Here is a 72,089-nt window from a genome sequence, read left to right on the forward strand (position 1 = left end):
TAACCAATTAAACCACTATATTACGGAAATTAAATAAAATAAAAATCATTAAATCAACATGGATTCTTTCGGAGAAATCTTCACGTTCGTTTCCCTCAGGTTGTAGACGTCCATGAACTGAAATAAATGTGTGCATTTAGTCGTTATTAGTTAAATTCAGTCACTGATTGCATAATATTTGAGCCATCTAATGACATCTAATGATAATAATTACTAATCAATCACGAGCAATCATCATATGCTGCTTAATATAACAACAATGGCAGGTATGACAATGTATTATATCAAGAGCGTTGATGTAATACGCTTCTTGGATATGCAGCCGTATACAAGATTGCATTTCCGCTAAGCCAGTGCTGAAGAAAACTTGATTATGAATTCAAACAGCCAAATGGCCTATAACAAATGCTATTTGATAAATGCGCTTACACATCGCTAAGTTCACAAAAAATTAGTTTCATCAACCAAAGTTTCCTTTTCATTACCAAAATCTGGCAAAATTAATTCATCGTATTACAGTCAAATGACCAGGCACGATGGAAATCAGCATGACTCAATCAGGTAAACGTTCGTTTCAATTGTATATAGATAATTGCATTTGAAACCAGAATAAAATTACAGGTGTCAACAAGCACTGTTCAATAATAATATAATCATAATTCCTCTGTTTCTGGTGAATATTCAAATTTGTTATTATTTATTTTAAATTCAATGTGGGTCAAAAGTTTTTAAATATTTCACTCATCATTGACGATAAGAATATGTTCCACCGCCATGCTACATTGAAATTTAATTCCCGATTCTTTGTAAAGAAGCCTCCTGACAATTGTAAACGGAAATTGTACAAGTTGAATAGTGTAGAACGCAGTAATATAGCAATTTACTGACGTATTCGATAAGTCCCAAGACTTATCAATCTATCAAGATTGAAAAATTCAAAAAGATAATTTATTTTCTAATCGAAATGAAACGATATTAAAGAAGTGCATAGGAAATGCTAAGAAGTTCACCATGTGTTCGTCTTAAAATATTCACATTTTTTGACGTTTTAACGTTTTTTGCCAGCGGATTAACATTTTAACGGATTCGAAATTGATATTTCAAATTAAACTTCTAATAACAATAAATAAAAGCACGACAATGAATAAGAGGAAGAGCAGACGTTAACGAAATTTATGGAATTTCGAACGTATTTGTCATGGACTTCTCGCACTTGCCCAAGAGACGCCCAAGTCTCGCCAGGCATCCGTTCTATCCTGTGAGAGCGAACTCGTGTTGGCGTGGCAGCGGGGGAAGGCTATCTGTATCACGATAAAGTGACTCTAAGGAAAAAAAACGCCCAAAGAAAACGTCGGTCTTTGCTCTGGCCTGATCATGAAGAGTAGTAGCTCCGAAGAGGAATGCGAATAAGAAGCGACGCTCTGATTGCTACGATGCTTCGAGTACTCACAAACGGTCGCACGGAGCTCACCGCGTGCTGCAATCCCCTACTTCATTGATCGCGACTCGTGTGCAAACCCAAATAAAAACCGCGGTCTTGCAATACTCCAGAGAAGAGCCGGCGCCAAGTTTTTTGCCTCTATGCCGAACCTTAGGAATGTGCTGGTTGATGCTTCTGATATGAATTCAGCACAGCGCCTTCATTAAATCAAATATTTGATGTTCGTTTCGATTACGTTATTCTCCGTTTTTTTATCTAACGATTGAACTTCAACTTTTAAATTTTTTTTTTATTTCCCAAGTTTATTTCCCAGGAATCAGTACGGTCTTGTGAACATTTAATACATTTAATATTATGTTATTTTTCTCGAGTGTATGAACGATGAATAACTTTGTTCTTTTTTATTTTGTATTTTTTTTTGTTCTCATTTATTTAAAGTTATCACAGGAGCAACTGGTTTGTGGTGGCCAAGCGTCCATAGCGGCATCGCTTCTTTACTCGCTAGTAATTCGTAAAAAATTTGAACAAAAAAATAAAACCTAATTTGTGATAATTGTAAAATCTAGAGTAGATGCAAGCTTGTATTATATTTTTGAATGATCATTAATAAACATACTTATTTTGCATTAATAACAAGGAAACAGTGAAAAAAATTTGAAAGCTTTTAAAATTTTATGATTAAGTAAAAATATTTTACGATGAATATAAGTTATCTCTTACTATTGCTGCAAACAAAGGCACGTACGCCACTAAATTCTGAATTAACTCAAAATAATAAACCTCGCCATTCTTTATGTCGCTGGTCACCGGAGCAAGAGACCAACAAACAGTAAGAGATCTTAAGGTTATATCACCCACACATGATCCCTAAAAATACTGGCGGATTTCGAAGCAAGATTAACATGTCCCATAAAACGACCAAAAATATGCCAATGAATCTCGGGCACAAAATTCTTCGGCTTAGCGACGAATGTCGAGAAACATTCGCTGGTTGTTGTAGACTGAAATAATGCGTCTGAAAACATCTTCCAAGATATATGGTGAATTTCATGCCATGAATTTCTTTACTTCGGTGTCAGAATTTACTTTATGTTCATGCATGACAGCATCACTGGCTCACTCCAAAAATAATAGTACTTCACATATTTCAAAATATTTCACTTGAATAAAGTGAATAACTCAATTTTCTATAATTGATACAATAATATAATTGGAGGTAATCAATCATAATAAATTATAAAGAACATTGATGGGAGATTTCACTCTTGGGAATGGATATTTGAAAACTCAATGAAATATAATGTGAAAATAAAATTTGCAATTCTTGAAAAGGAGCATCAAGTTCGGATGTCTTTATGCATTCAATTAATTTTTAATTTTTTTTAGAAACTATAAATTGAAGTTTGAATTGTGAGAAGATAAATATCTTTGAAATATCCTTTTTTAATATATATGCATTGCGAGGCAATTTTTACTTGATTTCAGGCAAACTTATTTTGGAAACTAATTTTCAGTCAGTCCACTGTATACTATAAACACCCACAGGAGTTGTATATATACCCCCAGTTCATGTAATTATTTCCTAGATCCATTATTTATTGTCAAATACGCAAAATTTATTTATATTCATATAAATATATTTATATATTTATATAATTTATATATTTAATTCAGGGATATATTTAATTCAGTTTGCCGCGGTTACCGCGGCAAACTTCCCGAACGAATCCTTGTCGTAGCTTCAGATTATAGGGAACCGAGCGACCGGAAAGACATGACTGATGAAATAAATTTGAAGACAGAAATAACATTCGTGTAGAAACGTGATAAGGTGAACATACATTATAGTGATCTTAATATATAATGCTATTTTTATTTTTGAACTCCCTAGAGGTAAGTCAACTTAATTACTTCAAGCTGATTATTGGAAAGTCTTTTAATTCCCATTTAATTTCTTCGTAAGTTTTGATTTCTTAACTAATATTTTTTGCAAGAAAATTAACATTAGAATTCAAATGTTTAATGCAAATTAGAAGTTAATATAAGGGGAAAATATTCTTGACAGCTTGTCTCCAGCTGTTTCATTTGACGAATTATTCTATCGTGACCTTAGTTAATATGACCAAGAATTTCATAACACAGATGATAAAAAACGGTTTTCTATGACCTTACCACTCATTTTTCGTTTTAGTATCACTCAAACACAAAATTTTCTTGGCGGTATATCGCTTTCCGTTCTAAGCAGCCATTAGAATTTAATATCGATTCTACCAAACAGAGTTTGATTTGGGTTATTTTAAAATTAGCGAATGTTCATTTACGAGTAGAAAGAATTCGTAATTCTTAGTTAATTTGCAACTTAAGCAAACAAATGACTCAAATATTAATTGATTTGCAAACAAATGATTCAAATATTAATTGATTTGAAGTTTGTATATAAGCTAAGGAGCCGTTCTCTAAGTTTACGGATAAAAAGAATTCTGCATTCTCCGTTAATTCGCAAGCTAGGCAAGCAAATGACTTAAATATTAATTGATTTGATGTTTGTATTAAAGCTAAGGAGCCGTTCACGAAGATAGTGTGCATGTTCAGTAAATAGAAGCGACTCATTACAGCTACAAGGGCTCTCGGGAGAGACGCCGTAGCAAGGCAAGTTCCTGTAAAAGAAAACGGACATTTTATGACCTCAGGGCAGGATAATGCCGGAATTGTCTGTGAAGAGATACCCAGGAGTTTAGCTACACAGGGTTGAGTAAGACGTGTTGTTTTTAGATTTGGTTTTTGTTTGGATTTCCTGGGCTATCCTGTTATTGGAAAAAAATAATTTAACTTAAATCTGTAACTATATCTATGTTGCCGTATTTTATTTTCATTTACATTTCAAAATATTTTACTTAGTAAATAATTAGTTTCCATTATTCTGATTGTAACATTAGAGTACAAAAATAGATTATTTGAACACAATGCATGATATTCACAGATATTCCTTGAATATTAATAATCAATTTAAAAATAATTACTTCTATTATCTTGAATTTAAAACTGACGTTAATTTCACTAGCTGGAATTTAAACTTGACTAACACTTGATTAATTATTTAAAGATATTTCATCAAATAAATTCATTCACGCCTTCATATATATACCTTCAACTGATTTTTTATTCGATCACAATTGCGGTTGTACTGTCGTTGCTGTGAAAAAGTCATGCATGTTTTTGCCTTGGTTTAGTTTACCCTCGAGACATCAGCGCTCAGCCTACCTACTCTGATCTCAACAGACACTGGATGGCATTTTCCCCCAAGACAAAACTATTTATTGCCATTTTTAGACGTCGTATGCACTCACCGCACTTAGTGGGAATGTCAGAAAATAATGCGCGTCTTGGCAGAGATTTTTCTCCTCGAAAAAAAAGAGGAACGCGCGAAGATAATGTCTTTGGAAGTCGCGCGCCTAGCTTATTCTAGGCGTTTGTAGACTGCTTATTTTATGTTCAAAATTTGTTCCAATTCAAATTCAAAAACGACCAAAAAATATCGCAAATTCCTAAGCCGCAGTATCCATGATTTCAATCCGTCTATTTTTTTAGTTGCATTTAGATCTTCCACGAGGTCATCTACAACTTACTGACAGCGTTTTCACCAGGAAAATTACCAATTTGATTTTTACCCTCCGTATTACTCGGCCTCTGTATCATTGAAAAATGGTACTCTACAAATACATTTAATGTCTAAGAAACTTCAGTGGTTCCAGCGACTGCTTGCTGACCGCTCATTTTGAAGCGAGCTGAGCGTAAAGATGTCAGCTCAGGTTAACCTCGAGCTCAGAAAACGCTCCAAGACATGAGCTTTTTCTCTGAGAACCCGGCAACGTAGGCTCTCGGCTTCCTAATATGGCTGAAACTGATATTTTGGCTTTAGTGGCGTTCCCTCAGCCGCTCAGCCTTCACAAGATAAAGTAACAAGCAGCGTAGCTAGTATCTTCCTCAAATATCATGTAACGCCCAAAAGCGCTTATATGAATTTATAAATGTTATCAATTCCAATCAAAATGAGAAACTGAATTTCTTTGCTAGAATCAAGGAAAAATTATTTTAAATTCATTATAGAAAAATCAAGTCAGAATTCAAATCAAGTCTAAAAATATTAAAATCAAGAATTATTATTTGCTCATGACCAAGAACATTTGATATTTTTGCTCGCAGCAAAAATATGCACTCATTGTAGTAGAGATCGAACTAGTTTGAGACCGCACATAATTGCAGAAATTGAACACTTGAAAACAAGCATGAATTTTGTTGCACTGATATTTTGTTCAGTCAGGATTTTAATGGTACATGCTTGCATCATCCATTTAACACGTTGACTACGATTGCTTCATCTTGTACTATTATTTCATTTTTTGTACAGTTTTTAAACAGGGTTGCCAGACGGTCATTTTTTTGGACAAATTCCGTGATTTAGTTTTTCTCAATTGCGTTGGCCAGCTAAAATTTATGATAGGGGTACTTCTTAATTAAATTTTAAATACCGCAAAAAGAAGATAAATGGAATTTTAATAGCGGAACCTACAAATAAATTAGTATATTTTGAGTTATGGGCCTTTTTTGGCCTTTTTTGTCCTCGGTTTTGGCCGATTTAAGGCAACCTGAATTATGTACCACTACGTCCTGGAGAAATACATTTCGTGGTACGCATATGTACCACTTCGTAGTCAACGTTAGTCCACGTGTTAATATTGTTAAATATTTTGAGGAATTCACTTAACTACGAACTTATTAATCAATTTCTGACGTAAACGAGGGCAAATTGGAATAATGTATAATAAAACATCAACGTCATAAGACGTTGAACTTTTTTTTACAAAATTATGCTTTTCAAAAACGGATATTTTTTTTTCGTTAGAATTGTTTTAGCCTTGAAATTAACCAATTTAATAACAGGATAACAATGCATTCAAAAAATAATTGAGGGAAGCTGTGCAATGGCGCCGCAGCCACTCAGTATATTGTAAAAATGCTAAAAAACAAACTTGCGCCAACTTATAAGGTTTTACCTATGTCAATACATGAGATTTTACTGTTTCTCACTGGATATCTCCGGCCTCTGCTCATATAACAAAATTTAGAGTCGCCCCAGCTTCTGGTAATCCAAATCAGAAGCTGCCACGTCTGTGAATTTTCACTGGGTAACAAAATTTAGAGTCGCCTCTCCTTCTGGTAATCCAAATCAGAAGCTGCCGCGTCTGTAAATTTTCACTGGGTAACAAAATTTAGAGTCGCCTCTCCTTCTGGTAATCCAAATCAAAAGCTGACGCGTCTGTAATTTTTCACAGGGATGTTTATTATACAGTACCTCATACGTTGATCCTCTCAGGAGTACGCTGATCCTACCAAGAATACGTTGATCCTATAAGGAGTCACTTCGCTGCAAAATCCACTCCTTCGCCAGCGATGCATTGCACTCTGAGCACCGTGACACGGCTGCCCTCGAACGGTTGTCAATAATTTATCTATTTTTATTGTATTATTTTATTCAATTATCATTTTTAATTTTGAATATGAATTTCCGAACATTCACTGTTCACTCGATATATTGGGAGTAGCCCCTATTTAATTAAAAATTTACTTCACACGAACTTAATTAAAGTGATTTCTTGTGGACCAGCACCTTTCATAGAAAGCTGCATATATGAAGTATAAGAATGTTCATGAAATTTTATTTTTCTGTTTCGGTTTAGCCCATCAGGCCAATTTATTTGCAGATATATATATGTTTCTAGTTAACCATATATTCGTCAAAGATACCTTCATCAAAAAGGCTGTTCCACAAATGGCCATTTCCAGAAGTTGTGGCCCGAATGATCGGAATTTCCGGCCAATTAATTTATGTTGTCTATGCGCTCAGACTTTTTGTTAACTTACCATCTAAGCAAACAAATGTTGCCAGAACATACATTAAATATATATTCTTCAAGATACTCGCTTCCGCCTCTGGCAGTTCAGATTTAAGGAATTGGAATCACACTAAAATAATATTGAAACGAAAACCTTGTCTAACACGTACGGTTCTTATCCTCTTGAAATTGCAGACTGATAGGTTAATAAGTTGATGTCTCATTCCTTTTGTTGGTATTGTTGTTCGTGCATGTTATGATTTTCAATCCTGATAGTACATATATTATACACATTTCTTGAAATTATGATATAGCTGGTCTTCGAAAAGTTTTCATTGCAGATTCGTGTCTGCTGAATTTATTCCGCGTTTTTCTTGCTTTAAATTTCTTGATGTAAGATTTGAAAACATGGGAGTGATATTCCTTCGATTCTCTTATCTTTTAACGGCGAAAAAAATCCAAACGAACGTCTTTTTCAGCTCGATCTATTTACTTTTTCCTGCTCTACTAAAAACGAACTTTCCACGTAGAATTTTCCAAGGAATCATTTTACGTCTCGTGCTATCATTTGCGCCGCCGTAAAAGCTGGTCGCCGTGAGCTGGTCCGATTTGATGCATTGGATGGAGCTGCACGGTCTCCATTAACAAATTGGATTGGTGCCACCGACCCGCACCAAAATCCTCTTTAAATTGTAGCTGGATTAAAAGTTTTGAGTTCCCGTAGAAACTTCAAAGAAAACATTTCGAAAGTTGGAATTTTAAAATCAACAGAAATGCCGAGCGGCCGGCCCTCTGAATTAACTTCCATGACGACCATCTCTTAATGGGCTATCGATGAAAAAACTTGCATAACTTTCTCGCTGCTCCTTCATCATAATGAAAGCCAAGTTAGATGAACGTTCGTCCATGAATATATAATATCGCTGAAAAGGAGCAAGCTTTTAAGGCCAGCGAAACGGGACATATTTCGTAAACATTTTTACACTATCTTAATTCTAGGTTATTAAGTAGTAATAATAGTATAAAAAGATATAAAGCAGGCAACGAGAGATTCTGGCATAAACTGTTGAGTGAAGAAACAGAGCTTGGTAGCTGCCTCGGTGCTGCTGTTTGTTTAAGATATGAATTCACGGCAGCGTTTGATGCTGTATAAACATTGAGTTAAACTCGCAAGCTGCCGTTAATGGGTTTGATGAATGCCTACTTAAAGGGGAGTTATATGAATAATTGCTCTAAAAGCTCATATTAGGTGAATTATCGGATAACAAGAACCGAGTTAATTGGATTTTGTGAATTCTAATATAAAGTGATGAAATAATCTAATGTTTTTTTAATATTACAAAATAGTAATCGTGAGTGCTTTAATCAGGGCTGCAGCCAGTCACCAATGTAATTTTCATGTCGTCTTTGCCCATGAAATCAAATGACTACAGGTTTCTGTACGTAAGTTCCCTCAATTTATATCGTCAACAATCTACTTGTCTTCTATATTGAATTTAAAAAATATAAAAGCCCAATAAAGTGAAATTTAATGTGGTTTATCCGCAATTTACTTTTTACTCGAGAAATTTGTAATTTAATTAGCTTTATAGTTTTTATTTCAGCGAAGAATACTGAGAACAACAACCAAAATACGAACAGACAAACCAAGTCTATATAGTTTCTATTCCTCTGCTTCTGCATCGTCAAAGTTATTACTAAAATACCTACCCCTAGCAATGCATGAAGCGTGGAGAGAAATCAGTGAAGTAAACTCTGGTCTGAGAAAGATTGCGATTGCTGGTGTTATTTTTTCGGCAAAGTTTCCGCACGCTGGCCACATTCTGCTCGAACAGCCATCAGCCCTAACAGGATGCAAACAATTCTGCCTGAGACGATCTTCGTCGAGACGTTCACGATGTACTATCGGAAGCCAATATAAGCGGAGACCGGACGGCTCGACAGCAGCGTTTTTCCGGAAGCCACCAGGCTTATTTCACCTCAATATTTGCCGGAGGTTTGCCGGTGCTTGAAGAACGTACATCATGAGAATAATCTTCTTATCGGATAGTAGTTAATACATTTTCTTATAGTTCCATTTCATTTATCGATATATTCTTCCCGGAGTCTCCACATATCTCCAAATAAAAATTTGTGAAACTTCTACCGGCGATGAGTGAAATTTTTTCGAGAGAATAATGTTATTCTTATATTAATGAGTATCTACGATGGGCTTATCAATTTTAATGATTAAACAGAAGTTCATATGCATTTGCTGCTTACATGATTATGATGGTTATTCAGAGATCGCCGGTTTAGACATACGAGTGTGCATGAAAAAATCCTGCTTTTACCGTCTCGCAAATGAATGGTCGTAGCAAAATTACGTTTCGTAGCTATTTTTGCATTTTTCGTGTTTTTTCTTCTGTAATTTCAAGTGCTCCAGAATAGGAATCAAAATTTATGAGGAACATGCTTTGAATACTATCAACATTCTTATCACATTATTAGTATTGATTTTTAATTGCTGACTTAATTTCTATCTGTAGGTAAATAATGAAAGATAACCAATCCTAGCATTAAAAGATGGTTCATAACACTTAAAATTCAGCGCGTTACGAACTGGAATATTATTCAATATTAGGAATATTCCTCGCCGCACGCTTCTTCTCTTGAACAAATAAGAAATCCAGCACGGCCTTGCTTACAAATTTCACTACATTCATGGCATCGACGTTCTGCTTCACACGACAGACGACGTCTTCACACAAAGTGCCAGTCAAAATTTCCCCCATTAAGATGGAAGCAAGGCAGAGCTTCCCGGTAGTTGTAGGGTATAAGTCTTTGATTCTAAATAATGGCAATGAAACTTGAAGACGTGATTGAAGAATATTAAATACATTTCATTCGAAAAGGTTACTCATCAATAAATTTTGTCTCTCATTTTTTACAAGGTTTGTTTACCTATTCATGCTCGCTCTTCATTTTCCGCTTTGTTTTGCCCATTAATTTGTCACGATCAAGAAGATAGTGAAATCAACAAAATTCTAATCCCCCTAATAAATACTGGTATATATTCCGTCGCAACTTTTTACAATTCTGTGATGGTACCGAACAAAATTTCAGGTTGATAAGTAATTTTTTGCACAGTGTGAAAAGTGATAATTAAAAACGAATTGTATGTACATGTAAATACTTTTCAAACTTGGTTACAAATAAAAATCTATTTTACTAGTTAACTAGCTATATTTGTCCACATGTAAAAACGCTGAAGAGTGAATATTGTCGAATATACACAAAATTTCTCCAGTCGAAGTTGATTGGATAGCCACTCAGTCTGAAATGATTTTCAGCCTCTAACTATGAATTAAATTCAAATCAAAAATAATCATCCAGGGCACTTATGAGGAAGCGTTAGGGAACAAACAAGTGAAAGTCTCGGAAAAACCATGGACAATTTCCGCCGCTAGGGCCATTAGAAGGACGTTATGAAACTCATAAAGTGATTATAGAAGACGTTATGCCTTTGCCTTTCAAATTGTGCAACAAAGCCTCATTGCTAATTTTACGGCATTAAGTTCGGGGCGCCATTAAAGTGTTGATGGTGTATCGTGGAAAGCCAGGCTGGCATCAAAGAAAACTTCGATGAATGCAAACTTCGCCCTTCCGGCATGGTAATGAAGGAACGCGTGGGCTGGTCTTCAGATCTCACGCTTGAAATTACCCAATTATCATCAAATTTGCGGTGCTCGTGCATGCCATTGGCTTTTAATCTGGATCAAGGAATTTTGCAGATTTGAAAGATTATTTTGCGTCATTTCCCAAATCGCAAAAATTTTCCCTCTCAGGATTTCAAGCCAATTCAAGTAGAAGTAAATATCGTCACAATTTTTTTAATTTTGATTCGGCATCGACTAAGTAACTCCAAAAATTTGTTCAAACTAAATAGATGCAAATGTGAAGTTTCGCGTATCTATATTGCACCGCAGACAATATTTTTCAAGATGTTACGCCTATGAAGATTTCTTCTTAAAAGGAACAATGCTCGATAATATTATCCTGTTAACTTTTTGGATCCCCAAAGCTCGTGACAATTAGAGAGTTTGAAGAGCATAGAACTATGCATGAAGGTTTCTAACTTGTGTCTGCAGAGTAGATTTGTAATTCATTCTATGATTGTATAAAATGTATTGTAGGTTCTTGTTGATTCTTTGGCGACGAATTTACAGGGTATTTTAGAGGCGAGATTCCCCTAGAGAAATATTTTGCACATATAAGGATGGAAAAGCTGTAAAATTGTACATTGTGCAGCATATAAGAAAATAAGAGTTTCATTTGATAAAATTCAACAGTGTGTTCCTTCAACTTTATTTTCTTTTCGAATTTGAAATAATTATAACGCGAAAAGTAGATCATCTTTCTTTGAAGTTCATTCGTATGCTGATTATAGCAAGAAGTTTTCGTGAGATTAGATTTTTTATGGATTAATATTGCATTGTAAATCGCACGACGTCGAGCTTTAATCCGAAAAGTTAATCTCGATTCAGACAGTTCGTTTATTTGTCCAGAATTCTGTGAAATACAACCACGCAAGCCATTTTGGTTCAACATTTTTCATTTACTCTTGCTTCTAACAATGTTGCCTGTGAAAACCCAGAGACAAAACCGCGCTGCTGGAACACTGGCAAAAATAGCGGCTTTTAGCGAAGCAAGGAGCGTTTTTGATGCATATAACGAACCTTTCCTGAAACAGATAACGAACCGTACGGCTACATAACAAAATAAGAACAATTTTGAATGGAATGAGAGCACAATGTTTTTGAGAGCAGAACGATATTCCAATACAATTCGGCCATGAAATTTAGATATGAATTTTGAAATTTTTTAGAAATTCCTTAGCGTAACAAGAAACACAAATATTTTTCAGATTTAACCAATAAACATATCTTATGAATCAATTTCAGTCGTGAAATTTCTGAAAAAAGTATAAAATATTCTAGTATTCCACAGAACAACACCGTGTAGATTTTTCTTGCCATTCTTGTTGTCAAAAAGAGTATACATTCCCCACCTGCAAACGACACTGCATTCTTTTAACCCAATAGCAGCTCATCTACCCTTGTTCTTTACCTCACAAACTTAACGCTCAATTAGAACAAATCTAACTTGAGATAAATCTTGCTACTGTGGACACAAAGATTGTCTGCCTAAAAATATCCTGCGAAGAACGGGGAACTAAAACTCGATAGAATTTTACACACAGTTTATTGGAGTTAGATGTTAGGATGCACTCATCGATATCAGTTCTCACCAGATAACATTCATCAATAACTAAAGATATACTTAATTTACCCCAAATGTTTTCCAGTGAAAGCACGTCATACAATAAAAACCATTTCCGACAACGATGTAATTAAAATTGCATTCGGCGTCATATAAAACTATTTGTGAAATCATCGCAGCTGTCGTACGCTTCCCCTGCCCGACTTTCTCTCGTTAATGAGTAATAATTTTTTACCAAAGAAAAAGAATGTACAAGTTTTTATTATCCAGACCACGATTTTACGTGGACTTGGATAATTATTCCACGATTTTAAAGTGGAAAAATGTCCTGCTATCTTTACGTGGTCATTAGTTTCATTACTTGTGATAGCTGTTACCTAATGAATAAATCTCCGGGAAATTTCCATATAATCTTGCATGGCAATTAATTCCATCTGGCAATCTCACGTGATGATTGTTACTTATCCCTCATTGAGAAATTGTAATTCAAGATTCTCGTTTGCAATTGTGCTTCAGTCACTGCCCGACTTGTTTTATATGAGACTCTTTTCAAATGATTCGCTAAATAAATAATTGATTGAATTATTCCGAATAATACAAAATTAATTAATTTGAAATTCAGTTATTTATTACAAATGCTTCATCTGAAACAAAGAATAATGAAGGCAAAGAAATTCATTATCGTGTTTTCATGGCAGAAATAATAGAATGAGAAAATTAAGGTATTCTGCTAACGTGGATACAATAATCTAGAGAGAATATTTTATTCCTCAGTGTATGAATTTCATCAATAACTGAAAATATTGGATTAGAAATTTTTTCTTTCTGTGGTGAATTTACAATAATTCGCAGCACTTCGTCTGTTAAATTTCAGAACAATTATACAGAAAAATTCGCCTGCCAGCGCACTTATTTTTAGTTGTTGTCTCAATAACAAAAAGTGTTCAACCAAGAATAATAATATTTATCATCACCCATAAAATACAATTATTTAAATATTTAATGAGCTTTGATTAATACAACTGAAACCTTCAGTTGTAACTTTTAATTTATTCTGATATAAATAATTCATTTTATTCCGCATCATTCTGGTAAATCGTAAGGTTTGATAGGGTGCAACGAAAGCATTCAAGAACTAAATCTTTATAATTAGCGTGAAGACAAGTTTGAAGAGAAATCACAAAGACAAAATCGAAATTAGGCTAAGTAATTTTCTATTACCGCAAACGTTCATAACACTTAAAAAATATACATTTAGAAGAAAATTAACGGAAACCAATAAAATAAAATTATAATTTAGTAAAATAGTATCTAGTAAAATACTAGTAAATATTAACATCAATATCTAATAATATTATTCATAATGCACGCTGAAGATATTTTGTACTCGCCTGCGGTGAAAGACTTAAGCTCGTTCAACGTTCAAGTTCAATGCAAGTTGATGACTTAATATGATGGTTGATAAATGGGAAGTATACACACATCAAGAGTATAGTATTGTGGCTTACATTTTTTGAACACATGTTGAGTACGGCGAAATGAATGTTTTATGCTAATTAGAGACATTGTATCACTTTATCCTTTATATGATTCAGGGTCCTCAAATTAATCCCCGTTATATTCAACAAAAATGCACAGCGGTTTTCTCTTAGGCTATTAAAATAATCTGAATAGAACAATTATTCTGATTGGGAACAAACCGACATTTATTATAATAATTGAAATATGATATGTTAACAATGCACATTCAGAGTTATTATCATCTACAAATTAGCAGAATTAACAATAAATTGACTTGATTTTCCATATTAATTCGCACACTCAACATGAATATTTCTGACACATATAATTAGTCACTTCTTAACACATAATACATTAGAGACACATTAATACTTAACTGTCTTAAAACTCACAGTCAAGAAGAATAAGCCAGCAATGTTTGTACAGCTCTCTAACATTCGATATTTCAGAGCATTCGTAAATAGATCATAGGTAATATATTAGGCAGAAGCGACAATTGCAGAAGCGTAGGTATCGACCGAGCCATGGTGACGAATGCTGATGCTGAAAAAAATAAAGGTTATAAAATAACATGCAGAATGCCATTAATAGCTAAGTATATAATTTGCAGTCTCTGACTCGAAGGCTAGAGGCATCTGCTACATGCAAGTTTATTTATAGCATGAATATTATATAACAGCAGAAATTTATAGGTAGAATTATCATGAAAAATTATATTTCTCATTTATACATGAATGAAATGTTGCTTAGGGAACATTGAGCATACCTAGACTGTATTTTGGTGATATTTAGTCATATGATTTCTTTAAACGACGATAGAATTGTTCGTACTTACATGTGGACTCAAGGGCAGCAACTCCTGAAAATACATATTGTGAATAGTTACTCCCTGATCACATATTCAAGTATTAATTAGAATTGATGACAAAATAACTTTTCATTCACTGTTTGGATTTATTATCTCTTTCATCGTAAAAAAGTTCATATCGATTGCAGTTCACTCAGTGATGTTGTATGGTAGTTAAGGTGAATGACCATTAAATATTGACTGGCCGTTGAATATTGTAATATTGTATGATAGTTTAGGTAAATGGCCGTTAAAGTATTGCAGACTGACAATTAGGTGCATGGTAGGATACGGTACGGGATAAAACGTTAAGCTATCTGTTGCTTCAAGTTCAAGTTGTACGAGTTGCATTACTTGATAACTGTTGTATTAATTTCAAGTACTCCTCGCCCGGCAGCATAAAAAAATCTCGAAGTTTACAACTTCATAATACATGTGTTGATTGGTTTTTATTTTCAGCTGCAGCTACAATAATATCTAGAAATGAGCACTGAAAAGTTTTCATATTTTCTGAGAAAGAAAGCAGTGGTTATATCTACAAAAACAAAAGAACTGCACTTTAAAATTCTGAACAATGTGTTCAGCTTAAGGAACTGCACTTGCACGTTTTTAAACATTAATAAAATTTTCTTACATCGTAGACTCTGTTCGAGTTAAATAATATATATTTTTTAGATCATGCTCTAAAAAGTTATGGTCGGATTGTCCTGCTTCACAGAATCGAACAAATTGTTAATGCAAAAATATACCTATTTATGTTATTGAACGGTTCCCATGATTTAAAACAACTTGCAGCAACTGGAATGCATTTTGTTCAATTACTAACCTGGATAATATATCATATTTTCCTGGAGTCGGTAGTCAGTGCCGGGTATGGAGAGCCTGCACTCGAACACAGTTTCGTCCTGCAAGTCGCTGTCACGCACTATAGCGAACACCGTCGCGTTGTAGGTGCCAGAGTCGTTTAAAAATATTGATTTCGATACCGTGTTCATTTTCACACTGAAAATCCAAAAAAAAACATTTCGTTATTTGATTGTACGATACTAGTAAAAATTATGACACTGACTATTTTTGAAAACGAAGTTCCGAGGCATGAAAGTCGTACAAGAATATTTTTTGTTCCAGGAAATTGAGATTGCAATATCTGCATATGGATAAGGTGCTTGCAGTGTGAGTATCCAGGGTTGATGAGGAATTAAATTCATTTCGTCAAATGCCTCTCGCTTTGCAAAAACAATGTCTTTATTCTGATAAATTCAGTGAGAGCATGAAATGTTCTTCAACTATTCTCATGTCAGCTTTAAGCTAGCCAAGTGCGCACAGATTCCACGGCAATTTTTTGTTGATTACAATATAAGTAATCTATAACTTTAAATAGCATCAAAGCCAGAGTGATTCCCCTTCTAGCGCTGCACTGCTTCCCGCTGCTACAAATGAAGTGCAATTTATCGTACCATGATACCGGGACTGATATATCGGAGGATTAGCATGCGATTAGTTGATAAAATCATGAATAATCTTTCAGAGTTACATTAGAATTCAGCGAGAAGTAAAGCCTCTTTGCGAATATCATGTAAGTCATGTCACTTATTCAGAAAATTTCTTATTGTGGCGAAGAAGAGCGGATTTCAGATGTGGCATTTAATATAGTGGTTGGAAAATTCACTAATGTATCTCGTTTAGCAGCAAAAGGCGCTTTGAGATTACCTTGTAATACTTAGAACTAGGAACTATAATCTCACCATCACATAATTTAAACCGCTTTGAACGTTCTGCACTTCCAACGGTTTATATAAACATATTTCTGATTTTAGAATGCTGTATTAAATCATTTACTAGGGGAAACCATTTCCCGAGAAAGGAATGCATGATGTTTATTTAATTCAGGTAATGTACTAGGCACATCAGCACGTGCCTAGTACTAAGTATTTGCTCCGATGAGAATGAAATCTTTCCTGATTTCATACAGATATAAACTTCGCATTTTTTTATCCTTCGGCGAGAAACTATTTCATTGGAAGAACACTCACACTTTACAATGAATGTGTAATGAAAGTCTTAAAATTGTCAATTAAAATATAATTAGAAAATTTTTGGTTCATTTAAATTTTTTCTTTCGAATATTCGTACACTCTCTCTAATTGAAAATGGACGTGACTGATATTTAGGCAATTTTTATAGAACTATCAATGCGAATTAATTTGTATATGCATATTCATATTCGGTTTTGATTGATTGGCTGCTTTTACTGATTTTCGTGAGAATTTTTCGTCGACATACAAATCACTTCATGCTGCGCTTCGGGCATCTTTATTTAAGCATTGCAAATGTGCCCGAAAATTTGGGTTGCAGTTGAAATTTTTACCGTAGTTTCTTAGAATATTTCTTTTCCTTTGTGTTAAACGATCGATAATTGTTTCTTTGTGTATTTGGTAAACTAATACAACATTTTCAATTTAGTCATGTTTCTAAGAGTAAACGCTTCGCAATTATTTAGATTGCACATCAAAAATTTTCCCACACTTTGGATAATAGAAATAGAACTCATATCTAAACAACTTTTTTTTGAAGAGCTATCTAATTCAATTATATTTAAATTGATGCATTATAGATTATAATGCACCACCATATAGTTATTTTTCATCTTTAACACTATCGACACGCCATTCCACAAATGCCATATTAAATTAGTTCAACAATATGGAGACTGACGGCAATCTTATTAATCATCTGTTTGGTATCTTATTCAATACAATGACCAATAACCATTCATGGGAATGAATCTGCGGTGTCCGTGAATACAAGGACGCTCTTTGTACGCTCGTAATTCCTAAATAATCGACCCTGACAAGAGTCTTGCCTGATTGCATGGCTACCATGACAGGCAATTGCAAGTCTAGTGGCTGGGCACACATTTGCTTTGCTGGCTTGAGGTTCTTATTTCAGGCATGCAAGAAATTGCGCTAGAAACTTCGCTATCAAGACATACTCAACATTCATTGATCGTTGATGAAATCAAAGACTATTACACTCTTCAATCGCTTATAGCTCTGCCGAAATTGGTGCATAGATAAAAATATGTTTCTGACATTCATTTAGGATTGGTTAAAAAAAAATTTCCATCACTAGTTTCCTTCAATTATAAAATATTGAATGGAAAATAAATAAAATACAAAATTAGTAAATGAAGTTCGCGATGACTTTTTCTTAGCAAATATTTTAAATAAATCAACTTAAAAATAGTTTAGAAGCGTAAGCTGTTCTACTGTTAATTCAAAAATATCACAGGATTTATTTAATCCCTGTCATTATCGACTAGGACAGCCTACAACGAAGGTGTTCTGTGTTTTAACGACATGCAAATATTATGATTTTAATTTATGCACAAGATAATGCGATTAACTTGCGGTAGAATGAATGTTTTTGAGCTGAAATTGAATTGATGAAAATCTCCTCTTAGCATCATTAGTGATGTGAGGCTCGTATGAAACTTAAAAGCACTTGCGGTACATTAATCGCCCACATAAGAGACTGGAAATGGACGAGTAATAATGAGGTAGAAATGAGGTGGCATGCGCACACTTGTGTATAATTGAGACGTCAGCGCTCGTGGCAGAACTTCGCTTGTTCTTGGAAGCCCTCAAGTTAATTATGATGAATAACTCGTGATAAAACGGCATGAGACTTATAGATGTACAGTGCGTTTTGGAATGAGAAGGCGAGAACTCAAGATTAGCAATTTTTCTACGGTGCATTCATGATAATTTCTATGAATCACTCGTGATAAGACAAGCACGGAAATTGCAGTTGAACTGACAGTTTTGACGCAACTATTTTTAATAAAATATCTAAACGTCATACTTTGGAAACAGAAATGCGATTGAATATTTTTTATATCTAACAAAAATACCAACTTTGACAGAGCATACTTTTCCTTTTCCATTCAAGCATTTTTCCCTCTAAGTTCAAAGTCGTTCGCATCTTCCATACCTCTTGAAATTCACTGCACTCCTGAACACGTCAAGTTTTGGCTCCGGGAAGACCCCGCTGGCGCTGCATACAACTTTGACGCTCTCCACCGTCGGCTTGCTGTACGTGACGTAGATATCCGACGCTGGGGCTGCAAATAACATTTACGGGCATAGTTTTATGCGAACCCTCACAAAAAAATGACAATAAGAAAGCGAAAATACTCGGTGAAATAGTTTTTTTACTCGTCAGTGCATAAAAAAAAGTCTGAAGAAACGTAATTTCATGGTGTTACGGATGAGGAATAACATTTACGGGCATAGTTTTGTGCGAACCTTAACGAAAAATTACAAAAAGAGAGGGAAAGTACTCGGTGAAATAGTTTTTTTACTCGTCAGTGCATAAAAAAAGTCTGAAGAAACGTAATTTCATCGTGTTATGGATGAGAAATAAGATTTCTGGGCATAGTTTTGTGCGAACCCTCACAAAAAATGATAAAAGGAGAGCAAAAATACTCGATGAAATAGTTTTTTACTCTTCAGTAAATATGAAAAGTTTTCAGAAACGTAATTTTATTCTGTTATGTATGAGGAATATATTAGCGTCGTAGGAAGCTAGACGATTTGGAATGTGTTACGATAAGAAAATTTAAATCAATCCCAAGGAGGCTAACCATGAAGTTGTCGATAATATTTTTCCATCCATACTTATCACGATTACAGCAATTTTTATTCATATTTCGGCATAAATTTAACTTTATGATACAAGGTTCACGATTAAACAAATTTCAAAGTTTCTCACATGGTAAAGACCGTTAATCAGCAAATCCTAAGTGCACTAGATTTCTTCATTAAAATTAGTTCTAAATTAATTGATTAAAATAATTCATTAAAAATTGAATGAAATTTTAATATTGGGTCAAACCCTCTTGGATTTTAGTATTTTTTAAAAGGAAAGTGTCCAATATTTGGGTAATTTTTTATTAGTATCAGAAGTTGAACTGGCCCATTACAACTTTAAGCCACTTGACTGTAAATTTTGATGTTTAGCTAAGACAGTGTGCTTCAACGTGGATAGAGCAGGTAGATGAAGCTCTCGTATTGCTACTTGATTGCTTATATCTCTTCGCTAACATGAATACTTTGTTGAATTTGAGAGCCGCAACTTTAATTTCATTGGAAACTGCTGTGTAATGATAGTAGAAGTAGAGTTACTACTCACAGTAGATGATGACCAGGTAGAAGTAGAGTGACAACTCACAGTGAATTATGACAAGGTAGAAGTAGAGTAACTACTCGCAGCAGATTATAACCAGTGAGAAGAAGAGTCACTACTCACAGTAGATGATGACCAGTTAGAAGTAATCACTACTCAAATTAGGTGATAAATTGATAACAAGGTAGAAATAGAGTCCTCCTCACAGTAGGTGATGACTCAGTAGAAATAGAGTCACTACTCACAGTAGGAGTAGAGTCACTACTCACAGTAGAAGTAGAGTCACAACTCACAGTAGAAGTAGATTCCCTACTCACAGTAGATTATAACCAGGTAGAAATAGTTTCACTACTCACAGTAGATTATAGCAGGTAGAAGTAGATTCCCTACTCACAGTAGATTATAACCCGCTTGGTCTTGAGGTCGTCGCTATGGAAGGTAGACACGACGCAGGTATAGTCCCCTGAGTGGGCGATGGTGGGGCGCTGTATGGCCAGCGCTCGGTGCACCTCCTGGCTGTGGTTAGACGCTCGGTACGACAGATCCACTCTACCCTTCAGTATACTCAGGTCCTGTGAAGTAATATGCAATATTCCTAGCACAATAATAAATATATATTCTATATAATAGAAATATTGATGATATTGTAGCTCGGTACGACAGATCTACTCTACCCTTCAGTATACTCAGGTCCTGTAAAGAAATATTCAATATTCCTAACACAATAATAAATATATATTCTAAATAATAGAAATATTGATGATATTGTAGCTCGGTACGACAGTTCTACTCTACCCTTTAGTATACTCAGGTCCTGTAAAGAAATATTCAATATTCCTAGCTCAATAATAAATAATTTTCTAAATAATAGAAATATTGATGATATTGTGGCTCGGTACGACAGATCCACTCTGCCCTTCAGTATACTCAGGTCCTGTAAAGAAATATTCAATATTCCTAGCTCAATAATAAATAATTTTCTAAATAATAGAAATATTGATGATATTGTAGCTCGATACGACAGATCTACTCTACCCTTCAGAATGCTCAGGTCCTGTAAAAAAATATTCAATATTCCTAGCACAATAATAAATATATATTCTAAAAAAGTATAATATTGATAAAATTGTATTAGTGTAATTTGTTAACTTTCAGTTTATTTGTCTTTTTTCGGAACATTCCTTGTATGAGTGAAAAAACATTAAAATTATTTTGTTGTACTAGTATTATTAGTATTAATTAATATCAATAGTATTAATAGGTATTATGAGTTAACTTCAAGATTACTCGTCTTGGAAGCGAATGGAAAGAATATAACGATGCAGGTATGAATTCAGCAGTGTTTATTTTTCGTGAAGTACTGTTGAAAAATTTGTCATTTATAATTAATGACATAGACGTTTTAAAGGCTTGTATAATGTTTGCTTGCTTTGTACGTAAGTCAACATAGACATTAGCTAGTAAAATGAAACCATAGTTGAGATTAATAAAACTGACCTGGTGTGCATGATTGATCATCCTTTAAAAATATATCCACAACTGAAAATATATCATTGTACTGGGATCATGGTTAGTTATTAATAGTTAAAATTTAGGCAAATTACATTTACGAGCGTGAGGTATTTTCTATTTTATTTCTCGATAATGAAACAAATTTTGAAATAAAGTCACGTACCTGAGGCGCAGTATTTCTATTTATTTTTCGATAATGAAACCTGAACACGAGACTTAGTTTGGAAATAAAATCTCGTGTTGAGCCGCAGTGTTTCTATTTATTTCTCGATAATTAAACTTATTTTGTAAATAAAGTCTCGTACCTGAAGCGCAGTGTTTCTATTTATTTTTCGATAATGAAACTTATTTTGTAAATAAAGCCACTTACCTGAGGCGCAGTATTTCTATTTATTTCTCGATAATTAAATTTATTTTGAAATTGTCCCGTACCTGAGGTGCAGTATTTATATTTATTTCTCGATAACTAAACTTATTTAGAAATAAAGTCGCGTACCTGAGGCGCAGTGTTTCTATTTATTTCTCGATAATGAAACAAGAATACCAGACTTATTTTGGAAATAAAATCTCGTACCAGAGGCGCAGTATTTCTATTTATTTCTCTATAATTAAACTTACTTTAGAGATAAAGTCACGTACCTGAGGTGCAGTGTTTGGTATCCACTGATATACTAGGTATCGCATACGGTTCTTGAGGTACCACTTGACAGTGAGGCCGCGAGTGTCATATCGAGCAGCGTCGTACTGACAGTCCAGCACCAGCAGAGGTACTGATCCGTTCACCACCACCGATGGCCCAACGATTCTGGATATCTTGAAGCCAGACGCTGTACCTAGGGAGGTTATAACCAACGTAGTGTTATTCTGGTTCACCACCACTGAAGGTCCAACGATCCTCGAGATCTTGAAGCCAGACGCTGTACCTAGGGAGGTTATAACCAACGTAGTGTTATTCTGGTTAAAAATTGAGGCACTGAACCGTTCACCACCACCGATGGCCCAACGATCCTCGAGATCTTGAAGCCAGACGCTGTACCTAGGGAGATTATAACCAACGTAGTGTTATTATGGTTAAAAAATGAACATTTAGGGGCATGAATAGAGTTTTTTTATGAAAAAATATGTTCATGTTTATTAGTTACATTTTTTAGTCGAAGGAAGTATTATTATCGACGCTCGGCGTGCACGCGAAGCCATTCACTGGTCGTATTGGCAAAAAAATCTAAATACTCCAAAAAAGCCGGTACAGCATGATCAATATTTTACTAAACTGCCTCGAACGGAAACGCTAGCCGTTCAGGAATGAAAGGGGAAAATGTCAAAAACTATAATTATAGAGCTTGTTTTCTTTATGGTTGGATCGATTATGATTAATTACAGGTTTTTCTTGCGTTTATCGGTCACTCTGACATAAATTTCTGTAGTTAATTTTTGCCTCCTTTCCCTTCATATTTATAATTTATCGGTCTCCGCTTATAATATCTAATCCAAGTTTTTCTTTGGTGTACCGTGAATCTTTTTCCATTTGCCTAGAGATCATCATACAAGATTTTTTTCTGTTTTTAAATCATTTCCTCCATGTACGCTGCCATCTTAATACAAATTCGATATATTCTTACTTATCATTCCCGCTGTCACAGGAATTTCCTCGGGGCTTCTTGCAACACAAGCCTGCTGGCACGCAACAGCATAATATGATCCATCATTAAGCTCATGTATTATACGTCGAGAAAATCCCGGTCTCGTTTGCAGCTGATTAGAAGTTGACTCGGTCAACCTCGTTAGCTTGCAGGCTCTGCAACAGTTTTTTCCCTTGCGATAATAATGAACTCGAGCAGCAATAAATATTCAGTGGGCTGACAAATTTAATGCATAACTTACCATAATAAACGAGTCAGCATATAGAGGCAAGTGCAAGAAAGGAGACGACATAAAACATGCAAGAAAGGATGCATAATAAAAGGATGCAAATATTATATCACTGTGTCATACACTGACATTGTGGATAGAGATCAATCTCTTTACTTTTGATTATGTATTTCGCATCCTGCTAAAATAATTGAATTTTTCGGAGTAACTTACGGTAGAATATTTCGTACGGAAATAGTAGAATTACAATATTTTGTGAGAATATATTCATTCCAGTCTGATAGGGAACCAGGAAAAATTTTTATAGAATAGAAACATAGAAAATGTTTTAATAGAATTATAGTATTTTATGAGAATATTTTCATTCCAGTCTGATTGTGAATCAGGAAAAATGTTTACTAGGAGCCTTCAAGCAATTTAGTTAGCGTAATTAGTTCTATACAAATTAAGTGTATGATATTTAATCATAAGATCGCTTGAAACACAAATTGACCAAGAACTTGAAGGCAAATATGTATGGCAAACAAATTCCTTATATTTCCAGTGGCAACGTTTCAGACAATAGCTCCATCTGCAGTTTCAAATGCGGATGTACCTATAAAAAAACAGGGAAAGAACTTATGAAACTTTATCAATTGAGAAAGAAAGGTGAATTTACTTGACTTTTCTTTGATTTAAAATTAAACTGATTTATTTAGATTAAAAGTTTAAATAAAGAAGTTAAAATAATGTAATTATCAATCAAAATTATCAATTAATTTTATCGATGATTATGTATGATCGAAATAAATTTCCCGCGATCACAACCTGCTAAATTGTCTGCGATGTGTAACATTGTCTGCACGTGTCGCGGCATCAGACTCGCCTCAAAAGCTCGGATTCTTTCTTGCTTGTCGTTTGATGCACCGAACGATTCTCATAACATTTTTACCAATCTCATTCTGATCAGGAAGGAATTTTGTTTAGCAGCAAATATTGGACAAGATCGCCAGCCTCCACGTTATGAAGAAATCCCTGTAGGCCTGCGAAAAACAATGGATTTTGCGATGGGCAACTGTTGCTTCGAGAGGCCGGCGCTGCGAGCATCAGGCCCAATATTGGTGGTAGGGAGGGAATGCCAAATACCCAGGTGCGTTCATGATAAAAGAAGCGCCATCTTTTCCAGGAAGATAAAAGCCTTTGTTCGTTCACAAATATAGAAACATTATCTTGCCATGATATCTTAAAAGATTTTGGACATTGGCTGCAAAATGAACAATTTATCATACAATATTTTATAGAAACCTTGAGTTTGCTGGAAAACGCATGCGTTTAAAAATGCTGTGAAAATGTTTAAGTTATATGGATATCGAAATCAAAATGATGCAGGAAATCAATTCGGACATTCATTGTCCCAAAACTATTTTTAGGTAAAATCAAGTTGTAATTCTACAAGACAATGTCAGTTGCTTCTGCTCTCCCGGTTCTATGAATAACTAAAGGTTGATAACCTTCGGGTCCACCCAGGTTAAAAAAAATCATATCCCTCACACCGGCAATAAAAGTTTTGTCAAAACGAAGCTAATCAACATAGACTCAATTTCTCATCAAACCGTTAAATCACTAATAAAGAAAAATGTATAGGAATTATTCTCGAAATTTTTATGTGTTTAGCTGATCATATATGATCGTAGATATTGGAGGACATCAGCTTCGAAGCATCTAGTCCAAGCGTGCGCTGCAATATTGGTTGCCAGCGACAATATCTCGAGATGTTGAGACCGTTCATGTATGCACTGCAGATCTCAATTGAGTTACGGTGTTTTAGATACGCTGTTCAAAACATATGTCGTTGCCATTTATATTTCTGATCTCCACTATTCCGTATTCGACAAACAGCCTTCAGAGAATTAGATCTGCATTTTGAATAGAGCACAACTTGATGGATTCACTTTGAGCTCCGACCGTCGCTCATCGCTGTGTACGTTGAATTTGAATTCGACGGAATTTTGCGCACCATTAGTTTAGTGATACAAATATGATACATTCATTCGATATCGAGATTAAGTTGTTTCAATAAAAAATGTCGCAGATAGAATTATATGATAGATACATCGGCTAAACACTATAATATGTAAATTATAAGGCACTATCTTTAAAATTAAGTGCATTTTGTTGCATTTGAGTGTTGTTTAAACTGTGATATGCTGTTGTTTAATGTCTGCAGCTAAGCCAGTTAAATAATAAATTAGTCTTTTGATTGAAAGAATATTTCGATTTCATCCATGCAACTCTCCAATTTCCTTTACTTGTTAAATTTGACATGACCTTACATAACATATTAAAAGTTGAAATGAATTATGTCAATAAACAAGTCATTTGGTTAAGAGGTTGTACTACGCCAATAAATAAAATTTTTTCGTTCAAAATTAGCACATTTATGAACCACTGTATTCCGAATGATTTACGATAAATACATGACATTAATTTTGCATCATTAAAATAATAAGCTACTTACTTATAATTATCCTCAAAACGAAAATATAATCTCATGTTCCTAATTTTTAAGTTGTGCTTTTGTTCCAGTTTTCAGAAGTAATCTTGGGACTTCGTTTCGCCGAGAGATGAAGATTCTCATAAAGTTAAGCTGCAACAAAGCGTTCAATTAGCGGATACGCAGACCGGTCTGAACTTAACAGCCTTCCTATCATACAGCCTTCCTATCATACAGCCTTCCTGCCATACAGCCTTTCTACCATACAGCCTTCCTTCCACACAGCCTTCCTACCATACAGCCTTCCTACCACACAGCCTTCCTGCCATACAGCCTTCCTACCATAAAGCCTTCCTACCATAAAACCTTCCTACCATAAAGCCTTCCTACCTACAGCCTTCCTATCATACAGCCTTCCTGCCACACAGCCTTCCTACCATAGCGAATTCCTACCATACAGCCTTCCTACCATACAGCCTTCCTACCATACAGCCTTCCTACCATACAGACTTCCTACCATACAGCCTTCCTACCATACAGCCTTCCTATCATACAGCCTTCCAACCATACAGCCTTCCTACCTACAGCCTTCCTACCATACAGCCTTCCCACCATACAGCCTTCCTACCATACAGCCTTCCTGCCATACAGCTTTCCTGCCATACAGCCTTCCTATCATACAGCCTTCCTGCCATACAGCCTTCCTACCATAGCGAATTTCTGCCTCCCGCCCCGTGCATGTTCACATTTTCGGGAGGGAAATTTTTATTCTTCAGAATGCACCAGGCGCTTCAGCAAAGAACCAGTCGAGCTGATGAGGCAAATTAATGACTTTTATGGAATTGGACGCCTTGAGTTAAGAAGCCTTACGGAAAATTGGCAGTTTCTCGCGCTGAGATGCATTCCCAAGTCTGAGGTAATTATGCCATTTGGATGCAGCTTAATTCCAACTTAAAATTACTTTCTGAAGTCATTTTAAATTTGCAAATTTGTTGCTTTCCTCAGTGAAACTAATGGCTAGGCCTTACCTATATCTTTCAAACGATTTAAATGTTATCTTTCGGAACAAAAAAAAATATGCTCAGCAATATTCAGTGAAGAAATGGAAATTATTTAGAGAGATATTAGACAATTTTGGCTATTTAATTGCATATAAACATAAACAAAAACGAATTTCGTACAGAAAAATTTCCTGGACGAAAGTTGCATACAAACACTAAACATTCCTTGACAAATTCCTCAAGCTATCTTCGTGAAGATTACCTCGCACCCGTCGTATAGCTTTCACTAATAACAGCGTACGCACTTTCGCGAGCCATTACTCGAGCCATTTAGTCACCGACGACATGGCAAGGCTGCAAAGGAGGGCTAAAATTAAATAAGCTCTTTCATTTTAGTCATTTCCCTTCGCAGGAACGCCGAATACAAGTTGCTTTCATTGCGCTCTGGATATGCCTATTCTTCCCGCCGAGCCGGGTTGGAAAATGCTTTTGCAGCCACCAACTTGGGTCATTTGTTACGAGTTATTATGGCTCAGCAGGTGAGAAATAACGCACAAGCAAAGGAAAAGAGCTGTTATGGGGATGAATTTTATCATAACCGCAGAAGAAAATAAATTTCATGGAAAAGTGTCTGATTTCCCAGCTCTTTTCCTTATGATGATGAGGAAGATTTATTAGGTATGCTACGAGCTAATTATGAGTGATTAAAAGGAATTGCAATTTTCCATGCGAAAGTTTTGCATTAGGCTAATTTTTTATTCATGAAAGTTAGTAAGCTTGTCTTATGCCGAATTGGATCAAATATATTTTTTGTAATGCATTCAATGTATGAAATGAATATTTGGAAAAATTCCATTATGTTAATTTTTTTTATCTTATTGTTTAAAAAAATAACAAAATTCTCCAAGTTTCATTTCATTTCAGTATCAATGGTTCTAATTAGCCGTTTATTAACATTTTAAAATGCTCAGCAGCTAAATGTATCTTAATTTACAAAAGTTTTTGCCTTATGTGTCCTCCTATATGCCCTAAGCGTACCTATCAAAACTGTTGATGCAAAAAGATATTGTTGATGCAAACAGATATTGTTGATGCCAAACAGATATTGTTGATGCAAAAAGATATTGTTGATGCAAAAACTCTTGATACAAATTTCAGTTGGAAGTTAAAATCAACGATCATAGGAAATCTAAATTTTTTATTTCTGCAAGAAATAAACGACACGTCGAAATAAAATTTCCAATGTAACAACTCTAAAATTGTACGCTCTTTAATTATCTTCTAAAAAATTCTTGAAACTGAAATCCAGAAATCCAATACCAGCATTTCACAGATGATTCTCTCCTGATTCGATATTTTCAAAACGTCGATTCCTCAACCGAACTTCGTTCGTCTCAATTCATCAACGTTATGAACACTCACTCTACTTCTGAACGAGCCGAAGGGTAACTCAATATTCCGCGCATTTAGCAAACTTGGTCCATTTATCATCGTGATGTGGACCTAAACCACTCGCTCGCCATAAATAGGTAGCTAAGGTTCGATAAAAGACTGGAATCTTGTTAACTACTATTATCATTAGGTGAGATGCAAGTTCAACAAGAATATAAATACAAAGAAATGCCAAGTAAATTCATGATATCTTCATAGAAAATATTGTCTCGGATTTTTTTAGCTGCTGATTGAGCTGGTTTACGAAACTCTTTGTATGAATATACGATAAATTTGCTTGGTGTGTTCTTTCCTATTAAATTTTCGATAAATGTAGTCATCTAACCGCGTGATTTAATTATCTCTTATTAAAAAGGGTGATATAATTATCGTTAGCTTGTAGTATTTATAGAATGCACTGTTCGTTGTGACTTTATATGCCGAAAAGTGGAAGTGACAAGGAAAGTTTTTATAATTTAACAATTTCTCAGTTCTCATTCTTGTTTTATTCTTCAATTTAATGTTTGACAAAGAAGCTGAATGCTTTCGCTCATACTGTGCTATGCACTCGTAAATTATCGCAATAAAATTCAGAGTTGATGATGAAAAACTGAATATTTTACTTGGGTATGTCGTTTTGTGATTGCAAGGACTGTAATTCATAACAAGTTATTTTTTGTAGTTTTGATAGACGATCTCCCACGGTCCGTTTTCTCATGGAACGGAGCCCACAGATCTTATAAGGTTAGTGTTTTCAAAAACAGCGACCTTGTTTGAATTCGATGAACGAGTAATTGAATGCAAATAAACATTACTCGTTGTTTGCAAGTGACATTATTAACGATAAACAAGCTGATGAATGACAAACTCCTTCCCGTATCTCCATGTTATTGTGAAGCGCTAAAAACATACAAACATATTTTAATTTCTCGTAAATTTTTTCTGAGAAGTAACGTTTTTACACTGGAGGAATTTGATTATTTATTTAATTTTAGGTCACAGGACTACTGCTTCCCATATTGGTTACAAGTTCATAACATTTGCTTTCAATTCGGTGATCCAGCTTTCCGTTGAAAGAATAAGGATTAGTTTTTCTTTAAATACTGGCCTTAGCATTACGTTTGTGAAGCAAAAAGTTTAAAATTTCTGAAATTTCGCATTCAAATTTCTTTTTAATTTGAATCAAGAGAGAAACCCGAAGATTTATATGAGAGTTATATACCCGCGATATCATGACTCTGTGTTGCCAGTCACGGCAAGATCGACTTAATTGGAGTCATGAGATACCTTAATAAGGCAAGTCATTTCACGGCACCCATGCCGAAGCATGCAATCTCGCGGACACTGAGCGGATTAGACGCGAATTGAAGGGAGCGTCTTGACCCAGACTGGAAAACTAGGCCCAATATAAGAAGTAAAAAATGGAGGCTTAAAACTTCTAGGTTAGTCGGCCGGAATTACTCTGGTTAGGAGTTTTATGCTTGCTAATAAACGTTATTAAGAGAAACTGGAACAAAGGAATATTTAGGAAATCAAACATTTACTTCTCTGAATTACTATTAGACGACTGAACTGAAAGCCAGGCCTGGAATTTAACTAACGATACAGCCATCGTGTTAATCTTTTAACTCAAGAGAGTAGAAAAAATTCAGCATTGATTCTACGAAATCACTAAAAGTTTTACGTGAAGTGCTGAATAAAATTTATCAACTACTTAATTCCAGACTTGTTTCATTACCGCGTGGCAACAAACACTAAACATTTAGTTTCACCTAACGATATTTTGAAATTTAATAAAACTTAGTATCAAGTACAGAAGCAATATGCAAGTGCATGCAATATGCTGGATACGCCTGGGGATTTAAGACGCTTGTTTCACGGAAATAAAAGCTTTATAGATTCAGCAATGCAGGTAACGGCCTTGACTGAATAATCTTAGTTGTTGCTTAAACAATGTACATGCTAAAAAATTCCAGACTTGATATTCTGCCTGCATAGTGCCTGCTTAGAGCGTGGAGCTTGTCAATATTGCATGAATTATTGATAGTGCTATTAATATGTTATTCATTTGCAAAGTCAATTTAATTTGAAAAGAAGTTTGAGCCCACTATTTATTCTTATTGCTGCCAGCTATCCGACCAAATAGTGAATAAAATAATTCTCAATAAAAAATCTAAATCAAGCTTGGAGTTTGATAGTTCAAAGCAATGTGCTGGTTTAAGCAGAGCAGCAATTCTGTAGCATTTTGAATCGCTGATTGGCAATTATGCGTTGGAATCTCATTCGCAATGAAACTGTCCATCATTTGGCGCTATTTAAACGCTTCCGACATAATTTCTCACCTTCGAGCTCATCTGAACTTATGCGTTCCTAATTTCAGGTGATTGGGATCCAGCTCAATCTCCTGGAATTTATTCAAGCTGAATTTTGAAAATCGTTCATGAACGTTAAACTTTGCCCGAGAAATGAACGCACATGAAACGGGAAGTAATTATTGCAGGTAGTATACATGCATAGGTAATTTTGTGTTTTTAGTAAACAATTATCCCAATTCTATAAGAACAGTGACAGTTGAGTTTTTTAAAGAACCTATATACAATATTCAAGCAATAAAAAAGCTAACGTTCTTTGTCTGCATGTCTTTTCCTTTTGAAATTAATGAGCACGGTAATTTCAGAAAATGTCCTATATTACAGCAAAATATTGGTCTTTCTTTCTGCTGATGGTAAGATGCAATTCATTAAACAAAGTGAAAGTTAAAAAATTGTAATGTTGCGCGTAAAAAAAATATAGAATTGAATTATTTAAATCGTGACATCAGATTAAAAAGTTACGAGTCGATCATAATCACATAAAAATTTTATTTCAAAACTTGTCATCTCTCTGATCCACCATCGATTTTGGCCCGCGCTATGCTCGTAAAAAAAACTAATTAGAAAATTACTCATCCGACGTTCCTATATCCAAACGTGATGTTAAAATATACGTTATTTCAGTGAACTGAAGAATAATTCCATCAGTAAATAATATAATGCGTCTCCCGTTTCTAAGCAATCGTTTCTTTCGAACTCAAATACCGGAGATCTCGGCTGAAAGAGCAGTAAAAAGCTTAGCTTTGAACGTAAATCTAGTAGATGGCATTACTCTGGGTCATCGAGAAAGCTATTTCTCGCGTCACAATGACGGGATTAGGTTTCTTTCGAAAGAGAGTAACTGAGAGACTTTTCCTGGTCCCAGATTTACCGGCCGCTAAATTGGCAATATGTTAACAAGCGTGATGCGCTGGTCTAGCGCTTATGCTCTCACTTTACTGCCAGCAAACTTTGTGGATAATTCAACTCGATGAAAAATAGTGGCTCTTAAAACTGCCTCAGCCGGCCGCCAGGCGTACTTATGAGCACAGGATATTGTTCTGCTGATAAGTGATAGCATTTTTGGGGTCCTTAAATTTTTTGCTGTTAACACTGCTAACGTAAGTCAGAAAAAACTCTCAGAATAAAAATCGTTACTTGCAAGTTTCAGTATTAAGGTGAGACTTCAAAACTACAAGTTCAAATTCACATAAATGAATGACAACTTAATTTAAATCTTGTAATCATACGTATAAAGAAATTTAATAATGTAGCTGCGTAAAGCTAAGCCTTAAAACTTCTGTTGTAAACTTATCAAGAAAGATAAATTGCCGTGAATATTTAAATTGAGATTAAACTTGAGTGTTGAATTTTCCAAAGAACAATGGCTATAAATTATCTATTAATCATGAGAAAACTAATGATACGTGTTGAGCAAATCATCGGCAGCCACTCTCTTGACGACCATCCTACTCCTATATTCCCCCCACTAATTTAATTGAGTCAGTGACAGTGCTCTTGATTAGTGGCGTATTCCATATGAATTAGTCTCCCCCACATTTCATCCAGTCATGTTATTGATCAAAGAAGTGATGTATGAATAACTCTTCAGTTATGGATGCTCTCTTTCGTATTGGATCGAACTCAATTGCGCCTAATGTTACGCATTCTACTTCACCGCATTAGACAGAGTCTCTTGGAGTGTTATGAAGAAATGGCTCGAGTGGTTGTTCATCATAATTAAATTATATCATAATGCTTAGTGGTGGGTGTGGTATGAAGCAGATCTATGCTACCATGCAAGGAACTGTTGGTGTGATGGATGACTCAGCTATTTTATGCGAGTTGCGCCACAAAGTGCAATCATTAACATTGCTTTTGGATGAGAACCTTTGTGCTGGGCGATATTACACTGAACGCTTCTCTTCGTTATTGGCCCGACATTTTAGATGCGTGATGGACAGAGAACAATGCACAATAATTTCTGTATAATTAACTTTAATATGATCCGTTTTTGCGCACTCACTTCGATTTTCGGTGTGTTCAGATTCACCAATTTTTTTAGAATTTTACCTCATATATACTGCATTTGAAATCATGTGAATTAAATACTGAATAGGATTCAGTAATTAATTAAATGTGCAATTTATACGTTTGAAAACCGCTTCTTCTGAAGAAATACTAGCACAAACTTCAAGGTCCATTTCCAGGATATGATTTCCTATCAATATCCATCGTTTAATTTATTTTCAGAAAAAAACATTAAAGCGCACATATTTAAATATTCATGACAAATGTACAGTCGGGCATAACAACCTTTCTGTAAGATCTATGTAACCCACGTTGGTAAGCGCTTCTTTATCCGAGGCTTCATTTCTGGCCGTAATGATGTAAGTCCTCAAGATCATTTGCGTTATAAGACGTAAGCTCGTGATCATTGATTATTGGATATTGAATAACATGACTCTTTGTCACAAGCGTTCATATGGACGAAGCAAATACTGCGATAGGAGGAATATTTTCGCATTCAATGTAACGTGAATATAAAATATACTGTATATAATACATTATTTTTGTGCAGAAAAGTATCTTGATAAAATAATAGAGAAACAATTGGAGACAATATAAAAAATTGAGATCCTCCATTACTCAGTTTCAGTGTCAAAACAAATCATGAAGCAGGATTCAAATTAAATAAATAGAGATTGATAAAGAACATTCACGTAGCCAAAAATTCAGTAACATCCTACAAGATTCTAAAATTTTCCTCGTAGAAACGAAAAACGCCCACAAATTTCTCAAATATTAGTCTTATGTTTCAACAATATCGGAACAATAGTTCATGAATTTAAGCTAATTTTGCTGTTCACCAATAAAAATGAAAACTTTGCCCAGAACCCACCAATGACTTAGTCTTGCCTACCAAACTTTCATGTTTACGAGGCGTCAATGTTGTGGCTTTGTTGTATGTTTGCTGCATTTTTGGCACAACTCGAGTTGCTCGGTCAACTTTCGAACAACTCGAAATGAAACTTCATGTTCACCAATTAATATGGATTGTATTAATTTTTATAAGATTGAACTCATGAAATTAGAAACGAAATAAAAATTTAACTCAAACCTAAACATGAAAAAACATAAATAAAGGCGCTTGTTATGAATAGTTTTAGCGTAATATTTGATCCATTTTTTTCAATGAAATATTTCATATGTTTTGCTTTCTTCGAGGGCTTAAAAATGGTTTCGTATGCTTAAGATGCAAAATGAGAATTTTTTACCAACTAATCACAATTGTATTGTCGACGCAGTTCACTTATTGTAGTGTTTTTATAAGTAACATAACTTAATCAAACATTTTGCTGTCACTTTAGAGCAATTGTAACGAACTTGAGTTTTAAAGTCGCTACCGAAGATTTCGATTTCGTAGCACGTTTTAAATGTTTAATATCGCACTAAAAGGGCAAAAAACGCTGTAATTTGGATTCCTATCGCTGGAATTTTTTATTTTACGCTCAAAATTTTATCGCTACCTTCCCCAATTTATCACATATTTTATTTGGCTTCCGTGCGTGACTAGTTATCTTTGCGTTCGCCCAATTCCGAGGTACAGATGCTACTGCATGATGCACAAGCGGTGCAAAAGGCCGTGTAGAAATAGCTGCACTTCGCAACAATAGTCGTAACATAGGAACCACTTTTGTTATTCCTATGAACCGCTCGTGGTATTTCTGGTAACCGCTTCTAGTATTCCTAGGAACCGCTCGTGGTATTTCTGGAAACCGCTTCTAGTATTCCTAGGAACCGCTCGTGGTATTTCTGGGAACCGCTTCTAGTATTCCTATGAACCGCTCGTGGTATTTCTGGGAACCGCTTCTAGTATTCCTACGAACCGGTTTTAGTATTCATGAGCAGCTGTGTAGTGACCGCGCGGTACACGCAGCAGCTGCATAGCCACCTCCCGCTAACTGCCTCTCGCGAATACTAATGATGTAGACTGTTTTGTTTGCTACTGTTTTAGAAATAATATTGCTTGAAATATAAATTTAGGGTATCTCAAGGACATAATATGAGAGATTATAGAGCAAATACTGTTCAATTCGTAGTGTCGCTAGTGAAACTCTGACAGCAGGTGCATCGGGAATTTTCGAATAATATTTGTGAGGAGGTATTCAATATTCCTATTTATTGTACTAAAGCCAACTCAACTCCGGAGAATGGGGATGCGTGAGCTGACTAACAAATGATTATTTTCTTCAAAATTACAGTAGAACGTAATGTCTTCACAAAAGTTAGATGTTCAGCTTTTTCAAATATGAACTCATACAGTATATGTCACCCATTAAAAACACACGGCTGTCTCTAGTTGAAATTATTAAATATTTTAAATTTTAATTTGAAACAAAGCTTTCATCAGATCATTTAACTTCAATGGGGAAATCTTAATCACAGGTCGATTTACGTAAAGGCAAACGTAAAAGGTTGTTACGATCATGTTTTTATGCACGTAAAATTTCCAGATCGTCGAAAAAACGTCGGAAATGTTCAGTTATAAAATTCGTCTGAAAATGATATTATTCTATATATTTGTTATTTCTTCCTAATTTATTAAAGATTATCTATTTGAGACCAATTTCCGAACGAAAAGGTACACATACTCAAGGAAATTACCATCAAATCTGAAATTCTTTAAAGGCAACTGTCAGTCCGTTGTACAAAAAATCATTCCCTGTTAGATTTGCTTCACTCTAGTTTGGGTTAACATTCTTGTCCTGCAAACAATTTGCCCACTCTGATGAATCAAGCTAAAGTTCCTGCTTTCAAACCATGATGAAGTGGATGATTCCGCCTTATACTTTTCTGGTAACTAAAACCGTAACACTTGAGCGATTTCAATCAACATTACGGGTAATGAAACTACACCAACTACCATATCCGCTAAAAGATTTTATGGGCAGCAAGCAACAAGGTTGTGTTGAGGGCCAATTTGCGAGAGTTGGAGCATAGGCATCACCTTGTCCCTAATGAGATGCAAATTATAGCACCATTAGAGGGAGCTCGAAGTGTGCTCACGACGCTCCCGTATGATGGGTAGTGGCAGTGGCATTACGGCTCCAGCGACGCAGGCCTTGCCTGCACTAATTACCAAGCCGTGGTAAACAAATGCCTTGATGTCTTATTGGACCTCAGCGAGAGTCTGTCACCTAGCTAGGGATTGAGCTACACGAATGAAATATCGAAATAACCTAGTACCGACATTCGAATTATTAAGATTAACGTCTTTCGATAATACGTTCTTGTAATCATTGTACTTTTAATATAAACATGTCGTCAATTTTTGCTGTAATTTTAAGTTTGTCAGAACTCAGCTGAGTTTAATTTAGTGAAGAGTTCTCAAAAGATTAAAGAATGTAAAATAAATAATTATCTAAACGTTTTCACGTGGTTTCTCGTTCTTGTGCATCATCATTCTCTGTATCGCGAAGGTCATTCACTTCTGTGACATTTGTGCATCTGAAGGAACGCAACAGCTCTTGGAGAATGTAACAGTTCATGGAGAATGTAACAGCTCTTGGAGAATGTAACAGTTCATGGAGAATGTAACAGCTCTTGGAGAATGTAACAGTTCATGGAGAACGTAACAGCTCATGGAGAACGTAACAGCTCATGAAGAACGTAACAGCTCTTGGAGAATGTAACAGTTCATGGAGAACGTACCAGCTCATGGAGAATATAACAGTTCATGGAGAACGTAACAGCTCACGGAGAACGTAACATCTCATGGATTCAAGCAAGCAAGTACAGTACCATGGGAATCAAGTTCTGGACAAAATAATCGTAGTTATTTATATTCTTTCGGTCAATTAAACTTTACACCTAACCATTTCTAAAATATTACTTAATATCTTTGTAAGTTCGTCAATGAAAGACTAAATCTTGAATACTTTTTGCTATTTTCTTCGTTATACACTGGTACCACCTACTTTAATTTAATGACTTTAATGTCAAGAACTATAACCATTGATTACTTTGCTCCGAAATGTAATTTTTAGCGCATTTTCTTATTTATGGAAAAAGTCCCTACTGTGCTCGTCATGTCCGTCCGTCAGTCCGTGACTCCTCGTTTTCGTCGACGAAAAAATACGCTCTCTGTCACTCACGGCAATGAGTACTGAGTTATATTTTTTCGCATGTTATTAGTTGCAAGCCTGAATGATGGTCGTCAGAGAATCGGCAGCCTTCGGTGTCAGAGGTCATTAAGCGTTGGGACCTCGAGGGTTTTTTCGAGAGCTGCCCTCATGAAGCAGCGAATTCAGGAACCCTCGCATTGGTTCATTATAACAGCACTTCATTTTTCTCTATTGATCTTACCGTTGAACGACAATTGATTCGACTGTTTTTCAATGTAAATTAAACTAGTATAATGGTGATTAATTTAAAGTCAATAAAATTACAATTTTTCATGCAGATATATTCAATTTTTGTGGAATATTGACTGCTCTCCATAGGAATCGTTCTCATTTCAACAAATTTTGGTTTAAGTCGACTTTAAATTGCTTCAAATTATTAATTACTCCAGGAGCTAAATTCAAATTTGCATATGAACACTGGACTTATTTTCTCACTTGGGTGAAAATCATCCATAATAATTCATTTTGAATTATCAATTGAATTCAGAGGACTATTTTAACTAGTAACCTGTGTCCATCCAATATCAAAATTTCAAAATATGCTTCTGGAAATATAAATTTGTTATATAAAGTAATTAAGGTATAATTAAAAATGGAAGAGATTCGTACGACAAGATTTGGTTGATGGCTGCAATTTCTCGCTTCATGCGGTTCATAAGACGGCTCGATGTGCCGGAAGGAATGAGCATTGACGGCATTCGTGGTCCGCGACGAAGGCTTCAACTTTGCTCATATCACTCAAGGTTGCCCACGGGTTAAACTTTGCGCCTGAAGAATTTTATGAAATGGAGTGAGCCTATCAGGCAGTGAGCTAGGTCAGGTAAAAACGTCTTTTATACACAGTCGACTGAAAAATTAATAAGGGATCAAAGCTGACTTCAATCATCGAATTTTATGAGCTTTCATTTATATTACATAAATAAAGTTGACGGTTTATCTTGAAGAAAAAATTCGTACTTTTTCCATTTCAAAGATGTCATTACATCGTTAAATAAAGACTAAATCGGCAATTAAGATATTGGGAAAATGGATGATGTTACGATATTGTCGTAACCATATTGTAACCATTTTGTCGTAACCATATTGTCGTAACATATTGTCCTAACCATATTGTCGTAACCATATTGTCGTAATCACATTGCCGTAACCATATTATCGTAACCATATTGTCTCAACCATATTGTCGGAGCCGTATTGTCTTAACCAGATTGTCGTAACAATGTTGCCTCATATTGTCGTAATCATATTGCCGTATCCATATTGTAACCATATTGTCGTATCCACACTGCCACCTCCCTGGCCTCTGATGCGCAAGGGCTTTAGTTGATATTCGTGTTCCCAGTTCTGCGCACGGCTCTTATTTTTTCTAATGTAAGAAAGCAATTTGCGCGGCCGTCATATCTGTCAATATCGACTACCGATGCCAAGCAATGAAGATTGCAGCGACGTAGAAGCCATCTCAACTTAGACCGCCATCATTGCCTTTACCACCGCAGAAAGCGGGGCACAAAATAAAACCGATAATCTCAACCCATCGACTTTTGGGCATCATTACGCACTGAATATGCGCCGTCTGTTCATGTCTTACAGCAATAATGCGAACGACAGATGTTGGTTAGATCCGACACTCACTGAATGACGTGCTATACTCAAAAAAGCAAATTCTTTTATGAGCATTATCAGCTGTACTAAAAAATAACGCTGTTAGGAACTAATCTTCGTCATCGAGACTAATTAAATGTCGGCAGATTTATAACAGCACAGTTTCATACAGCGTCAATATGAATGAAAAATTAAGTATCCACACAAACTTAGAGTGCTTTGTATTCCGTTCGATTATATTATATGTTGGGAAACCCGAAGTTTCGAAAAGAAAAACTTTTCTTCTCCGTAAGTACATTGCAACTCCCAAACGTACAGCGCAGGCTTCGTTGCTGTTGTTTTGAGTTGCAATTGAACAAGACGTAAGACGGTGAGATGTGCCACGTCGTTGCGACTAATACAAGAGCCTAAAGTCTCATCCATTGTCATAGAACGTAGAGTATTGCGGACAGCCTCAATTCATCCTCACTAATGACCAACATGACGCCTATTGCAAAATCCCTTGGTAGATGGCGAGACTAGGAGCGAGATGCACACCGACCGTTTACTCGCGCTCTTAATCATGCTTCCTTCTAATTAGGCTAGTATGGGCGAGGACTGTAAATGGACCTTGCACCTAAACTGCTCGATCATAGCGACAATAGGAGGGAATTGAAACATTGAGACAACATGGTATCAACACGGTATGTTATGTTCAGTATTACATATATGGAGTAAATGGACCTTGTACCTAAACTGCTCGATCATAGCGACAATATGAGGGAATTGAATCATTGAGACAACATGCCATGACGATCGCATGTTGTGTTCAGTATACATAGGGTGTTACGTGAACCGAGAAACTCGATGTAGGAATAGAATGATCTAGGTGGAAAAATATGTATTAAATATTTCTGTCATCTATTCTGAAAATATCACTTGCATCTATGCTGAAATCACTTGCACAAAAACTCTTAGGAAATTCTTAGATTAATTTCACTATGTAACTTTTTCGTCTCTGTTAAATATTCCATATTTTAACCACTTCAAATGCAATCCTAAGCAGTATTCAAGGCTTGCAGTTCAAAGAGCTAAATTAAATTTTGTGTAACTTTGATGCCTGCAAGTACAGTCAATACCGTAATGCTGAGTGCGTATAAAAAACGCCGTGCGTATACACAAACGCAATGCGTATACACAAACGCCCTGCGTATACACAAACGCTGTGCGTATACACAAACGCCGTGCGTATACACAAACGCTGTGCGTATACACAAACGCAATGCGTATACAAAAACGCAGTGCGTATACACAAACGCCGTGCGTATACACAAACGCAATGCGTATACAAAAACGCAATACACAAACGCAGTGCGTATACACAAACGCAGTGAGTATACACGAACGCAATGCGTATACAAAAACGCAGTGCGTATACACAAACGCCGTGCGTATACACAAACGCAATGCGTATACAAAAACGCAGTGCGTATACACAAACGCAGTGCGTATACACAAACGCAGTGAGTATACACGAACGCAATGCGAATACACAAACGCCGTGCGTATACACAAACGCAGTGCGTATTCACAAACGCAATGCCTATACATATTCGTATATACACAAACTCGGAACACAGATTATGGAGCTTACAGGGAATCATGAAGGAGCTGCCAAGTCATCCATCTAGATCAGACTTGGCCATAAGTTCTGGTCACAACACATGGCCCGGTCATTACACATGCATTACGAGATGTGATATTTATACATGCATTATACATAAATATATCACATTATACATGCATTATACATACATATAAAACATTATGCATGCATTATACATACATATATCACATTATACATGCATTATACATACATATAACACAATATGCATGCATTATACATACATATATCGCATCATACATGCATTACGAGACGAAAAGGATGGGTAGGAAACCTCAGGCTGGAACCCATGCGTGAAAAAATGAATATGTTATGTGATCCACAGTGTGACACATTTTCTGCGCGTGGAACTGAAACTACTTTTTGCAGAAGTGGGTCAAGATAGCTCACTCAGTGTCAAGAAGTGCATCACTATTTGAATGAAGTCTGTAAATTTTTCTGAGCGCACGTGCATTGAAGACGTGACGGATCGGTGGCGCACCTAGGCTCGAATATACACTTAAAAAATTAATGGATCATGTTTTCCAAATAGTGACATTTTTCTACACGTGGCGCGGATATGTCGTTTTGCCAGGGACAAAATGAAGTCTGGGTGACCCACACAAGTTTAAAAGTGCATCGCTTTTGAACTAAGTCACGCTCATTTCTTTGAGTGTCTGCAGCGTAGAATGACCTTTCAAAGCCGCGGCCGAAGACGCATTCTTCTTACATATTAGAAGGCTGGGGCTGTCTCTGCTAAATAATTAGATATTCCTCTGATAAAAATTAAATATTTCTCTGTCAAAGAATTAAATATTTTTCTTATAAAAAATTTAATATTTCTGTGATAAACAATTATATATTTCTCTTATAAACAATTAAATATTTCTCTGATAAACATTTAAAAGTTTCTCTGATAAACAATTAAACATTTCTGTGATAAATAATTGAATATTTCTCTGATAAACATTTAAATATTTCTCTGATAAAAAATTGAATAATTCTCTGATAAACAATTAAATATTTCTCTGATAAACATTTAAATGTTTCTCTTATAAATAATTAGAAATTTCTCTAATAAAAAATTGAATATTTCTCTGATGAACATTTAAATGTTCTCTGATAAACAATTAAATATTTCTGTGATAAAAAATGGAATATTTCTCTTATAAACATTTAAATATTTCTTTGATAAAAATTGAGTATTTCTCTGGTAAACAATTAAATATTTCTCTGCCAAACAATAAAATATTCAGAGTGATGTATTCAGATAGTTCATGCCATGAGTTAAATGCTATTTTTCTCGCTGCCCTTTATATTTTGGCGAGCTATTGAAAGTGAAATTGTTCTTAATTAGTTTCACTAAGCGATGCTTGAAATTTGTGCATGATCAGATAGATTATAATTTTCAGGAATTCGCCGTTCACAAATGAGTGAATTAATTTTCTTATAATTCATATGTGTTACATGTAGTTTTGTTTAGAACTTCCAAGTGTTGCCCTAAAAAGAACTTTCCCTGAAAAAAAAATATATTATGCATGGTAAAGTAAAAAGAATATTTTTAATAAAAAAATTAATATTTTCATTTTCCCACGTTTGAAGTGCTATAATATAATCCTGTAGTTCGAAATTATTTTATCCATATTGCTGTAATTGTTAGTTGATTCAAAAGATAATTCAATTTGTCAAATTTATTACCCCCGCGAAACTAATCCTAATATAAATGAATAATGAATAAAAATATATAATAATTTATTAACATGTGGCTTATTATATGCTTCATGGAGGCTGGTTTCGGTATCCGCATTGCAGATACTCATCACTGACAATATACATCTGAAAAATCCGCTGAATTTTTATCCTATTGACAATTTGAAATTTAAGTGAGTTCATTGATTGGAAGAGACGGGTGATCGAGATTGTTGAAGCCAGCCAATGATTGAATGACACTCAGGCACGCTTGCCTGAACAGCCAATAGACATGCAATCCTCGACCTGGATGATTGCTTAGCTTCAAAAAAGACAACAAAGCTTCAACCATAAATTAGAAAGATAAAGAACGCTTCAAAACTAAGTCTTTGTTGGGTAAAAACTGCTACGTTATTAAGTTAACGAAGCAAACAAATTTTTAATAAGAAATATTTTTGCTAAATTGCCTGTAAAATCGTGGACGCGGAGGCAGTAAAGTTTTCTTATACAACTGTTTTCATGCTTCGCCGAAGCGTCAAAAAAGCTATTTAATATTTATATCAAGAAATTATTTTACGTTATTTGTAAAATTAATAAGTACGAGATACAAATTATTAAAATTTAATCATGGTTATTAACAAATAGTCTCATGATTATTTCAAGAGTTTAAAACGACTTTCTAAGATATTTGCTGAGCACAAAACTACTCGTGTTGGAGCCATAACTAAATTATAACACGCAGTAATTACCGGCCACTCATTTTTGAGGAGAAATTTAAGGGCAAAGTTTTCAGTTATGTAAAACCTAGTCATTCATTAAAATTTGTATTAATAAAATTTTGAAAATTAGAAAAATTTTTCGCCCATGAACACACAATTTAATTATTTTTTAAGTTCATGAGCATAACCTAAATAAATGAGACATAGGATGCGTAGACTGTTATAACTTTGTGTACGTGAGTCTCTCAACTGGGAATTTTCCTAGCTAAAGTCCAGCGAGAGAGCGAGCATTGTTTTACTTTGCCTCCTCGACAACAAAAAAAAATTCTACTAGGAAGCTTTTATTTTCAGGTGAAAATTGGCCACAATCTCTCCGCCGCGACGCCTCCCTACAGTGGCAGAAAAAGCAATTTCCCTATTTCTATTATGCTAAGATTTCTTAGGACAAGCATCACAAATTTCTGCGTTATTGCGGCTATACACTTGCTTTCTAATTATCAACCGTGCTACACATGGAAAGAAGTTCCGTCTATATTTTTTATCATGAATACCTAACTTTTTTGTGTATTAATTAATTCACTGCAACCATAGACAAACACCGCTTCCTTAAAAAATTTGTATTGTAAAACATATACTTTCCCATCAGTGCGATATTGTGAAGTAGTCGATGATGGAGCGGTGCGGTCAAAAATTTTTTAACCTATTAATTTTCTCGTGAGCGCGGAACACCACAGTGCATCCATACCATATTGTTTCAAATCACTTCTTTAAAAAAAATGCTGAATGACGACAAATATGTCCACCTGGTCATAGCGCAACATAAAATTAAGGGAGATGAATATGACCTTTTAGACGGAAGAGCTTCATACATAAACTAAAGCGGCATTTAAAAGACGACATACTCGTATACGCACAGCTGGACGGTAAAGGGTTAAGAATATTTATTTATTATGTTCATGAACAAATAATGTAGTTATAACGCAGTTGGAAATAATTGGAATCCAATTTATGTACTCTTCCATTATGAAGGCAAAAACTTTCCTGTCCATTAGTCAGGAGTGATCGCTCATTTTTCCGCTGAGACGTTGCAATGTTTTTTTCCGTTCTCTTGAAGATGGCTTTAGTTCTTACGAGAAACCTAGGAGTTATTAGCGACAGCAGAATGGAGAGGAAATCTTAATCTCTTCGCGGTATTTAGATTAACAGCATTAAAGACACACAAAGCATTTCAGTATTGATAGTTTGCATTGGTTTTCAAATAAATATTTGAAAGCGAACACAGAGGATTGCAAGTTATTGTACAACGTTTTAGCTGGGCTATTGATTTCTTTATCCTCTGTTATTATTATTGAGGAGAATAAATATAATTACTTCTCAGGAGGCAGCAATTATTAATTTATTTAGATTTACATATCATTCAAAAACCGACTCAATGTTTTTTGCAATCACATTGAGCCTTAAATTTTCCATAAACAAAGATCTGTAAGATATATAGTACGCGTTATATTCATAACATTCGGCATATTCGGTGTATCCAGAATAGACGTTATCTTCTCTTATTAATCAAATCTCAGTTCTTATATCCGTAGCCTTTCCTGTTGCAAGATAAAGCACCACTTTGTTGCTCTAAATATTCTTTGTAAGACTCTTCATCGCTTCCTTTGCATTATTTAATTCTTAACATAGGCATTTTTAGCGCATTTTCTCATTTATGGAAAAAATGCACGATTGAGCTCGCCATGTCCGTCCGTCCGTCTGTCCGTCCGTCAGTCCGTCTGTCCGTCCGTCTGTACGTCTGTCCGTCCGTGACTTCACGTTTTCGTCGACGAGAAAATGCGCTCTCTGTCACTCACTGCAGTGAGTACTGAGTTATATTTTTTACTGATGTTTTGCACATTCGCAGCACTGACCGCACGAATCAAGACAGAATTAGTTGCCATAATATAGAATCTAAAACGGAAAGTATTCCGTCCGTGAAGATATTTAGTTACCTATTCTAACAGATTATTTGTAACTAGTTTCGGACGCTGTAGCACAAATTCTTTGATGATCGCCAAAAAATAGGCACAATCAATTATTTTGGGGGGAATCTGGTGAACTTTTTTATGGTTATCTACACATTTATAGTTATAATATCGTCGTGTAGAGGAAATAGATTTATTGATGTATATATAATTTTTAAATTGCAATGTATTAGGTTTAGGATTTTTATTTTTCATTTTCAGTTTTCAATCACCTTAGCCGTGAATTACAGCAGTATTTAGTTTTGTCTATCATTGTGTCTAGTGTTCTTGCCGTGGAGGTACGTTAATCGATAGCTCTGTGATGATATTTGTGACTGTTCAATTTTAGAGTGAATCGTTTCGTGTTAATAATTAGGTGTACGTGTTAAGTTGTTTATTATATATTCATATTCTCTAATTAAAGTATTACTTCTTTTCTATTTTTAGCCTCTATTATTGGACTTGCGGATTAAATTGGAAGTGGATTGAAACGCACGGTTATGGTTAGGGTGCTAGGTTTGTTGTGTTGTGTTTCTAAGTATTCTTCGTTAATTATATCTACTCTCAATTGTTTATTTATTGGAAATCCTCGGTTTGGTAAAGTGTTGGTTCAGTGAAGTATTGGGTAAAGAACGATCGGGGAACGCTTGTTAGTTGATAGATTGCAAGCTCCCCAACAATCGAACAATGCAAGGTCAGATATTCCAATATTTTCACTGATTTCACTGTTCGCCAATTAACTGGTCAAGTGCATATAAAATATAATTTTTCGGTTAGGTACCTAATACGAATGCATATAAATGCAGGAGCTTAATTAAGTATTAGACTATATAGACAACAGAGTTCCAAGTTAACCGAATTTTATTTAGCACTAAAGTTTACCGGCTTGATTACAAAACACGGATTTTTACGGGCGCCACATGTAAAATAATACAAAATTGAAATTTTCGTAAAAATATATGCGTCAAAGTATATTTTCATAATAGTTGCTTGAGGTCATCAAACACTGAAGTATTTCAGTTCCTGCACTTGACAGACGATGACTGCCGATCGCTGCCCCACATCCGCTTTTATTTGCTGTTTCGGAACGAGCGTTCCGATGCCTCTTGAAGCGGAGTCAGAATGCGGAGATCTGAATTTATTCAATGACGGTGCAATCGTACAGGAGGGTAGTGCATCAAAGCGCTCCTTTCTTATGCACGAGTTCGCAGCAAACATGTTATTTGCATAGCAAAAGATCCGCCTAAGCACCAGCCTCAGGCCGTAGCCTGGTATCCAAGTATATGTCCTACTGGTTTTATTCAGTCAGCAAAAACGTGAATATTTGATATTCATTGAAAATTTGTATATAAGTTTGATATAATATTAATTTGTATAATCCTATTGAGTAATATTATCCTCTTAAGGATGCGTCTCCTGAAAGAAGCAGCCAAAAGATGATCATTTTTTAGAAGAGTTCTTGCCGGATAAATGTTTCAACTATTTTTACCGTTCTCCATGTTATTGAATACACATTCATAAAATTGATGTCCCAATTTTTTATTACTAAAGAAAATGTAATTTTATTTATTGAGAGAAGCTGTTGTAATGTTATCCTAGGACCAAGAACAATGTTCAGTGCGAAAGTGGTCTGAGGATTCGGAAGTCTGCGCAGGAAGCTTCATTTGCGTCGTCTCAATGCGAACTTTTGAATCATTCGAAAATGCCAGCCACGCTTGGTTTGCAAAAGCGCAGAAATTCTTCAGTTTTTGCGTGAGTAAACGGAAGTCTTTCCGGTAACCAAGCCTGCACTTACAGGCTTGAGGCGGACGTGAAAATCACAGGGCTCGTGTATTGGATGGTTCCTAGAATACTAAAGTTATCCCTACAGCATCTAACTGTAAATATGCGTTGCCTTTCAAAAATGACGTTTGTTGTTTTTATATGAAGTTCATTCATACAAATTGGACAAATACATCGCCTTCAATTTCAGACTGCCCTATAAACAGGTGGACACATATGTCACCGGTCAAATTTTTTTCCCGTAAATAAATGTCAGCAATATTGTATGGATGTAATGTGATATTTTGCATTGCCAAGAATTGTGGTCGCTGAATGGTTAATCGATCATTGACCGATTTTTTTAATGCAATGTCACTAAGCAATCAACTGCAGTTCTAGGAGAGTTGTAAACTGTTAAAATGAAATGATAATGGCAGTTTAGTAACTTTTGTTCATTACATATCTGACCAAATGATACATTTAACCTGAATTTTCAATTTAATTGGCGTGAATTTGCTTTCTGAAAATAAATTTTTAAATAACTAAATTATTTTGTTTATACCTATAAGCCAAACTTTTTGTAACTCATTTTAAAGTTTAATTTATATTAACAGTGATGTATAAATAGAAGAGCCAACGTTCCACATTCTTGATATTCGTTCAAGTCGAGCCAAATAACAGCCGTTATTGGAAGTTAGGAAAAATTCTGATTTTACTTAATTTGCAATGCTTATTGCCAGTCATTTACAGTGTGCAGACTTTAAATGTTGGTGCTTGCGAGAATTATGAACACGAGTGATGTTTTGGGACCCACATACGCTAGTTGTCGTCAAGATGGAAAGGTATTCAGTAGAATGATAGAACAAATTGAAATAAAATTACATGAGACAATAGTTGAAAATTTATTATGAAGATGTTGGTTACATCATTTTCAGATAAACACTTATTTCCAGCTGTAATTTATAGACAAACCCTGGATATTAAATGGATAGGAGATGCGAACTTTCGCTCCTTCATTGCGAAATTCTAGGTATTCGTGTTAGATTTCCCTCGAACAACGATGTGATATTGCAATTCCCTTCGTCACCAAAAGGCGGATCTGTAAAAAACTCAGGCAATATGTTCGTCATGGAGTGAATATTTTACTAGAAACTCAATTTAGATCAGACAGAATGCCGGTTAAAAGATCACTTTATTAAGTAAATGAAATACAAATAGGTGGTGTCTTACAATTAGACCACGTGTTATCAGACCACGGAAAATGGGTCGTAGATAGAACACTAAACCCATATTCACTAAATAATTTATAAAGATTGCATATATTATTTCACCCACTCAATCGACTCGAAGGAATCATTAGAGCACGTGTTTGCTGAGTAAATTTTTCTGCAAATATCCAAGTTTCAAAAGAAAAACTTCGGTAATTTGATATTCTGCGGTAGTAAACACACAAATATTCAGATACAACTTCAGAGACTTAAACAGCATATTTTCTTGAAAAATTGTTTCCATAATGCTGGTTTTTGTAATTAACTATACTCAGTTACTCATACACCGTATAACACGCTCATTACCTACCAGGCAAATGTTAGTCGCATTAGTGCCACTCTACCTGGAGTTAAAAAATATAACTCAGTACTCGCTGCAGTGAGTGCCAGAGAGCGCATTTTCTCGTCGACGAAAACGTGAAGTCACGGATGGACAGACGGACAGGCGGACATGACGAGCACAATAGCGCCTTTATTTCTATAAATGAGAAAATGCGCTAAAAACGGTGTGTGTGGTCTGCGAGATTTGAATAAGGTGAAAATTTCGATTGAGTTTGAAGGCGGGCAACAAGGATAATGAGAAGATTAAAGAGAACGTTAAATATAAAGTATAAATATATGCTATAATATATACACGTAGAAAGATTAGGACTTATGAAGCTATTTGAGGCCTGTGCCCATCGACGTCTATAAGTAGGGACATAATAGCGGTATATTTATTACTGATGGTTTGTGGACAGTTTCTGCAAGTCAACATGGAATAATAACAAATACCAGAAACCATGAGATTAAACTGTAAAACTGCGGTGCAGCTCCACCATGAGACATTACCTATTTTACATTATTTTACATTACCATTATTATTTATTTATTTTACATTACATTACCTATTTTACATTACGTGTCACCAACTTGCGGAAAGTCGTTAAGTTTATTAGCATGAAGGGTAATTTGAAGAGGTCTGATCAAAAGACCAGTTTCAGACCTCCCGAAAACAAGTCGCGAATATTACAAGAGGCCAGTCTTCGTATTGCCGGTTATATTCGCTTATTATACGGAATATTGAGTTGGGTTGTCGTGGTTATAGTGATAGCCAACAGGGTCAGTGCTCTGCATACAACTGTTGCATTAAAATCCGTTTTTGCACGAGACATCACATTACATTAAAACTTGTTCATTAAAATAGGACGTAATGCAGGCTAACTTTCAGGGGCTTTTTGATACGCTCAAAAAGCCCTTTTACGATCGTTGTCCTTTTCAAGGGCAAGGATTAAAGTTCTGTTCACACTTTATCAAACACGTGACAATAACTTGGAGTCCACATTCCAACTGCTACTTCTTTCCTACGTGCAATCCTGTCTGTTACAACACTATCTACAACATTCTTACAATAATACCACTCTCATAGAAAAATTCCAGCGCATATATCTGGTAAAAAAACTAAAAATACAGTAATTTTTAAATCAAGCCCTCTTCAGATTCTACAGATTTAAGTAAATTGTTGTTGGATTCATATTAACGTATCAAATACATTGATTTGAACGAAATGCCGATCAGCATTCTGAAGTTGCGTGAGATAGAAGCAACAGGTCGCTTCGTCTCTGCAGAATTTAATTCTACCCTCACAATTGCCCTCAGCCTGCTTGAGGGTGAGCACGCATAACTTAATAATAAAAACAAAGTTGTGAAGCAAATTTTAAGAAATCATTTCGTCGTGCACTAAAAAATTAGTCGACCTACAAGACCCAGGCGCAGGAAACAAGAATCTGGTGAGAAATGGCTTTGTTTAACCAGAAGTTCGAAAATTATTGGTACCTGTTGTTCATGTAATAATTGTAAATATTTATGAACAATGATAAAATTTGGCAGCTATGCGCTTCTTCTTGCGTAGAAATGAATATATTTGTGAAGAAATAGCTACTGACTTTGCTACTTCCGTGGTGAATTCATCCACCAAGATAGTTAGGGCTAAATTTACTTCAGATAATTTACCCTAAGCGTTTTAATAATGAGACTCATCCATTGTCAGTTGTGCAGCTATGGGCATTTTCTTTATTTCTGATGGCAGCCATTCTTATTCCACGGGATTAAGCAGAGGGTTAGTAATAAGATTCCACATTTCGTGCCTCCCACAATACAATTCCTATCTGAAGGATGATTCCAAAACATTCCACACCAGTCTTCATATTTCACAGAGCCTCAACGAACATACTAAGTACAACATCATGCACTTGTTCCAACATTCCACACTAGCTCCATCATTCCACACTTGCTCCATCATTCCACACTGTCTCCAACATTCTACACTTGCTCCATCATTCCACACTTGCTTCATCATTCCACACTAGCTCCATCATTCCACACTGTCTCCAACATTCTACACTTGCTCCAACATTCCACACTTGCTCAATACATTCTACACTTGCTCCATCATTCCACACTTGCTTCATCATTCCACACTAGCTCCATCATTCCACACTGTCTCCAACATTCTACACTTGCTCCAACATTCCACACTTGCTCAATCATTCCACACTAGCTCAATCATTCCACACTGTCTCCAACATTCCACACTTGCTCCAACATTCCACACTTGCTCCAACGTTCCACACTGTCTCCAACATTCCACACAGGCTCCAACATTCAACTCTGTCTCCAACATTCCACACAGGCTCCAATATTCAACACTGTCTCCAACATTCCACACTTGCCCCAACATTCCACACTTGCTCCAACGTTCCACACTTGCCCCAACATTCCACACTTGCTCCAACATTCCACACTTGCTCCAACATTCCACACTTGCTCCAACGTTCCACACTGTCTCCAACATTCCACACAGGCTCCAATATTCAACACTGTCTCCAACATTCCACAATTGCCCCAACATTCCACACTTGCTCCAACATTCCACACTGGCTCCTACATTCCACACTGGTTCCAACATTACGCATTGATTCTAACATTTTGCACCGGTTTCAACATTTCGCTCTGCTTTCAATATCCCGCACTGGTTTTAATGAACCTCCCAACCTCAACCTAAAAGAAATCCTACTCTGGGTTTGGGTAGAAAAAGAAGTTGCATCTGCAGAGTCACGTAAAACCGCAGCCTTTCTGGTCGAACAATTTCTGGGACAGAAATTTCTTAAACATTGGTCTCGACTTGCCTCTGAAGTCGCCTGGTGCAATCTTTATTTGTTTTCCAGTTTTCAGCAGGCAAACTGCGGGACGATTCTTCCTTGGTTCCCTTGAGGTAGGATTTTCTCGGGACTAAGTTTTCAGTTTTAGAACTACTCCCGCAGGCTTGTGGTGGTCTCCACTATAGTGAAAAAATATAACTCAGTACTCACTGCAGTGAGTGAGCGCATTTTCTCGTCGACGAAAACGTGAAGTCACGGACGGACAGACAGGCGGACTGACGGACGGACATTGCGAGCACAAAAGCGTTTTCTTTCCATATATGAGAAAATGCGATAAAAATGCCATTTACATATTAGCCAAGAAAACGTTTAGCATGTTTACCATGCCTTCTGCCCTTTTAACATCTTGGTGAACTAGCGATTTAAGCAAACTACTGGTATATGTACATTCATTTAAATATTTTATTATGCAAGGTGAAGAATGTATAGCGAATAAGTTAGACTGATTGAGTACATATAAATTCAATTCAAATAAAATAAAGGTTGAAAATTAAAATGCATGCGATGAATACCACATTAGAAAATAAAGTGATCAAATGTTCAATTAATCAGGCGTCATTTCAAAAATATTGCGCTGGTATAATAGTTCATTACCTCCTTTAATATAGTTCCTGATATAAGTTATTTTTTTCTATTGATTATAATCGGTTGGGGACTTATAGCTTACTTATAAAATTGTAAATTTGTCTGCTTAAGTCAGGGATTAAATGTCACTACAATTACCAGTGGATATAACATCGAACCAAAATCAACTATCGTAAAGCTGACAAAGAAGAGATATCAAGGAGCTATTTTGAATATCAGATTTAATCGTTCAGTCACTCTTTTCTGAATGATTCATATGAAAGCTCATTTTATAATCAAGACCGAATCTTGGTGCGCGAATCGTGAAGCTCTAAGTTCCATAATACCGCATTTGTACCTTAAAAAAGTAGAAATTTGTTCAAAAACACATTCTATTGCTGACAAAGTAGGCATCTCGACCGAACAAACTAAAAACTGTTTGTAAATCAACTAAGATATCGATTTATTTATTGCGAATCGTTCCAAAGGAACAAAGGCTGGATCAAATTAATTTCAATCAAAATTGAAAAATGGTAAATGAAATTTAAAACATTTACATCCATACAATTCTCTGCAGTGACCTTTGATTATTAGCAATGAACGGACTTGAAAGGCGAGTTAGACTTTATCGAAAATCTTGAGATAATCTCACCTGCCACTGAAGAGGCCATCAATAAAATCATTAATAAATCCATATTAAATCTTTTCAAAATCTCAGTCAAAGATTATTGTGGAAGTTTCATGACAGAAATATATTTTAGTTTTTCGAGTCCGTCATTGAGATGACGTGTAAATTGTGAAGGCAGAAAACACGAAGAACTTCGCACTTGGCTTCATGCGCTCCACGACACTGACACAGAACCACTCACGAGGAAGTGTCAGCACACACTGAAGAGGGCTAGGTCAGCTAAGCCCTCTCTCGTCCTTATGGTAAAGTTCACCCATAAAAATATCTATTCGAGCGGATAAATGTTCTGCAAATCAAAGAAAACGAGAATGTGCTTGTATTGCTGGGTAGGAAACACTCTGGTTCAGAACATGCAGCAGCTGGAAACCCTTGCTCTAATATTGATGAGAAAAAAAATTATCTTAGAATTTCAAAAAATGGCACATAACAGTAGATCTTGTATGATCAGCTCGATTTTTCGCTACCTTACTTTGCTTGCTGTGTTTGAAAATATTTTTGATTTCTATCCTGTTGATCCAAAATTTATCCTACCTTTTTGAACAATTTATTCAACCCATCCTTGTACTGTACTTGGTCCAAATGATTCGCGCTATAGGATTTCAAACTTTTCATTAAAATTTAATATTTAATTAGACTTTGAGCTTTAAACAAAGTTCAAGGATCAGTCCCAGCATTTTGTTTCAACGTTAACGTGTTTTCTAGAGACGCGCTAATCGAGTTTTCGGTTTAAGAGACAAATTTTAACAAACTAAACTGAACACTCCAACTTCCAGAGCGTTGTAAACTAAACAGGGAATTCAAGTTTTGTGACTCAAACAAACAGCCGCTAACTTTACGTAATGTTTGAAATTTGTGGGATGTACTATCTTCTATATTTAATTGAATTTTTTACGTAGTGAAAGTTTTATGTACCAGCCTCCTAAAAAAACTGAACTGAAAACAAAGCAAATACTCCCTGAAATTTTTCAACTATGAGCGGAAGACTTACAATTGAAACAATTCAAGGGATTTAACGTTACAGCCGAACATCTCCGACTTTGAAATAGAAGAAGAGGTTTTATGTTAGACTCGACGCCAAAACAAATAATATTACTAGTTTAAATTACTGAATTATAATGATATATCCTAAATACAATTAACAATACAACGTTTAATCTTGCACATCTGCAATACTTATTTTCCTTCACAGGGCTAGAAGGTGCTTCCGTTACTACAAGTCTAAAATCTATTAAAATATACTGATTTTTTTTTTATTTTGTTGTATTTGTGCTTTAAAACAAACTAGTTGCATGAAGCTTGAACACTCAGAAAATTCATGTTCATATTGTGCAAATAGCGACACACTTTCTAACTAACCGCGCCAGCCGAAAGCGGACGTAACTCGTACATTTTTCACCTGACTAAACTGTATCAGCAAAACCCACACATGAGGGATAAGTGCATCGCTTTTATGGACAAAGGCTCACTCAAAAAGCTCAATTTCTACCTTTGGTCTCTTCAAGAAAACGATTAAGATTGGATAAAGAGCAGTAGACCAACGCTTGGAAACCTTCACTCCGAATCACTGCGTACCTCGGGGCGCCTTCTAGGATCTATTGCCTGCGTAATATGAAGCGGGGTCTTTGGTAGCGAATTTCTTGACTAAAGGCGCATCGATGAGAACCATGCAAATTTTATGCAAAGGGTCGCTCTCTAAAGCTTTCAAATGAAAGACAGGAGCCAAAAGCTACCGCATCAACCGTGCGTTCAACTCCAGCATTCCGACGCAGACATCAAACGCGGTATTCCAATTAACGTTTTTTCACAAAATTTAGAAATTTTTGCCGGAAAACTCCTACCCGAATGAATGAATTGAGTTGTTTATCCGCCATGGACCATAGGTGAAACATGAATGCTGGTTTAAACTCTCGTATTTTTAAGACCAAATTTTCACATGTTCAAAAATGTATAGCATATGTTTTTATACACATATATGACTAATTTTCACGCTTTAAAAAAAATTACATGAGATCGACGTAATAGCATTTCGGGTTGAGACAATAAAATAGCATGAGGTCAGCTTTTTTACGTTCATTGAAAGCTATTCTTTGCTGATCCCAAGTCGTTTGATGCAGCCATTAGCTCTCAGAAATGCCGTTAAAGGGAAAACAAGACTCGCTTGGTGCAATCAAATGACCAGAATTGCCCTCCGAACGCTCCTTTCGCTCACTCACCTGCCTTGTGATGCATGAGAAGAGTTCAAATGTGAAAGTTCTTGTCGTTTCATGAAATATAAAGCAGTGTGCACAAATATATAGTACAAAATCATATAGTTTTGCTCACTCGCCAGCCTCGTGATGCATGAGAAAAATTCAACTATGAAAGCTCGTGTCGTTTCCTGAAATACGATGCAATTTGCATAATTATATAGTGGAAAGTTTAACAGATATATGTTTGACAATGTTTTAGTGCTTCAGTGGAACTTAAAATCGATGCTCAACTCAAGTAGCGTGGCCTTGCGAACTCATCCGAAGTTTTACTGATGAGGAGTTTGTAATGGTAACTATACAGTATAAATATTAATTATTGATTTCTAAAAAATAACTGTGGGTAATTTCTAACTATTCTTCATAGATAATTTCAAGGAAAATTAAATAAATTTGTTCTTTCCGCATAATAATTCCCATAGCTGACTATTACTATTTAGAATGCTTTTATTAATAATCAAATTTATATTGGCTTCCACTTCAAAATTCGTCGGATTTTAACGCTATTTTGCATGTAATTTCATCAGTATTGTATGGACGAAAGCATGTAATTATAATCATTTATTTTTCATCATGCTTTACTCCAAAAAGTTTAAAAAATCTGTTGACTCACTTCATGAATTTTCTAACTTTAAATCATTATCCTATTTAAATTTTGTTTTTTTTTTAAAGCCGTTTATGCAAATATAATGCTCTGAACTCCATTTCATTTTAAATATTGCTGGATTTAAAATATCTTTGGAAATATCTTTGGGAACATGTTTGGAAATATATTTGGAAATATCTTTGTGTGTATCGTGTTTCGAGTTAGCAGCCAAGCTGCACTGCCGTTGCGTTAGGCCGCCTACGAAGCTTATGATGGACTGGGCCATAATTCTCTGCCCCGATAACACGAGTGATAAGACTAAATAATTCCACGTCCGCTGGGCGTCATCCATCATTAAGCATCGCTCCTGAGATTCAACCAACGAATTGTGATGATCAGCTGCAGGACAGCTTTGGGATGGCCGGATTTATGGGCCAGTGAGGGTGAGATTAAGTCTGAAAAATGAGGTAAATATGAGTGGGATTCGAGAGCCATACGAGGTAATGCTCTAAAATATACAGCTGAAGTGCTCTCATAATAAAGTGTTCAGGTTTAACGGTGGTTTTGGACTTAAAAATGTTGACATTGAAAAAAAAAATTATTGGGCAAACATTTAATGAAGTAAGCAAATGATAATTTGCGCAGTTATGAATACGAAAAGATTTAGAGCGAAATGAGGAATAGCAAATAATTTGAAAAAAAAACAGCAAACATTTAAACGCTGTTTCCAACCTGATTGCCAATATTATAATTAGTTCATAGCTTCAGAAATTTACCGAAATTTTACTAAACTTCTGCATCTACATGAACTACAGGAAAAATAGCATGTGTAACTAAAGGAATAATACACGCGTTACTATAATAGGATTGGCTTGGATAAATTTTCAGGACTACGAGAGTTTCTGAAGCGCTGTAAAAGTTGAAGAATTAATTACAAAATGAATTATATTTGATTTTAATTATACCTTGGATGCGGCTGACCGGATAAATCAAAGGCTTTTAATACGTTCAAGAGTTCAAGTTTAGCCGATTCCGTTCGTGTTTCGATTAATTGAATCAAACTCATGAAGTACATCCACGTCGCATCTATTTTTTTCATTGCTTCTCATTTGAAATTCAAAGTCCATTTTGCTTTCAACGCTTGAAGAACACCATTTTGAGACGCAGAAATACGATTCCTTAGATCTTTATGAAGTGCGTCAAATCAACAAATTTACAGTACTTTTGATAAAAATATATATATTTTTAAAAATAAACAAAAAAATACTTCTGAAAAAATCACGACTTTGTTACATGTTTGAATGCCATAAATGTATGCCTAAGTGGATGCCGTCAAGCAAGTTCTAGATTCCAAAATATTATCGTATTTATTCATGACGAGTGCTATTAATAGAATCACGTCTACTAAATTCTCATATATTTTCAGCTTATTTTGTCAGCTACAAACTCTTACGAAAATTCAAGCGGTGCTACAAGATTGAACCTCACGTTGTTCTATTCTTCAATTGCGTTTGAGCCACGAAAAACAGCTATTCTTTGCTTAGAGCTATTCTTTGCTTAGCATCTTAAATTACTTCAGCTTCCGTAGAAGGCTTGTGGAATTTATTATGCCTTACAGCCATCTTATTACGGGGCCCTGAAATTTGTTGCTGCAATTGGGCCTGCGAGAGTTACGCTCCTTAGCATATCCAGCATCTGTTCAAGTTTGTTTAGATAGCAATCAAACTTGGATTTAATTATCAGTTAATTGAAATTTTCACATTGCACGTTATTACTGAATTTCTGTTATTGTCTTCTATGAAGCTCATAAGCTCATTTCACTCGGAACCTATTTTTAAGTTAATAATCATTATTTTGGTATTGTATTATTGATTACTACCACTATGTGGTTAATAATAATGATCAAAATTAAAGTTTTAATGTCTCACATTCGATAGTTCTCATCAATGTCAAAGCATCTTGACCTTCTATCGAACAACAGTTTGAACTTATCGGAGCCTGATGGAACTAATTCTTTTCAGCCTCATCCTCGTACATATTTAATTTTCGTTTCCAGACACTCGTTGTAACTAGGAGAGTTGCACCAGGGATGTCTCACAATCCTTCATAGCACTCCATTTACACTTCATATAAGATATTCCAGTTGACTCAACTATTGTAATCCACTGAAAAAGTGTAAATAAGCTTATTTTTCGCCCGTTTGCTTCCACTGGATCCCCTGTGTTTTGTAGATTCAACTTATAAATATCGTGAACTGCCATTAAAAAAAGTCACGCTTAAAAATATGTTACTTGGATATGCATCTATTTCTGATGAACATCCATTCAAAAAAATACCAATGCAAATGAGAAAATATTTTGCACAATTGCATCAGACGTACTTTATAAGAAGCCTCCAGACTCAACAACCGAAACAAAAGCATTGGCTCTCTTTATCGCCAATATGAACTGATATCAAAATCATTTTTAAATCAGTAAATATATAAATACACAGTTTGTACTAAAACTAAGTTTCAGGAAATCAAGGCTTGTAAAGTTGCGTGCCTCCGAATGCTACAAAATTATATTAACATCGCAGTCATTTCTTATTGCGAAAAGACAACTTTCTGTCTGTAAACTTATTAATTTTGGAAATTACTTGCTTCGGAAACAAAATTATAAATAAAAAGTTGTAGGATGAGGGATATGAACGAGCGTTAGTTTCATTTTTCTACTGAAGTGGTGCGCCGGCTCATGATAAATGATGAAAAGTAAATGAAATATTAGGACCTTTACCCATAGATTTTTTGATCATGTTAATTTATCCCCTCTGAAATACTTTCTTTTATTTGCGTATTTAAAGGTAGTCTATTATAGAAATGCCATCATATCAGGAAAGATTAATTTTTTTATCTGATGAAGCTATGGAAAGGCTAGACAAATCCAGCCATGCACAGCGTTTGGTACTTACTGGAAATGGTACTGGATGTTACAAGTTCCTGACACACTTATACGAGTTTAGAGGCCAAGCCAAGTAACAAAAATTAAAGCATCAGGGATTTTTAGGTTATTTTATACTGAGCTTCATGTTTCAGTTTGAAGTAGAACAGAAAAAATTAGCTCGAAATATTTTTTTCATTTTTTACACATTTATACCCTCAATTGTTAACCCACTTCATAATTAAACTTCACGCACAGCCCATTTCTCATCTAAAACATTCCAGTGTTAAAAATTCATATTCATATGAATCTTTAGATATGATATGTGATAATTTTTGTGATATGATTCATATCACATATATTCATATGTGAGATTCACATGTGAATCTCACATATGAGAGATTTATAAGAAGCCACTTTGACGACTCATTCGTTCTTCTCTATTAAGTTATAATTTACTTCCGTAAAATTATGCGATGACTGTGATCAAACTAGTGGTTGTCAAGTTTTTATAGATAATTACTAAAGTGTATTTATAATGGAGCGGTATAGCTAGAACGGAGAAAGCAGAGTATAATATGCTTATGGCTCACATAAATCATATGTTGAAATAAAAACAGAAGTGAAAACTACGGACAGAATTCCACAATTAGTTTAACAATTCGCTAAAATATTTTATTATTGTAATGTATTTTGCGAAAACTTATTTTCCGCATAAAACCCATTCACATTTTTTACGTTTGAAATCAGGAAAGGTAGTGTAAGCCATCAGCTTAGCGAAAGTATACCTAATACTAAAGTTTCAAGAAGAGTTTATTAAAAATATCCAAAAAACATGAAGTTTCTGCCAGCACTTAATCTAATATATAAGCAAATTAATCAATAATTCGAAAATTTCAGTGCAATTTGCTGGCAAAACTATTTCAGTTAATGAATTGTGAACAAATAAGTTGCAGCGTGAACTAACTCACTGACGTTATCTGAACCTAAGGCAGGAATTAATTGAATGCAAGACATGGACTGACAGGTGAACTTAGCAGCTAGGGAAAAAGGCGACTGAAGATCGGACCTAAATGTTTCAAGAAGCATCTCTATAGAATTGCTATTCCAGGTAAGGTACGACCACACTGTTAGAAAAGACGGTGAAAAAACGGTCCCACTGGCATTCTAGTGGCCGGCCGTCCCGTGTAAATAAACTGTTTCGCCGTTTATATCAGATGTTTCACGGATTTCTAGTGTTAAATTAGAATAAAAACGGTGACACGATGTTTCTTTTCACGTGCCGACCGGCCACTGAAACGCCGGTAATACCGTTAACGGTAATTTTTCTAACAGTGCACATACCTTCTTGCGTAACATTTACCTCAAACAGATGTCAGGCAGATGAGCCAATAGCGCCAACGGGATGAGCTAAAATGCACGGTATTTGGCAAAATGATTTAATTTCCGTCTTGCTTAAATGCAATTAAATAACTGAAATCCCGTATGTTGGCCGAAAGCGCACAAAGCACAAGTTAACATGAATGGAAAACAATGGCGGTCTTATAAATAAGTGTGAAATGAAATTTTCATATCGATGGTCTGGGCAATGCAATATTTCCCTCGTAATTCATACATACGAAAATAACAGTTACTCGAAATGATGGCAGTGCTAGCCGCTGAGATATTAATGTCAAAGTTTCTTATTAATTATTTTGGGGAACGTCAAATACTTTTGAATGATGTCAGAAGTATGTCAAATTATGAAAGTCAAATACATCATACATAATTCTGTGAATGAGATTCATGACATCATTGACGTTTAAGAAAATGTTATACAGCAAATTTGCATGAATATTTAAAAACACGAATGTTGCTAAAATATAAATATCGTATTTTAAAAAGCTGAAGTAATGTATTTGTACACGAATTTCAGGTCTAATTGACAAGTAACACTGCGTATGTAACCATTATGTTTTTCTTGTTTTATGGTTTAATATGAACGCATTACTTAAGGCCAAGACGGTTCCCTGTTTTGAACAGTCGATTTGTTTTGAGTCTTAAAATTTTGATCGGTTATTACGTCGAAGTATAACCGTTTAATATAAATTCATTCGAAACTTCACCGTGCGAGTCAATAACAAATCTTGGTTGGCAGCCGCTGTGGTCATGTAGAACAAACTTCTCGGTGCAATATGCAGCTTGGATGTAAAGTGGCCAGCAAGTAACTAGTGTCCACATTGCATGTTGTGCTCAGTGGGATACCAAAGACAAGCTTGTTTGTGACTCAGTTTGTGGAACTGCAGATTGTGTGGTATGCCGAGGACCTAAGTCTACGCTCTAAACGGAGGAAGCTGGGCCAAAGTTTGCAGTGCCATTTCATGCACGGAGAAAAATTTTATGAGGAAAAATAAAAATAACTTTCAGCTAATACATTATATACTAAATATATTTCAGTCAACAAATTTATTCATCATTTGTAGGAACTAATTTTGTAATGGTATTTTTTGTGACTAAATCGTAATAAGCGTGTGATTTAAAAATAGCAGAACCACTTAATTCCAATTACACAATATCTGACAAATTGTCCTGTGTTGAACCGTACACCAGAGGAAACGGGCACAATTTTAGGTCAGAAATAATTCAAATAAAATTCAAAGGCATTATCGTTTAAGAGTCGCCGGCTTGGTTTCATCAGCCAAACAATTCTGGGGCGGGCGAGTGGAATAATAAGCTTCGTATATTTGTCGGACCGCCTCGTGAGCGTCAAGATCTCGTGAAATAAGCGCCTCAGCCGCGGACTCGGAATGAATTCCAACCCATGAATTCCAAACCATGAATTCCAGCCAATGAATTCCTGCCTCAACCTCTTTCTTCTGAGTTGCGTTCACGTTTGCAGGGAAGCAAAACGTGCGATGTAATCAGACGAAATGGCTAATATTATTCTCGAAATTATCTACTCTATAATAGTGAAAGAACGTTAAAAATATTTCGAGAGTGTTAATTTTAAACTTCGTTTCAAATTAAAATTTTAGCTGTAATTATTATATCAGAAAGCTTATTCGGAATCAATTTAGCGGGAGCATAAAAAATATAAAAATTGTACTAATCTTATTTTTATTTGCTCTGGTACATTTTTTCTTCGCACATGATCAAAATTCGTCTCAAGAACAAGTTTTCTCGTTTGTAATGCCATGTCCACAGCCGAGCTCTGAGTGAACATGTCGCTTGCGTGTCGTGAACGGAAAGACTGCAGCTCGGAAAGAATGCGCCGGAACGAAGCGAGTTCTTGAGACTGAAACACGACGCCATAGAACTATAAATTAGGACGTGACGAGCCTAAGTGGTGCTGAGTGGTCTAATTCCGACGGCATGGACGAGAGCGAGCGAGCTAATTGGATTTGATTCGAGCTATAAAAAAAACCCTAGCCGTTTGAATATTTTATTCGCATTGTTACAGAGGATTATGTTGACTAATATTAAATTTGTATGCTGAACGTGCGTAGCAATATCCATTACACTAGATTGTCTGTAAAAATCAAATGAGATATGACTGGTTTGGTTCTAGAAAGTTAAATTTTGATGATTTAATTGTATTTTTGGCTCTGATAATCTAATCAATAATAGCACAATTATGAAACGCTTCTTTCTTCCAAAAGAAGCATCTAGTTCCAATAAAGCCTTCCTAAGCAGCTCATTGTTATATCTCAATATTAAACAACAGAAGAGAAAAGCTACCAGAATTTCTGGCGGAATAACAACGGAAGAGAAAAGCTACCAGAATTTCTGGCGGAATAACAACGGAAGAGAAAAGCTACAAGAATTTCTGGCGGAATAACAACGGAAGAGAAAAGCTTCCACCAGAATAGCCAATAAGAGTTGATCCCAAAAGCCGCAGCCAGCGTCACTCGATCCAGTTAAGGAGAAGGTGCAAGTCTTATCCCGGCAATGTCACAATAATTTATCGAAAAAATTTGTATATAAAGCAAGTAAAGGCTTCAAATCCAGCACACAAACAGAGAACAATCCTTGTCATTTACCTGAAAATTCAAGTTCAGCAGAAAGCTGGTATATTATGCTACCAGCAGTAAAAAGCATGTAAGTTTATTTAGTTTGCAGTACAGAGGGAGTAACTGAGACCCGAAATTAGCCTGGCCTGTATCAGTTGCATGTCACAAGGGAGAAGTGTTCTTTGCTCGGAGGGGCAGAGCTTTGCAGCAAATGAACTCATACAATATACGGTATTTACACAATAGAGCAATCCGAGCGTAGAATTACTATAGGTGAGCGTGGATGGTGCACTGGTTGGTTCTTGCGCAGGTTCTAGAATGTTTTGTAATCTCATTGATAGGCTACAGGAAATTTATCATATTATTATATATTAAATGTTAAAACTCTGAGAACCAATGATTTGATTAAATATCTTTATTTGAAAATTTAATTGGTTATCGTGTTTATGATCGCCATTCTTCAATCTTAGTTTGAAAAATTCCAAACTGCTGCTCTAAAAAAATTTTCTGTGCTTGAATTTCAAGATGCACCATTCCAAATGAAACGCTGTTGCAAAGCAGTCGTGGCAATACATTGTATTCACTGTTTGTATTCAGCAGAAGCCCAGCAATTTTCTATTCATCCGAGTCCAAATTATTCTAGGAGTGACTGTGACATTCCGAACGACAAGGAAATTGCTGTGTCTGCCGCACGGCCGGAGATGGCGTCTGGAAGTTGTCGTCTGTTGCCAATACTTGACACTTTTTTTAGAAATTTTCTAAACTTGATGGTTTTCTTATTGTTATTTTGTATTAATTTTTATAAAACTGGGAATAAGGCTTGAAATAAATCCTCGATAACAGGCCTTTATGTAAGAAAAGTATTGACGAAAGCTAATTTTTCCCAGTTAAGATCAGAAAAAGAACAAACTACTAAATTTGAACTGCACAAATCTGTTTTATTTAAGGACATAAGATGCATTTATTATTTTCTTCTGGAGGTAGCAAATGCATTGTATCCTGCTTACTCTAACCGGTTCACTCCAGGTAATTCCATTTGTATAATTTTTAGTTATTTTTTAATTTGCATTGATTGATCGATTGTGGTTTGATAATTTGCATTGATTGAAAATTCTGCACATCACAAATAAGATTTGTAAACTAATGGAAGGCCTATGTCGAGCTAAAGTATAATCAAGAAAAACAAATGTACGCAACTGTTACAATTTGTCGGCGCGGTGGGTGTTTATCTTATTTTCATCTTACCAGACAGCCGTTCAGGTGAGAAAGATTGCAAACTACTCGTGGATATTTTCGTTGGAAATAAATGTAAACCTTCATGATATTGCCGATTTTTTTTATTTTACAGGAAAGTGTTGCATCCCTTTCAACCTTCTAAATTGACAAATTTTCTCATGGGATTTTCGTCTAACATTCCTAATGGATGTAGCTCTAAAATTTTTTTTAAAGTTGTCTCTGATTTGTTGCGCTTTCTAATTTTTTCTGATCAAGTACGTGTCAATAAGATGCGAAATTTAAAATGAAAAACTCATTTAAATAACACTGACAAAATTATTCTTTTTATTTCGTTTTCAACTTGCAAAAGGGGGAAACACAATTTAATTAATTTCTGTTACTTACTTGTCTAGTTAGTTCCAGCAACGAAGGTACATGAAATATAACAAAGAACAACTTTATTCTTCCAACCACTTCCGCTTAGTTACTGCGAACCCATGCAGATCCCTGATAAAAGTCACCAGACTTTAAAGGATTCGACGCAGACCATAAAATTAAAATTGGCGACGCGAACGATTACGATCGAGCGGTGAGTGTAAAAGTCTCCCTGTTTTTTCAGAAGGGCGTTCCACCGTAAATCTCATCCGCCCTTCACTGAAGAACAATTTTCCCAATACTAAGCTGCATTCCTCCGCGGGCTTCGATTCCGGCATCGCACTTTTGTTTGCCGCTAATAGCCTCAGCAGGGGGCTGAAGGATGCGTTTGCTTAGTGTTGTCGTGGGACTTTGCGAATATTGGACCAATAAAGAAGGGAAAGATAAATAAAGTTGAATTTAATTTAAAGTTAAAGAACAGTAGTAGGAGATTTTCAATTTCAGTTTCATGACACAAACAGGAAATGCGATCTTCTGAAGCGTGTTCAATCCCGAAATAAAACGAAATTTGTTTAGTGTTGATTTTAAATAAACGGTTGTGGATAAAATGCATTGTTGTTGACAGAAGGGTGAAAATATACTGAATGTTGAATGATATCGATTGATTAATAATCACTAATTCTTCATATTATCACTTGCTATGCATTTCTTAGATACCGAAATTTGAAAAATATTCCAATGTTTATTGCCGGGGCCCATTCAATGAATAAATAATAAATTCATCATTGGCCCTAGACACTTACGTTTGCTCGTGCGGTGAAAATTATCGCCATTAAATTAAGGATGAATAAAACTTAATATAATAACAAAAGTAATTATTGAAACAACCCTTCATTAAGTACAAAAACTAAAATCAAAACCGCGGGTTTTCTCCTATTGATTTTCAATGATGATCTGCTTAAGTCCTTATTTCGGAGCCTTTCTGCACAAGCAAACAATATACAAATTCAGAAGTAGTGAGATAAATTAACTAATCAAAGCAAAAATAAAGCCCAGAGCACATAAGGCTAATATAGAAATAATATAACTAAGAATATTAACAATCACAAAAGAACATCACTAAACAACATGCGCACAAATAACACTAAAATAAAAACGACTAAACGAATCACCTATCTTTGTGGCGGAATCGCAAAACAGAATGAAAAAGTCATTCTGTTTTGAATGACTTAGTCTTTCAAAGACGACACTTTGAACTTCCTTTGTTGCGGAATCGCAAAACGGAATGAAAAATTATAACGGATAAATACGCGAGGTCACGTCAGTTGTGACTAAAAACCATAACGGTATTTTACAAATATTCAACAATTCATACACCCCTTACAGTCAGTATAATCGGAAAATTGCGCTCAAAACCACTTAGTTACATGAAATAAATGAAATTAAAAGTGAAAAACTATACAGTTTAAAAAGGTCAGTGTGTGAGGCCTTGTTATTCGTCGAAGAGGATAAAATAATTTTTTCAAGCGGGCTGTGGTGATTTATTCGATGTAAATTAATTCGAAGGATCAAGCGCATTTGACTTAGGGAATATGCCACTCAAGACTTCAACTTTTAAAATTTATGGTGGAATTCTGGATGCGGGGTGAAGTTTCCATCATGGATAAACTCCACACATCGACTACATTTTGCCATTTGAATTATTATTCCAAAGTGACCGCTTTCTCGCCCAGTACCGTGAGATATTTTCGGAAGTCTCTGAAATTAAATTTATCTCAAATTTCGTCGGTCTTTAGCCTCAATCGTATATGTATTCTATCTCTCACTTCTGCTCAAAGCAGCGGATTAGTTTGGGAATAAAATGGCTTGCTTTCAGGTGCACGATCGTTTCTTCAGAGAAATTTAAAGCTATCAGTTCAAGTCGTACAAGCTTTCAACAAAAGTGAGTCTCTTCCTGGATGTAATTCGGAACAATTTCCTAGCGTTCCAGTTTCAAAACTCGCAATATCACTAAAGCAGCGCTAGTAAAATTACTTTCTGTTTTACTGTTCCAGGTCAAATGACTCGAGAGTCTGGAATGGATGACTTATGTCTGTTCTGCATTGTCATGTTTAGAGTGTAACTCTGTCCAGATATTGCAGTTTCTGAGCCCATATGATTATTTTTATGGGAGCTGGGATGGAAAAATTTTGAGTCAAACATCGGTCTTATTTTGTAAATCTCCAGGACTTACTTCGTTGCCAGGAATTATATTACCGAGAAAATCTAATGGAATAAATTTATACTATTAAGAAATAATTTTCTGCATTTTTGGAAAATAATCGTGCCGGAAATTATCAATATTAAATTCCTTTAACTTGAACTAATACTTCGTGATCGAATTTGGGTGAAAGGCATAGCAATCACTTAAAAATTGTTGATTCCTATTTAATCTTAGCGATTAAATAAATTCCGATTTAGCCTCCCCTGCGAAATAAAATATCTAAGGTGTTAGTGAATTACTTAGTTTCATTATACGATACAACAGCAATTGCAAATTGTGCAAGAGAAGCCTCACAACGATCTGCATATTCGTTGTAGCTTCTTAAGATCTTTCTATAATAATGAGCAAATTCTAAGTCCGATATTATTACATTCCGCAGATTCCTCTTGAATTCCTGAAGCTTTCCTATGCGAGAAACTCGGACCTGCAAGAAAATAAAGAACAACGTTTGATGCAAAAAATGTCGTCTGTTCAGTATTGTTCAGCCAATAACGCGAGATTTGATTCCTAAATTCTACAGGCTAGAGAAGAATACCTTAATGTGCTAAAAGTGCTCTGCTGTGCAATAGTGTTTTTCAATGAATTAAGCGCGATCATCAGCTTTATTGAAAGATTCAAAATCTTAAAAAACGTCCAGCAAGTTTTTCACTCCTAGAAGTCAAGCGCAGCTTGGGGTTGATACCGCAAATTATTGCGGTTGCAAAACGCCATCTGAACCATTTGAGCTTCATTTAAATTTTTTTACAATTTCATTATTATTTCTTTTGGTTATCAGGATATATTAACAGCTGGAAGCGATCAATTTTATGTTGATCGCTTCCAGCCTAATTTTCTTTTAGTACTTCTTATAATCGAGCTTCAAGCAGCTACGATTTCAAATTCTATTTGGAAAAGAGTTCCCTATGAAAAGTCCATTTACCCTCAAGTTTTCGAAATTATAATGGAAAAGATTCAAGCGATCAAGTGTGATAAATAACGAATATTCAAATATTCGAAGCTGTTGGTAGGAGGTCCACAATGACCAAAGCACATACGTTTATCATGTATTTATCAGAGAGTTTTCTACTTGCTGGACTGTACGCCCCATCGCAGCGCAGCGGAAGACCATTAGTTAGAGCAGACATGAATGATCAGTCCTGGCCCCAAAATCCCCGGGCCTGGAGGCCCAAATGCGCCTTTCGTCGATCATGAGGCAGACATTCGTAACCCAACTGCCAAGACTCACCTCCTCATAAACAACAATCAGGGGGCTGGCGCTCGTGATTGATTACAGATGCCATGTTCAGTTCTGGCCGTAGAACAGGTGGGGAACTCGGTTTCTAGCAGGAAAACAGAGACAAATTCGTGAGTCAGGATTTTGAATTTACGACCGGTATATTGCCTTGAATATAATACGTTAAAAAGTATATAATGCGATAAAAAGTGAGGGTTTACAACTAATTCGAGATAAATTCTGTTGAAGCAGAATCAGTTTCTGGTCACAATCGCAGTTTAAGAATTAATAATTCGTGAATTTCATCTTCTTCGATCATGTGAATACGACTCATTTCTTCAAAAATTATTTCTACATTCATAGCTTGAATTAACATTTGTATGCAGTGAGGTAATCACAACAATTTGCAATATGATGTTATTTCTACTGTATTGATTTTATATTATCGTTCATCGACTGAAAGAAAAGGTTTTCGGTTTTAGTGATAATTGGGAAGGCATCTAACGTTATCGCTTCCGATAATTTTTTATTTAAATTGAACTTTTTTATTTTTGAAGACATTCACGACCTGACCAAAATTTATTTTTGTGTAATTATTTTACCGAACTCATCCTAAGCGAAATAAAATTTATTGCGAAAGGGTACCAGCCCAACTCGTAGCTCCCATAAAATATCTTTATTCTTTATTTACGGAAAATTCTGTATTATTTATTGCTTAATGTTTTACATGACTTACAGGTGCGATGCTTGGCTGCTGTAACTCACTTTGCTGTCGCGGAGAAACAAAGGACAAGTCTCGAGGGTTATCTTGACATCAAATATTTATAGAAATTATAAGTTACTCTCTCTATAACTTTATCTCAATAAGTTAATATAGACGTTTACTCTTACTTAATGCACGCATATCAAATACATTATGTGCGTCTATGTAACATATAGAAATATACATATATGCAGGTTTGGTTGAAGACCAGAGCGTACTTTTTATTTACGATTTTCTTATTGTTCTACATGTGCGAACTCGAAAACCGTGTATTGTTGGATGCACAAATCAAACCTGACCTTTACTGTCGATATGTCGACGACATCTTCGTCATCGTTCGAGACGAAAGTTCGGCTTATCGAAAAGAACAATAAGAAAATCGTAAATAAAAAGTACGCTCTGGTCTTCAACCAAACCTGCATAAATGAAGAACTTCTGCCTAACTACACAAATATACATATAGAAATTATAAGTTATACGCAGCGCGGAAATAAACAACCTCGCAATAAAGACTAGAATGGTCGAACCAAAGACGGGAATTACGAGAAGAAGCCTAGTTCCAGGGCCAATGACAGGAAAATTAACCAAACCGAAAATGCTCATTGAAGTGATTTTGTTATACAGATTAGTTTTACAGCCTGTACAGGAGAATTGACACCGGATAAAAAAAAGTGAAAACGGGTGTTGATAGGATCCAAAAACTTCCAGGTATGAAAAGTAGCCTAGTATACATACAACGATATATTGCCACATAACTTAAACAATATATATTTTATATTTATTTATTATATTTCGATTACAATATGTATTTTATTTTCTTAAAGATTCGTTCAAATATAAAATTTGAAATTGACACAAGAAAATGAACTATAACTATCAGCGAGTTTTTCCAAGAACTTGAAGCCTAATTTTCAAGCTTACATATGTAGACCTTAAACTGTGTCAAATTACTTTCTAGGGACTGAAGGCGATCGACATAGTCTGCCCTAGCTTCATATTAGAACCGAGTTTGGTGCAGGTCAAGGCCGGTACAGTCATGCTTATGCAGGACGTGGCAGTGTAAGAATAACCCGCCATCAGTCTCCAACATGTTAGTATGTCAGTGCTGATTTAGATGTTCAAAAAGTCTGACATAGACGAGAACAATGTGCTGTAAAAAGTTGCCTACCAGAGAAGAGGCAAGCACCTACGCCGGCCGTACATTACAAGTGGGTTTCGATACAGGCATATATGAATAGATGGAAAATAAAGGAATAAACTCCCTCTTTTATAATCTGTTCCATGTGGTATGATACGGAATTTTATATAAGTTATGTTACGGTAATTAAAACACAATTGTAATTATTCAGGTTAGGGAATAGTTCCACCAAAAATTTGAAATCAAAGAAAGCAGCAGAAATTCTTAGTGAACTGGTGATGTAGGCAGACTAATGATCTAAGAATTTATTTACTGATGACGTTTCGGATACCAGCTCCATCAGCAGTTCATAACTCTCATGGCATGCGAGTACAATCAGCAGTGAAAATCAAAATGTAATGCACACGAAGAAGAGAAAATATAATGTACGTGGCCATATGAAGTCACGCATCATTTTCTTGGAATTTCGGTTGTGATGAAATTTATTTCCTACTAATTTTTAAACTTTGATATACACACTTCAAAATCTGTCGCGCTACAACAACAATTTATGGAACAAGAACACAAAACGTAGACTATACATTCGGAGCAATATCTGCAATTCTAATGGGCCAAATACCGTTACAACGAAGTTCACTTCCACTACTTCATCAAGCACGTTTCAACATTCTTGTAAACACACTATGAACTCTGTAACAAAAAATATTATTAAACTAGAACACAAAACGCATAATATACATTCGGAGCAAGATCTGCAATTCTAATGAGCAAATAGCGTTGCAACGAAGTTCACTTCTACTAATTCATTAAGCACGTTTCAACTTTCTTGTAAACAAACTATGAACTCTGTAACAATAAAAATTGATTAAACTAGAACACAAAACGCATAATATATATTTGGAGCAAAATCTGCAATTCTAATCGTTCAAATCATGCTATCCTAGCGGCCGTCTTCCCGCAATACTGCGCCATATGGTGTCTCTGCAGAGCTGACCCAAGACTTGACGCGGCAACTAACTTGAGCACAGAGCAATCTTGATCTCAGTAGTCCTACACATTGGAAACAATAAAACTCGACTGCTTTTACTGATCCCTTCATAGAGTAAATTCTTAGAATTACAATGTGATTGCTTTCTAAGCGATCCAAGGTAAATAAAAAAACACTGATCAGCGGTGCCCGTAAATGAGCAGCTTAATTAAGGTATGCGTATTAACTAAATACCGACCGATAGCGCGGCGAATTTTTTAAGTAAGAAGGTATTTTAGTAATGGAATTCATCTGCCGCGCTTCAATAGATTCACATTTACCATATCGTAGTTCATTACCGTCAGCATTTAATCCAAAGATTTAGATCACGTCATCCCATTCTCAACATGTGTGCCCCGTTGCACCCTGGATTGATTAGAATTCTTTAGTATTTGTTAAACAGAACGGAAACTTTTTTTTTTTTGTATTTTGCGCCAAGCAGCCAGATATTGTAGGAAAAAGGCGGAACATATATCTAATGAAAGGCATTATCATAAAATTTGGTGTCCCGACTAGTCATTCGCCACTATACATTGGACAAGTGAGCAGCATGCTTTTGCTGTCGATGAGTAGTTTCCTAATGGCCGTTCCATTATCGACTCATCTATTTGAGAGGTGACCTTTTTTGGCCGGCCACATCCCCGATTTGGCCCGGCGTGATTTTTTATGAGGTAATTGCAAATCAATTTTTTGCAATCACTGTCCAAGGACAATACCTTATTAGAAGAACAACATACGCCAAGCCATCCCCTACATACCCTTCGATATGGTTCAGCGAGTTGAACGGAATTTCAAAAATTGACTAACATAATGCATTAACAATTAGAGCCGTCATTTGTCCGAAGTCATCTATAAAACTAAATGATTTCAAAATTCAGATATCGTTTTTTCAATAAAATTGATGTTGTAATATCTTTATTACTTCTTTTTTTATTGAGCTTCAAAATCAGGAAATTTCCGTGAATCACCCTGTATCTTATATCTTGCATTATCTTGATTGACGTACCTTGCACGGTATATGAAACACATAATACTTTGCTTATGCTCGACTAACCCTCATACTTATTGCGTTTTTATTCACTGGTAAGACCAATACGGCTGCACCATAATTTCCGCAAGTTCTTTCTTTAGGATGCTTCCGTGTTTTGTTAATAATGTTTCACTGTGGGTATCGTTGCTCGAATTTGTAAGATTGTCACCGCGACGTGTCTACTTGATCTGTAAAAATCTTCTCTTCATTCAATAATATCAATAAATGTATTTGTTTCCTCAATTAATTTAATAGGATACTTAACATCTAACTTCACTGGTGAAATTGTAATCATTCCATCCTAGTAATACTTTGTAAAGCCTTCATTTCAGTACGGGAGTGAAGTCCTAGCTTTATGTAATAGTCTATGCTCTACAATATGATGCGCATGGAGGAGAATTGACTCTCTCCCCTCCGCGGGGTCGGGCTCAATTTCATCATATTTTGAATAAGAATCCTGCAGCGATATCTACAATCGCCGATGTTTGACCGAGTTAGATTTTCCGATACCTGGCATGAGGCCTTCGAGCTTTTATCGCTCGCGATGGAAGCTTGAGCCCGAAATTCAACTTCTCACTACAACCTCATTGACTCCTACTTGTATACCCTACGTAGCACATACAGGAAAATGCACCGAATATGTGGGATGTAAGTTATATTTATTTATCAATTACCAATTATGATAATTATATTAATAATTCTGTTTCGCCGTTAAAATATTTATTTGATTCTCTGAGGGGTAAATCAACGAAATATTAAAAAGGTATATAACATTTTGCATTCATTACGGTATCATTGTATGCACGTGAAATGTAGATCATAGAAATTAATACATTTTATTTCCATAGTGCATCCTGAATGAAACAGAACCTAATTACTTTAAATGCAGCATTGTTTACTCTGTTCTACAAACAGCAAGTATGTATTATATGTATTAATCAAATACTGTATATATCAGTGAATGAAAAACTTGTAAAATGTGTCGAATATTAATACAGAGTTTAAATACTGGATAAAAAATTGAAGAAGCTAAACGTCGTATTTGTTCCTATCCTAAAAACCCAAGCCTTATCATTTGACGTAAGCTTGACTTTGCATACTTTATTAATTAAATAATAATACACAATAAATTCACGTATTAAGAACCTTTGTTGGCATTTTATTGCTCGCAACATAACTGTAATAATAAATTTTAAAAATAGTTTCGAACTCC

General features: G+C 35.4%; 1 protein-coding gene across 1 annotated transcript; it reads right to left on the minus strand.

Moving 5' to 3' along the window:
- Positions 1–15,786: 15,786 nt before the first annotated feature.
- Positions 15,787–52,300, minus strand: LOC108671593. Its single transcript, XM_047883252.1, has 5 exons — positions 52,078–52,300; positions 22,304–22,497; positions 20,547–20,724; positions 18,959–19,088; positions 15,787–15,967 (listed from the first exon to the last, which is right to left on the minus strand). The coding sequence occupies exons 1-5, from the start codon at positions 52,118–52,120 to the stop codon at positions 15,787–15,789; spliced, it is 726 nt and encodes a 241-aa protein (XP_047739208.1). The 5' UTR covers positions 52,121–52,300.
- Between the last annotated feature and the right edge of the window lie 19,789 nt (positions 52,301–72,089).

This window comes from Hyalella azteca, unplaced genomic scaffold (genome assembly GCF_000764305.2).
Source record: "Hyalella azteca isolate HAZT.00-mixed unplaced genomic scaffold, Hazt_2.0.2 contig12387, whole genome shotgun sequence".
NCBI lineage: Eukaryota > Metazoa > Arthropoda > Malacostraca > Amphipoda > Hyalellidae > Hyalella > Hyalella azteca.

Bases quoted from the DNA above. Each gene is read 5' to 3' on its own strand.
- LOC108671593 (XM_047883252.1), bottom strand. From the start codon at position 52,120: ATGGATTTATTAATGATTTTATTGATGGCCTCTTCAGTGGCAG. The intron at 22,498-52,077 runs GTGAGATTATCT...TAACCTCCCTAG, and splicing joins GATGGCCTCTTCAGTGGCAG to GTACAGCGTCTGGCTTCAAG. The intron at 19,089-20,546 runs GTGAGTAGGGAA...TGTTATTTGCAG, and splicing joins CAAGCGGGTTATAATCTACT to CCCCAGCGTCGGATATCTAC.